Raw genomic sequence first — 72,089 nt, forward strand, 5'->3', positions numbered from 1 at the left:
AACATAGAATATACACAGAGGACTACAAGAACATTTTAAAGCTCAGAAAGGGATCTTACATCAACCATAGAGATTTATAGTCTCGTCTATGGATCTCTTACAATCTTCTTCTTTGGTCACATCGGCAACAATCACATGAACATTTTTAGCACCCAGAGATCTTGATTTGTCAGCTACGTCCAGTTCCACTTGCTTGTCGCTGAGAGGCTTGGCTGTATATGCTTCTTGCGGAAGCGACACAGGCTCCCCTGCTAAGTACTGTGCCAGTTGCTTCAAGTGAATCGTTGCGGCCTACTTGAATAGCATGTGGTAAGTCCTAACCCGCCTGAACAACTCCCAAATGCTCATTTGATCTCATGATAAAGCTCGCTTTTGATTCCAAATTTTCCCATTTCCAAACTCATTATACCTCTCTAACTCTCACTGGTACAATTACTCATAATAAAACATGCAATTTTAATACTACTGTACAGGTTTCCACAATTATTGCATTAATTTGAAGAATTTCTATTATACCAATAGAAGATAGAATATACACAGAGAACTACAAGAACATTTTAAAGCTCAGAAAGGGATCTTACAGCAACCATAGAGATTTATAGTCTCGTCTATGAATCTCTTACAGTCTTCTTCTTTGGTCACATCGGCAGCAATCAGGCTCCCCTACTAAGTACTGTGCCAGTTGCTTCAAGTGAATCGTTGCAGCCTGCCTGAATAGCATGTGGTAAGTCCTAACCCGCCTGAACAACTCTCAAATGCTCATTTGATCTCATTATAAAGCTCGCTTTTGATTCCAAATTTTCCCGTTTCCAAACTCATTATACCTCTCTAACTCTCACTGGTACAATTACTCATAAAAAAACATGCAATTTTAATACTACTGTACAGGTTTCCACAATTATTGCATTAATTTGAAGAATTTCTATTATACCAATAGAACATAGAATATACACAGAGGACTACAAGAACATTTTAAAGCTCAGAAAGGGATCTTACAGCAACCATAGATATCTATAGTCTCCTCTATGAATCTCTTACAGTCTTCTTCTTTGGTCACATCGGCAACAATCACATGAACATTTTTAGCACCCAGAGACCTTGATTTGTCAGCTACGTCCAGTTCCACTTGCTTGTCGCTGAGAGGCTTGGCTGTATAGAGGCTCTTCTCCTTATTCACCTGGTCACCTCTATGTCATGTGCTTCTGCATGTGTCATTGTGGGCATGTGTCGGTGTGCTTCTGCGTGTCAATATGTTCTTTCATTTTGTTAGAATTATGGAATTTGTAATTAAAAGCGAGATTAATAATTAACTTGTGACTATAGAGCTTGATTACAGTTTCTTGGTGTTTGATTACAGTTTCTTGGTGTTCCTCTAGAGCACCCGGGTCCACAATAGGCGTAATCGGAATTTTTTAATTCTCTTGTATAGTATTTATATTGTTTCCAATAAGCCGTGTGTGCTTCCGTCTACGTCTATCAATTATGCTGCCAAATGAAATGTATTATAAAGGTAAAGTGATTCAGTTGTTACAAATTTCAATCGCATTATCATATAACAAAGGGGCTATTGAATGAATTCCTGTATTAAAAGAATGTATGTACACGGAGGAATGCGCATATTTCTTTTTACAGTTCTTTACAGATTCGCGTCTTGGTGTTCCTCTAGAGCACCCGGGTCCACAATAGGCTTAATCGGAATTTTTTAATTCTCTTGTATAGTATTTATATTGTTACCAATAAGTTTTGTGTGCTTCCATCTACGTCTATCAATTATGCTGCCAAATGAAATGTATTATAAAGGTAAAGTGATTCAGTTGTTACAAATTTCAATCGCATTATCATATAACAAAGGGGCTATTGAATGAATTCTTGTATTAAAAGAATGTACGTACACAGAGGAATGCGCATATTTATTTTTATAGTTCTTTACAGATTCGCCTTCAAAACTCATATTACAGAGGAAGATCACCAACATTGGTCTGTTTCCCAACTTCGCCCCACATGACCACGATATCTATATGTGGGAGCTTGTTCACCGGTCGTTTTACCCCATCTCTGCTCAGCGAAGCCCCGCACTTGACCCGAAATCTGGTAGTCATATTGTGAACGGTCTTGTGGATCCGGGAGGGTCACATACGCATTGTGTATACTCAAAAAAATCTTGGTGCTCTCGATCTTCCCTTCAGGACAAGTTGCCCGATCCGGATCAAACTCCCGAGCTAGAGTTCTGTAAGCCTTCTTTATATCTTTTAAGGTAGCGGCAGGGCTTATGTCTAGTATGTCATACAAATTCTTTGATTCCATGCGACCGGGCTCTAAAATTAGCCCCTTTGCTCCCGCAGAGGCCTGCAGTCCTCTAACCTTGGAACACCCCTGAAATCTAATATTTCTGCTCCAGCTACTCCATACCACGGGCGGTGTTTGGCGGCCCATATGACCAGCACTGGGCGATTTACTGGATGAGAAAACATGTGAGGAAAACGTAAGAGAGAAGGCCATTACTGGCATATGATTCTGAACAGCAAAGTGGGTATTACTTTCAATAATATTGATATGAAATGTGAAGTCTTACGCCAAGGGTGAGGTTTTAATTATATAGACAAAAGAAGCCAAGGAAGATGCGGAGAAGAGGACAGATATAAAGCTTTCAGGGGTCGCGCAGTCTTGTTATCCTTTCAGAAAAAATCTTGTTATCTGGGTGAGTGCATATGGGGCGTCGGTAGATTCTTTTTCCCAAACCCTGTCGCAGTTCGAACTGCAGGACACGATATGCAGCTATTCCATTAGGATGTCCTTCTCGGCACTCGCTTGCTTGCTGATAATTCAGCGACAGTCAGAGCTGGCCACCCAAACGGAGGAAAGGGATGACATTCGGCTTAACTCTCAGAGTTATTAGTTTGATACAAACACTACCGGCACTATCACTATGATTTAACAACACTACCATGATTTAACAACACTACCAGCACTATCACTACCATGATTTAACAACACTACCAACACTATCACTATGAACTTGAGAGGCTTCCTAAATTTTCTAACAAAATCCCCAAGGCAGATGCAGCGTCTCTTGTTTTAATTTTAATTAATCATTATTAATATATTTCAATAAAATTAAAACTAAAACAAAAAAATCTGTATCATTCAACTCCGATCAGATTCGTTCAATGGATAAAATAAAAAATAGGGCCTGAACCAACAAGCTTTTCCCATTCAAATTAATTCCATTAACATGGGGAAGACACATTAACTTTGGCAAAAGTTGTGAGCGTGGCAAGACATGGGATGTTACCTAAAAAACAAATCTTTTAATAGAATGTACCAATCTCCTAAATGATCTGAAAAGTTTTTTAATCATAGCCATGTTTTTTTAATAAAATAAAAATTAACTTTTAAAAATTATATCATAAAATATCTTTAATAAATTTATTATCCTCTTTATTTTATCTTTTTACCATACATGTTTTAAAATTTAACTTTAATAACCTATCACATTATATCTACTCATATTTCCACATTTCTAACTTTTTTGAATTCTTAATTATTCATTTTAAATTTATGGTATTTTAATTTTTAATTTATATAGGTCATTTTAAAGATATATGAAAAGAGGGAAAAATCATGTTTTTAGGGGTTGGTTTTTCTTCTTTTTTTATTATTATAATTATTATTTTCTAAACGGTTATATATATATATATATATATATATATTAAAAAAATCACTTCATTTATATTAAATTAGAAAATATTTTTTTCCTAATAATTTTTTTTAAATTAACTGATTTTTTAATTAAAATTTATAATATTATTGAAATAAATTTGATAAAAAATATTATTTACTTTTGAACTTAAAATTATTATCTAAATCTATTTTAAGATATTTTTTTTAATAATATTATTATTGCATAGATATTTAACAAAGAATATTATATTCAAAATTTAGGAACTTTATTTTTAATTATATAATTATTTTAAAAATATGTATGGGTGATTTTTAACTATATAATTGGTTTTACAACAAACAAAAAAATTATCGATGCAAAGCTTCTAATTTATTTATGCTTAAAAATTATGTTTTTATTTAGGACTTGAGTTGGTTGTGGTTAAAAACATGTGTTTCCTCATAAAAAGTTATATGTTCAATTTTGAAAAAAGGTAGAGTATTTACATTTCTATAAACTTCAATAAAATGAATTAAATTTCTAAAAAATATCATAACTAAATTTATGAGTTTAACCTACATAAATCATGAGGGCCGAATGAGCATATGATATCAGAAAAAAGAAAGAAATCTTATTGAATTTTGTTCAAACTAGAAAGCAGGATAGTCTTTAAACACATTTGAGATCACATGCAAGGCAAGGACAATCTACCTATTCTTTAATGTGATTGAAGGAGATGAACCTATTGTAGGCGAATTAATCACCAAGGCACTAACAATCTACCTATTCCTTAATGTGATTGAAGGAAATGAACTTATTGTAAGTCAATTAATCACATAAATAGAATCACGATATTATTGGTCTATTTTGCATTAGGATTATCTAGACAACACCAACCTAACAAACATAGTGGATGATGAATATTTTAGGTTGTATATGTAGTGTAATTATTGTATTCATTTCTATTTTATTATTTATAGATCTTTTTCAACTAAAACTACCTGTTTATAAATGCATATATAAAAGAAAAAATTAATAATAATAAAAGTTAATTATAATTCAATGGTTGTGTTGTGTAATTGTTGTATTAATTTATTTTTATTTTATTATTTATAGATTCATCTTAAATAAATAAATATATATTTTTATAAATATATTAAAAAAAACATAATAATAGATATTTATAATTCATGTGGAGTATCATCATGAAAATAACTTAAATTAATTTGTCTTTTTTTAAATAAATAAAGTAATTTTTATAAATACCTTAATATTTTACCCATTATTATTCTCATCTTCTTCGATTAAAAAATATAGTATATTCATAACAAACTAAATTAATAACATAAGTAGACACTGAGAAATTATTATAATATATAGAAAATGGGGTAAAGTTAAAATAGAAATATTTAAACCTTTATTTTTTGTTATAAAATATATATTTTCAGTTTAAGCCATGAGAAAACTAAATTTCAGTACATTTTGGATTTAAAAATAGTAAACATCTTTGAAAATAAAAAAGATACGTAGATCATGACAATGTATATCTCTTGTTGGTCGCACCGATTCTTTTGTTAAAGACTCTACTTCTTTTGTTAAAGAGTTGAAAGATATAAGGCTAGAGCCTGGGGATCTATTAGTAAGCTTTGACGTTGTTTCTCTTTGTACTAATATCCCTATTTAATAATCCATCGATGTCATTAATCGTGTTACTGATGAGAACACAGCCAAATTGGTTGGTCTATGCCTTACCTCTACATTTTTCAGCTTCCAGGGTGAGTTCTATGAACAGACTTGTGGGGTTGCAACGGGTTCTCCTCTTTCCCCTATAGTTGCCAACTTGTTCATGGAAGACTTTGAGAGCAAAGCTTTAGCCTCTGCTACACTCTGCCCCAAGCGATGGAAGAGGTTTGTTGACAATACTAATATCGTGTGGCCCCATGGTCGTGAAAATTAAATATGTTTCTCAACCATCTTAATTCCCAATCTGAATCCATCAAATTCACGATGGAAATTGAGGTAGATGGATGTCTCCCTTTTCTTGATATCCTCCTCTATATAATGGATGATGGTACTGTCTCTCGCCGGGATTTTCGCAAGAAAATGCACACTGAACAGTCTCTTCATGCCAGTTCTCATCATTTTCCAGCACAAAAACTCGGGGTTCTCAACACCCTTGTGACCTGTGCTCTAAGAATTTTTTATGAGAATCACTTAGAAGAGGAATAATATCATCTTCTGAAAGTTTTTGAAAATAGCGGCAATAGCATGCAGCAAGGCCTCGAAGCTTTTCTAAGGGCTAGTAAAGAATCAAGGATTAAACCTTCTCATGACGATACAATCTCCAGTGTTCAACTTCCTTTTATTCAAGGGACCACCGATAAGATTTCCCATATCCTCAAAAAGAACAAAGTTTCTGCTACCTTCAAACCCCTTAATACCATTAGAAATTCTCTTAGATCTGTCAAAGACCCTATAAACCCTAAAGACATGAAAGGGGTCTACTCCATCCCATGTTCCTGTGGGATTCCCTACATTGGGGAAACTGGTTGCTCCATTAACCAGAGAATCCAAGAACATGCAGTAGATATTAAGCACAATCGCTCTCATTCCTCGGCTTTAGCTGAACATGCAGTGAAATCCAATCACCATGTCTGCATCGAGGATTCCCAAGTCATCGCCAAGATTGATCACTTCCATCATAGGAAGCTTTGAGAAGCCATTGAAATTGAAAAACGTGCTATTAATCTTAACAGGGACGATGGTTGGAAGTTAAGTAGAAGTTAGATCTGCACCCTCTTTTCATAATTTTTTTCAATAAATATAATAATTAATAATTGACTATTTTTATTTTTATATTGCAATTTATATCCTCTTTGACCTCCCTATTAAAATATTACCCAATATTTTAATATAATAATATTTAATATAATTTTTAAATATTATTCCTTTTTAATAATAACCATATTAAACTTATTTTTAATTATATATTTACAAATATTCAATTCTTATTATATTCTTAAATTAATCTAACTAATTTTGAATTTATTATTATTTTAATTAAAAATATTAATAAATTAAAATAAAACATAACAAAATAATAATAAATTCATAACAGATATTTCCTAATGGCTAACTCTGGAACAGATGCATCCTTCCTATTTAAACATTTGGACTGACTGATTTTTTCACCTTTATCCTGATGATGAACCACATTAGATGGTTCGAAACGTCGACCAAAAACTCATGATGTGATTAATTTGAAAGAATTTATCAAAATGTATATCTTTGTTATTTAGACTTTTCCAGAACAAAAAGAATTTGTAATTTTGACATTTAATCTGAGAAAGTGTATTATGATATATCTTTAAGGCGCTATTCGGTTCCTAATGATCGCAACGAAATTGTGCCCTCTAAATTCCAAATAGATTTTGATTATCCATTGTTAGGAAGCCACGATTGCGCTGAATGGGCATCAACCATATTCTAAACAAAATTAAACCGATTGTTATGTGAACACTAATGGACCAAATTCCAAATAGAATTCCACATAGAATTTGATTAATGATTGATTCTTCTCTCGCTACCACTGGATTGGATGGACACCAACAAAAATTTGATGAACTTGTATAGAGTTACGAGGTGTAAGGCCAGAGAAAGAGTAGAATGATGAAATTTTATGAACCTGACCTATTCTTATAGTTCCTAATAATCTGTCAAGATAAGCAAAAAAATCCAAAAAGAATGATTGTTCTTCCACAACTGTATTCAACAACTAGATTTTGAAATTGTAATATAATTAATTATTCATTCTTTGCTTGCTACAAATGGAGAACATTAAAGAATGCATTGATGGATCCAAACTATCCAATTTGCAGTCAATGGATGATGGTGAATCGCCTATAGTGGACCGGGGTGGTGGTCTGCATGTTCACAAGCTAGAGTTGGGGGGTGTGCCAGGGACAACTTGGACGGGTAAAGGGTGGAAGCACAAGGAAATGAAAATGTGAGCTCAGAGACAGGCTTTGGTACTAGGGGAGGATTTATTTATGGACCAGGTTGAATATTTTAAAAAAATACTCTCGTTGGCAGGTGGTCCTATTCACAAATGAATGAAGAGTAGATGAAATCGTGGGTAGGCCAGGGCTGGATCCCGATTCTTTATTACATGCCAATGGTTAGTGTTTATACAATGGGTGGTTTTCTTTTCATTTTGTGGGCTTGGAAGACGCCTCTAATATATATGGTTGGCCATAGGTCAAGCTCAGAGGGTTTTTGTTACTTCATAAGTGATTTGTGGGTTTTAACTCCCTGGAGGTGATGCCTAGACGTAATATTATTTGGGTTAAGATGTCGGGTCTCCCCCTAGAATTGTGGACAAATTCGACTATCACATCTATTGCTAATCACATTGGCAATTTTGTTTTTCTCGGAGGAAGGAAGTTGGAGATGCCTCAACAAGTGGATTACCTAGGTACTTATCGAGATGGATTTTTCCAAGGGTTTTCCTGACATCATTGAGCTAAATTGGGGTGCCAATTCTTTTATCCAATCCATGGATTATTGGACCTTGTCATTTTGTTTTTTGGGATACCATATGATAGGCCATCTACTGGAAGAATGCCGAGATCACTCTGGAGGGCACAGTATTAAGGCATATCATGATATCCTAGCTCAGGATGTTGTTGATGGGGAGTATCTTGTCGGTGCCTCAAAGGGAGGAAGGTGAGGTGTTAAAAAGAGATATTTGAATTAATGGAAATATAGTCACTGGTCAGCTCTACGAAAGAGAGTTTGAACCAGGAGATTCTGGCTCTGCAGAACACTCTACATTGTCCATGTACATCACACATTATATAGCAATCATGGATTTAAGGAAGTTAGAACCATACCCTAGGAAATAGAAACTAATTCCTATCCTGAGGTACCGTGAACCGATTCACTATTCTAGGATATTATCCATTATCTTTAACACTCCCCCTTAATGGAGAAGGGGTTCACAAATATGCCTAACATCTCCCTAAACATTTCAAACTTAATTTTGCCAAGAGGCTTAGTGAAAATGTCTGCAACATTATCACATGTATTACAATATGCAAGATGGATTTATTTTGATTGTACTTTCTCTCTCACAAAGTGGAATTGTGCATCAATGTGTTTCGTGTTCTTGTGAAACACCGGATTACTAGCAAGTTTGATTGAACTCTGATTGTCGCATTTGATTGTTGTTGCATCTTTCTGTTCTTCCCTCCTGGAGAAGTCTCCACAACCAAACTGTATCACATGTTGCTGTGCACATGGCTTGATACTCTGCTTCCACTGAAGACAAGTAAACTGTGTTCTGTTTCTTGTTGCTCCATGTCACCCCGGATCCAATGCTGAATGCATAGCCTGTTATGGATCTGCGGTCATCTACATTTCCAGCCCAGAAGGAATTTGTAAATCATGTTAATCTAACATCAGAGGAATCAGTATAAATAATACCATAGTCTATAGTACCTTGTAGATACCTTAATACACATTTTGTTGTTGTTGTTGTTGTTGCTCATTTCCGTCACCTGATTCATCACTTCCTTCTTCCACCAAGAATGGAATATCCCATTCCTCATTGCGCTTATTAGATTCTTCATGATCCTGCTCATGGAATATGACATCTCTACTAACAAAAATCTTGTGAGTAGAGGGATTAAATAATCTATAAGCTTTATATTGTGAATAATACCCTATAAAGGTACATCTGATGGCTTTTGAATCTAATTTTCTTATGTCTTCCTAATCTAGTTTTATTCTGTCGTCCTTTGGAATATGGGCAAATGCTTTAGACCCAAACACTCTTAAATGTTTTACTGCGGGTTTAAATCCATATAATGCTTCATAAGGAGTTTTAAACTCAAGACTCTTTGTAGGACTCCTATTTTTCAAATAAACTGCAGTATTCAATGCTTCAGCCCAAAAACCATTCGAAAGAACCTTACCTTTCAACATGCACCTAGCATATTCCACCAATGTTCTGTTCTTTCTTTCCGTTACTCCATTTTGCTGAGGAGTATGGGGTATTGTGAATTGCTGTAATATCCCATGGTCTTTACAATACTTGATAAGTTCATCCTCCCTGTATTCTCCCTCTTGATTGGAGTGGAGAATTTTTATATGCTTCCATGTTTGCTTTTCAATCATGTTTTTGAACTGCTTAAAGTATTCAAATGTGTGACTTTTCTCACTTAAAAAATATACCCAAGAAAATTTTGTGCAGTTGACTTCAATAAACAGTAAAAAATACAGTGCACCTCCTAATGACTTTGTTTGCATGGGTCCACAAAGATCTGAGTGCAGTAATTCAAGTACGTCTCTCTGTTTATTTTCTACTCGAACAAGGAATTCTTCTCTATGCATCTTTCCTAATGTACAAGCATCATAATCATTATGCACTTGTTTTAACATAGGAAGATCTCTTACCATTTCCTTTTTTTGAAGTAACAACAAATCATTGTATTTGATATGACCAAATCTCTGATGCCACAACTCTTATGTAGTCAAACTCGCTGTTGTCAAAGCTCAAACTGGTGCTAGTCTTACATCCAATTTGTGCAAACCTCCTGTTCGAATTCATGTAGAAATAGTCTTCATGCCATCTAACAGATATTTAATATAACAGTTAGATTTTAAAAATTCAACTTTGAGATCTTGATCTGTAATCATGGATACAAAAATCAAGTTCTTTGTTACACTAAGCACATACATGACATTATGAATTTGTCTTACAGTACCATTAGGCAAAATGACAGAAATTTTTCCACACCCTTTGATCTAATGACTTTTATCATCACCTAGGTAGATTTGTGCTCCATCGTTGATTTCTTTAAAATCTTCGAACCATTGCCTGTTTCCCATCATATGTGTTGATGCTCCTAAATCAACATACCAGATGTTTGCATCAACATTATCATCAAAGTCTGCAATGAACAATCTGAAGTTCTGCTCATGATTATCATTTGCGAGATGATCTGCATGTCTTTTATGCCTCTGTTGTTGTTCATGATATTTCTTCTTCCTGCACTCCCTAGCGATATGACCAAGTTTTTCACAATAAAAACATTTAATTTCAGAGTTGTTTATATTCAGATGCATACCTTGAGTTTGATTTGGTCTTTTCTATGAGTTTCCTACGTTTTTCTGTTGCAAATTTCCTTTTCCTTTGAAGAAGTTCTTTTTCGCCATCAACGCAAGATCTGCACTCCGGGGCTTCAAAATCAATCTTCTTGCATTAATATTCCTGTCAATTCTTCAAACTTTTGGATCTTCTCTCTCGCATTTATCCCAGTGATAAACATTTGGTAGTCAGTCACACCATTCATGGTAATTGTTACTAGGTCTATATCTGCAACTGTTTCACCAATGTCTACCAATTCATTCTTCAGATCTTTGATCCTCGCTATGAAGGAAGCAACTGTTTCATTTTCCTCCATCTTCAGGGATAAGATTTTTCTCTTCAGTAACAGAAGACGATTTGTATTCCTAATCTCATACAAATCCTTCAATATTCCCCAAATTTCGCTTGTTGATTTACATTCTCTGATATGTGGTATGATGTAGTCTTTCATTGACATCTTCAGCAATGTCCTTGCTTTACCTTCTCGCTTCTCCCAATCTGGGATCGATGCTGATCCAGCTGTTCGCTTCTGCTCATCCCCATTTGCAATCATCCAAGCACTTTGCACATTTAGCAGAGTCTGCATCTTGAATTTCCAATTCGCATAATTGGAGCCATCGAGCTTGTTATGCTCATTCAAGCATACTTCAATCATTTGATTATTCATCTTGGCGATTAAAAAAAATATTTGACAGGAAAAAAATATATATGTTAGATCTACCCCAGATATATGTCAAAGATAGAAATCGTTGATCTTCGGGAGTCTGATTTCTAGTATTTTCAACAGCCTCTAGCACTGGCTAATCCCTTGCAGTCTGAATGCTCTCTCCATGCGGCCTCCGGGCAAGTCTCCACCACATTGCGCGCTCTCCATGGCAGTCCTGTGAGGAACCACATATAGGGTCGTCGCAGCCTTCTCTCAGCAGACCTTAGCCTCCATGCAGCCTTCTCTTGGCAGCCACCGCCAAGACGCAGCCCCCTATTTTTGTTTGCATAGTCAACGCGATTTAGCACCACGGATTCGCGATGGTTGGTGCGATTGTACAACACATATTTGCGACGATCGGTGCGATTTTTCCCCCAAACCACACGACGATTTCACCTCAGGCATGCCTTTCAAAACCTTCACTCAGCGAACATGTTTCTCAGCCCTGACACTCTAATACCATGTTAAAAAGCGATGTTTGAATTAATGAAAAAACAGCCACTGGTCAGCTCTACGAAAGAGAGTCTGAACCAGCAGATTCTAGCTCTCCAGAATGCTCTACATTGTCCATGTACATCATACATTATATAGAAATCATGGATTTAGGGAAGTTAGAACCATACCCTAGGAAATAGAAACTAATTCATATCCTGAGGTACCATGAACCAATTCATTATTCTAGGATATTCTCCATTATCTCTAACATGAGGCACTCTCTCGCTATGGTCTCACATGGCATGGAGTGAAGAATACTATCAGAGGTTGGTAGAAAGGTGGGGGTAAGCACCATAATTGGGTCTACAGAATTAACTTCTCAGACAAGTCCCTCCAGCCCTTTAATGGATATTAATGGGGTCAAGGGCACAGAGTCTAGTGGACCACAAGAAAGTTTAGTCCTTGGTGTGTTGTATTAAGAGAACCAAAACATTTCCATGAGAAAATCCAAGGTAGTTTATGGGCCCGAAATTAACCTGGATTTCTTTACCTCCCCAACTAAATTTGGGGATCCTTTGCCTAGGACATATGACCCAGTATCAGTTGATAGAGAATTAGATGTTTTGGTGCAGATGGAATCATCAAGCTTGGAGCCCTTGATTATTAAGAGGGATTTTTTTTGCAAAGGAACTATATGGATCCTCTGCTTCGAGAAAAATGTGACTCATAAGAAGAAGAAGGGGGTCAAGTTCAAAAAGGTGTCGACCATCCTTGCGGTCCCCATTGAACCACTAGATGGGAGGGAGGCCACATTGGATCTGAGCCTTCTAGACCTGACTTGGATTGAGGTATGGGAGGAAACACTCTGGGGTTTCCTTAGGAATTTCGAGCTCTTAGAGTTATAAGCTCTAAGTTGTATCCTTCCATATGATAATTATGTCATTTAACATTAGAGGCATGGAATCGTCCTTCAAACACAGATCCCTTAGACACGTGATTTCCAATCATAAACCTCATATTATCATTTTATAGGAAACCATGATTTGTGGGGAGCAGGCTTGGGAATTTTTACAGCGCATTTTATCAGGGTGGATTTTGTGTGCCACTAATGCCTCTAGACTGTTCGGAGGTGTGGCTGTTATGTGGAATCCGACTATTATGTACTTTAGGGAATATCAATGCGAGCTAGGGATTATTTTGATTGGCTACTTGAGAGGATCTAGGAGAAGGATGTGCATTTTCAATGTGTACGCTCCAAATTCGAGTAGGAAGCAGTTGTGGGAGAAATGTTAGGGAAGAGGTTTATTTAACTTGAGCTCTGTTATATATGTTGGGGACTTTAACTTCAATTTGGTTGGAAATGAGACGTGCGGTGTGGGGTCGAAGCATGACCCATTGGGGGCCTTTTTTGTTGATCTATTATCTCAAAAAGACTTGGTGGATATCAAACCTGCTAAAATTGGTTCAACATGGAACAATGGGAGGACGGGGGTGAATGGGATATCCAAAAGACTATATCGTTTTCTAATCCATCTAGATATGAAGAGGTTCTTGGAGCACCTTCAATCCTCATCTTTTTCCTCAATGATATCAGACCATTTTCCCATTTTCCTTGAATGGAAGGGTGATGTAAAGCAATGGTCACTTCCTTTCAAATTTAACCCTCTCTGGTTATAGGATGGGGAGTGTGTTGAACTGATATGCTCCACGTGGTTGGATGATATTTCTAGAGATTGGATTTTTGCAATGGAGGTGGTGAGCCTCAAACTTAAGAACCTGAAACATGTTGTGAGAAAATGGGTTTGGCAGATAAAAGTGTTACAGGCACAGGAATTACAAGACATAGAGGCAGAAGTGGGGCATCTCTCAGACCCTGTCCATCCAAGATACCTATCTATTATTAACAAGGAATTACTAATTTCCCTGGAGGGCAAGAAGATGCAGATTCTAAAGTCGCGATAAGAGGAGTGGTGTGTGAAGAGAAGAGTATAGTGGGTTTTGGAGGGGGATAGAAATACATGTTTTTTTCACAGGAGGGCATCGTACAGGAGGCAGTAGAATGCTATTAAGGAAATAGAGGATGTTGGAGGCACTCCCCAAGTTATAGAGGAAGCCATCGAAAGGGAGGTAATTTTCTATTTCATCTCTCTATACCAGGCAAAGGGTTGCAATTACACAAACAAACAGTTGGACATTATTAATCTCTTCCCAAAAATCATCCTTGGGGAGGAGATAGATATGATGGAGGTTCTCGTGTCTAGTGTGGAGGTTTTGGGTGTCCTTAAGGCAATGGCTAAGGACAAGATCCCAGCGCTGAATGGGTGGTTCGTCAACTTTTCCTACATTTTCAGGATATTATGATGGGGGACTTGACTTCCATGGTGGATGAATCTAGAAATATGGGGGAAATCTCGGGATCGATAAAATCCACTTTCATCACCCTCATCTCCAAGGTTTCCAATCCAAGGACATTCACAAATTACTGCCCCATTTCACTGTGCAATCTGGTATACAAAGTCATTTCTAAGATCACAGCTAATAGGATCAAGTCGGTAATGTCCAAGTATATCTTAATGGAACAATTTGGATTCTTGGAGAACAGAATGATTCTTGATGTTGTTGTTGTGGCTCAAGAGTGCACCCACTCGATCATGACTAGAAAGCAGGGTGATTGTCTACTTAAAATTGACTTGGTCAAAGCTTTTGATTGTGTAGATTGGGAGCTCCTCAGATTGATATTACATAAAATGGCCTTTGGGCTAAGTTTTATTAGATGGATAATTGTATTTATTACAACGTCTCATTTTGTTGTGATCATTAATGGCTATCCAACCTCTTTTTTCAGGGCGTCTAGGGGGCTAAGACAGGGTTGTGCCTTATCTCCTCTTATTTTCTTGATTGTGATTGATGGTATCAATATAAATATTGGAGAGGAAAGATCTAGGGGCACTATTGTTGGATATAAAATATCAAGGAAAGTGACCTTGATACATTTTAATTTTGTGGATGATATACTTTTGATGGGACAGGGGTATGTTTTGGAATGACATACTTTCTTACATATTTTTGGTGATTTTGTGGAAGCCTCTAGCCTGATCATGAATCCAGGGAAATATTCTCTATACGATGTTGAAGTGGGATTAGAGGTGGTTAAGGATATTACTGCTATTTTCAGCATGACCATTCATGCATTGTGTGGTGTTTTTAGATACTTGGGTTTTTTATCAAGCCTAATAGGTACTCAACTAATGACTAGACTTGGCTGATATCAAGATTCAAAAAGAGGTTGGCATCGTGGTCTAATAGGTGGCTTACTCTGGGCAGTAGATTAGTGCTGGTAAAGGTTGTTCTTCAGGGCTTGGCGACATATTGGATGCACATCATTTGTATCCCAGCTAAGGTTATTTAAAGGATGAAGGTGATTATCGAATATTTCATTTAGGGTGATGTCGGGGACAAGAGGAAGATTCATCTGGTAAATTTTGGGGATTTATCTAGATAGGTTTCTAAGGGTGGGTGGGGTATTTTAGATTTGGAAATTTGCAAACAGGCTCTATTGATTAAAAACCTTTGAAGAGTCATAATTTCAGAAGGTATATGGCACTGTATAATTAAGAATAAATATCTGAAGCAACATTCCTTGATCCCCTGGTTTAGAGATGGTGCACCTGTTAATAGGAAGGCCTTGATGTGTTGGAGAAGCCTTATAAAAGTTTTACCATGGCTGGTGAGAAATTTAAGGTGGACTGTGGAAAGTGGCATGTCAATGGAGGTCAGACGAGATACCATCATGCGAATGCCTAGTTATAATCAACTATCCTTGATAAAATTTCTTCATAGCAGGGATATTAGGTACATCAAGGACGTCGTGGTGGACGAACCTCCAGTGGGCTTGTGCACTCAATGGAAAGAAGCAACGAACATTGGTTAATTTGGGACCTTGCTACTGAGTGGATGGATATATCTGTAGACTTCAATCAGCGACAATTTATTGTACCATGGAAGATGACCAGCTGACTTGGAATGCCCCGATGGTCAAATACAACCTTTTTGTCAAAGACATATATAACTATTTGACTTAGGGACAAACTAGGCTCTCACGTTTTGGATGGTTTCAAGTGGTGTGGAAGTGGGATATCCCACTAAAATTGACATGTTTTGGGTGGTTGGTGGTCCATGACAAAATCCTGACATGGGAAAATTTACTGAAGAGGGGATTTGTGGGGCCTGGTAGGTGCACTTTATGCAGGGTATCTATGGAGGACACATGACATCTTTTTCTAGGATGCTCATTTTCTTTTGTAGTTTGGGAAGAGGTTCTTAGTTCCTTGTGGATCTTCTCTGGGTGGGAGGGAACCTCTATGGAATGCTGCTTGTAAGTATGGTGTAGGAAGCAGAAGGAATATATGGCTATCCCTCTTGACATCTTTTGGGGACTATGGAGGGCTAGAAATGCCTTGATTCTTGAGAAAAGGAATCCTGATGTGAGGGAGACTGGTATCAGGATATCCTCTCTTTTCCTAGAGAAAGGCCCTATCACCATTACACAAAAATCCAAGTAGAATAATTTAAAGGGCGTGTAGAATAAATTCTCAGTGGATTTATTTGATGGATTGGATTCAGAGGGGATATGTGGAAGTGAGATGATGATCTATTTGAGCCCTAAAGAATACTTTTGTTTCAAATGGCATAGTGGTCATGGAAAAAACACTAGGGATGAGTTGTTGGCTCTTTAGAGCATCCTCTATTGTGCCACTTGGATGAGGATTTATGAAATCGATATCTTTGGCTATTCCAAGGTCATCATTGACTGAGAAAATAAGCAAGCTAACCTATAGACCCCTGACCTGCATCTTAGCTGGCCAGAACAGAGGCAGAACAGAGGCATTACTGCTCACTTTCCGAAGGGTCTCACTCATGCAATTTTTTAGAGAACAAAATATGCAGGTAGACAGATTATCAAAAGCCGGGTGTTGTGCTTCCTTGGATCACATACAATTCCATAGTTTTTCATTTGGTACTCTTATTTGGGAGGGTTGCATTGATATATGAGGGGTATTCTTGGTCTGGGAGGGTAGCATTAGGCAGGGCAGTTTCGTTGTCTGCATCTCAATTTCCACTAATATTACCTTGGGTTGTTTACTTAACGGAGCGGTCACGTATGATATGTATCTAATGTTGATCGGTTGGAATAAGCGTGGACAACTTGGGCCTACTTTTTTTCCTGTTTTTTTAGATAGGAAATTGGTCGACGATATTATAAGTTACATTATACCCCTATTGATCAATGGATTGGAATGTTAGATCAATATCCTACTATTTTCACTTACTATTTTTAGAGAAAATGTCCTATCTAAATTAGGAGATGGTTCTCCCACTTAGAAATTTTGTATCGAATGTCTTTACAGTGATATATAACCTACAAATCAACCTTTGTAACTACTTTTATCTAATACAAGTATGTCATTTTTTTTCCAAAAAAAAATAAAAAAATAAAAAATAATCTGTGAAAACACTCACTAAAATAGCCCACAATGGAAACACGGAGTATATTCTCCGAAATAATATTGCCCACGCGCTGTGGTGTCACCGAAATCGAACCTTCGACGATTGACAACGAAAGGGAAGGTGAATCGATTTTGAGTCGGAGGATAAATTTACGAGTAAAACCTAAAACCACAATACTTTAAAAAGTAAAATGAAAATATTTAATAATAATAATAAATTCGAAAGCACCAACTCCCCTTACACTCCATCGCGACCCACCCGTTGTCATTGGGTAAAGGAGCAGTTGCACTATTTTTGGGTCTTTTAATATTTTATATAAAATTGTTATATTATTTTAAATATAAATTAATTATTTTAATAACAAAATAATTCGAAAATAAGTTTTTTATATTATTTAAAAAAAAATTTATATATATATATATATATATATAAAAAGCTATTGTTTTCATTATAGCTTACAAAATATTGTTGTTTTGAGATCTACAACTTAGTTTAGGGTGGATGGCCAGCGTTAGATGAATGAGATATTAGATATTTTTTAAATTTAGTTTTTTTATATTGTAACTTTGTTTTTCATTAATAAAATTAGGAATGAATTTTTAGATAAAAGAAAGTATAATACTTATGAATTAAAATAATGATTACATAACAATATTTAAAGTTAATTAATAAGCGATAAAAATGTAATATTTACAATATAACAAGATTTTTAATCATGAATATTTATCATGGATATTATTAAATTTTCAATAGACTTTTTTACAATACCATGGGCCAATAAGAGAAAGATAGAGAGAGGGAGGGAGAGAGGGAGAGGAGAGGAGGGAAGAAAATCATAATATCATGGGCTAATACCATGGTTTATCAATACCATGGGTCATCTATGATTTTGATTATTATGTTATGGATCTAGGCTTTTAATTATTATGTTACAATATCATGGGCCAATACTATGGCTTAATCATTACCACATGCCTAAAAACCATAACTTATTTCAAAATCAAAATATCTTACAAATACTTTATTTTAATTAAATCTAAAAGCAAAAAAAGTTATAATTACTTTTCAAGTCCATCCTCACGTACTAAAAATATTCCCATAGAGATTAAATCGAGGATAGATGCATTTTAACCAAGGATCCAAGCAAAGAGAGAAAACAAAGTGACTAACCATGATAGAGGAAAGATAGGGCATGATTCTTTTAAGTTTTTAATTATTGTATTTTCTTTGACATGATTGATCCAAAATATAGGTTTAGTATTTTACAACCAACAATTTTTTTTTTAATTTAGACACTTCCTTAAATACAATACAATGGGATCATATTTAAGAGAGAGAGTGAGATGAAGGGGGAATAGAGTGGGGGAGAGAGACATAGAGGTGGGAGAGACATGGGGAGAGAGGAAGGAAGAGAGAGAGGAGGGGGGAGAGAGGAGGAGAGAGGGAGGGAGAGAGAGATGGATTTGGAGGGGGAAAGAGAGGGAGGGAAGAACAAAGACATTGAGAGATAGAGGTGGAGAGAGAGAGAGGGAGTGATAAGGGAGAGATGAAGATGGAATGAGGGAGAGAGGAGATGAGCGAAGGGAGAGAAGGAGAGGATATAGATAGGGAAAGAAGGGGAAGAGAGAGACAGGGAGGCATAGATATGGAGGGGGGAGAGAGGGAGATAGTGATAGAATTGGAGGGTGGAGAGAGAGAGGAAGGTGGGAGAGAAAGGGGGAGAGAGGAAGGAAGAGAGAGGAGAGAGAGAGAGGGAGAGAGAGATGGAGTTGGAAGGGGGAAAGAGAGGGAGGGAAGAACAAAGACATTGAGAGATAGAGGTGGGGAGAGAGAGGGAGTGATAAGGAAGAGATGAAGATGAAATGAGGGAGACAATAGACAAGGGAAGGGAGAGAAAAGGAGAGGATAGAGCTAGGGAAATAACGGGAAGAGAGTGACAATGAGACATAGATATGGAGGGAGAGAGGGGGAGAGTGAGAAGGAGAGAGAGAGAGAGATAGTGACAGAGTTGGAGGGTAGAGAGAGAGTGTGTATGTGATTGGAGGAGAGAAAGGGAGAGAGAGGAAGGAAGAGAGAGAGGAGAGAGGGGGGGAGAAAGAGATGGAGTTGAAAGGGTAAGAATGACATAGAGAGAGAAAGGTGGAGGTGGATATGGAGTGACAAGGGAGAGATGGTGAGACAATGAGGGAGAGAGGAGAGAAAGAGGGGGGAGAAAGAGAGAGAGAGGGAGACAAGGGGAAGAGACAGAGAGAGAGGAGGGAAAGAGAGAGAGGGAGAGATAGATACACATGGAGAGAGAGTGTATGTTTTGGGGGTGAGAAGGAGAGACAAGGGGAGATAAAGATATAGATGGAGGGGGAGAGAAGGTGGAAGAGAGAGAGAGAGTATGCGGGTTGATATAAAGAGATAAATAAGGAGAGGTAGAGGAAGATAGAGATATAGATGGAGGGGGCAAGAGGGAAGAAGAGAGGGACAAATAAAGGGAGGGAGGAAGATATATATATATATATATATATATATATATAGAGAGAGAGAGAGAGAGAGAGAGAGAGAGAGAGAGAGATGTGTTTAGGGGGTTGAGATAGAGAAAAAAATAAGGAGAGATATAGGGAGGTATAGATATAGATGGCAGGGGGAGAGGGAAGAAGAGAAAGATAGAGAAAGGGAGGGAGAGGTGGAGAGAGAGAGACGGGGGAGAGAGGGAGGGGAGAGAGAGAATGAGAGAGGAAGGGAGATAGACACAAAATGGAAGGTGGAGAAAGAGGGAAGAAGAAAGAGGCACACAGAGACAAATACAGACATAGAATTTAGTTCTAGAAAGTCATGAATATTTTCGTTTTTCACTTAAACAGATGTATTGATTTTAGTGTAGTTGTTGATTTCTAATTCTATTTGATCACTTTCACTAGATGCATTGATTTCAGTGTAGATGTCGATTTCTAATCCTATTTAATATCTTACACTAGATACATTGATTTCAGCGTAGATGTTGATTTATACTCCTATTTTATTGCTTGCACTAGATGCATTGGTTTCACTGTAGATATTGATTTCAAATCGTATTTGACTACTTGCACTAAACGCATGGATTTTAGTGTAGATGTCGATTTCTAATCCTATTTAATACCTTATACTAGATGCATTGCTTTCAGTGTTGATTTCTTCTCCTATTTGATTTCTTGCATTAGTTTTAGTGTAGATATTGATTTATAATCCTATATGATCTCTTGCACTAGATGCATTGATTTCAGTGTAGATGTCTATTTCTAATCCTATTTAATACCTTACACTAGATGCATGTTGATTTCTACTCCTATTTGATTGCTTGCACTGGATGCATTAGTTTCATTGTAGATATTGACTTCTAATCCTATTTGATTTCTTACACTAGATGCATTGATTTTAGTGTAGATGTTGATTTATAATCATGTTTGATTGTTTTCACTAGATGCATTGATTTTAGTGTAGATGTTGATTTCTAATCTTATTTGATTGTTTGCACTAGATGCATTAATTTCAGTGTAGATGTTGATTTCTGATTTGATGCAACTAGATGTATGTTGTACATTAATGTCAAAGTAATTAGATCCTTATTATTCCCATTTTCCATTGTTCAACAGTGTTAATCACTTTGCATTCAAATAGGGTAATAGAAAATAACTAATAGGTGTGACAATAAGAATAGTAGAATAAAATAGTTTAAAATTGATGGCAATGAAGATTGTTTGCAATTTACTATATTCTTAATATTCACAATTTCTATATGTTACATTGTCACTTTCCACTTAAAAAATTTATTTCATCATTTTCCATTTTTCAAGTTACTAACAGTTTCTCTCATCTCAACAAACTAAGGTAACTAAGCAAAGTTAAAGTTAAATTGATCAAATTAATATTAGATATATTTAGCATATTTAAAATGATCAAAAGACAGAAACCAGCCTAGATCCATCTTAACCCCAGATCTATCAAGTGCTAAGAGGGATCAAATCTCTCGAGGTGCAAACCTTTCCTCAAGTTTTACACTCAAGAAAAAGGTGCATTTCCCCTCAAAAAGAAGCTTGCACTTGGAATTTTGCACTCAAAGTTTAAAATCATTATGCAGATTAAATAATACTCTAAAGATACAAACTTTAAATTAAAATTTAGAGAAAAAAAAAAAAATCTAAATTGTCAATTTTAATAAAGATCAGATGATCAGTTTATCTTAGTTTTATTTATTAAACATGAAAGTATTTAAAATGTATCATGAATTTTTTTAACTCTTAATTTAGTGTTTTGTAATTATTTAAAAATATATTAAATAAATATAGAGATTGAAATTTTTAATACAACTTTTATTCTTAATTTTGTATTATGTAATTATTTAAAAATACATTAAATAAATATATAAATTGTTAGTTTTATAAATATAAGACAAAACTATCTTTCCAAAGTAGGTAATATATAAACCTACGAAGATATGTTCCATCTTTTACTGAAATATAATAATGAAACTTTGATATTTTATATATTTTTAAATTAAAATTTTAAAAACTCATACACGTTTGGTAAATTTTGACATATGGAGAGAAATAATATATTTACTATTTTGATTATATTTAAAAATATCTATTAATGTCATTTAATATGTCAAATTTCTATTTAATTACATATTTAATCTTGTATATTTACACAAATGTTGACAAGTAATTTTTGTTCTCAACACCTGATTTAATATTCATTATGTGTATATAAATTATACGTAGTGTTTTTGTTTTTTGTTTTTTTTAAATTATTTTTTGAAATGTACAAATTAATTTGTATTGTATTTGAATCTCATTATATATATTTTTGCTTTTTAACAATTTTTTGTTTTATTTTTGTTTATGTAAAATAAAAAAACCCATCATATTTTTTATTAGATATAGAATAGACGGTGATGAGGTGTGGCCTAAGCTTTGTGTGAATGGCTTAGATAGATACCTTTGAATTACAATTCTCGAGCCACTGGTCAACACTGAAGTCAAATTAAGACAACTTCATTAAAAAAAAATACTTTTTTGATATATTTTTATAATTTTTTTTAAAATAACAAAACAAAATATACAGGGACTAAATCTACCATTTTTTATTAAATAAATGAAGGATTTCACCACCTTGAACTTCTAACTCCATGAAAGCCTATTAAAACGGCCATCCTTAAATTCCCGAAATATTCGGGAATCCGACAGACATGAACTCAGATTCTCGAATATTCCGGGAATCTGTAATCGACTTAAGCTCACCATACTGAAACTAGATGGAATCTTGACTTTCAAAGCATGCAAATAAAGGCTTGAAATATCACTTAAAATCTTAAAACCTCTTTCAAAATTTTATATAATAAAATGTTCACACCAAGATTATACCACCTCCTATCAAACCTAAACACATTTCGAAACATTATAACGAACTATCAACTCATCAACTTATAAAAGTTGAAAATGGTACATCGTTTCATGCAGAGAAATTCATCGTCAACCTCTTATTTTTTATGAGTTGAATTGCACCAAGGAAATAACTAACATTGATCATGACTTGTACTTCCCTTCGTTTATCACCTCTTATCATAAAACAGTTTGGATACTACAAAAGAGGATCGATAACCTCACAAGACTCAAAATGTGAAATAAAACAGGAATGCCACATAAAATGATTTATCACCTTACCAGACTCGAAATGTGAAATAAAACAGAATTGTCACAGAAAATGATTAGTGAGCTCATGACACTATAAAACAGAAATGTCACAAGAAATCGGTGACCCTAAAGAGAAGTGTCGTGTAAAATTCGAGAACAAAACAGGGAGTTGATTATAACTGCTCATATTTCCTTGCTGTGATGGAGAGTTAGCAGAACGGTCACTCATTACATAATCAGGCTGCCTTTCAAAGTGCTGTGCACTGTGGCTGCCTTTGAGTATTACGTACTCTTGATTATGCTTATTTTGAATACCACCCTCTATGCGTATATAACATGGTTTAAGAGTGAAAGGCAAGCAAGCCTTATGATAAACCAGAAGTCAAGATTGTAATGATGCGCAACAATTGGCCACTCGTCATCACCCATAAATCTTACGTTCTGTTTGCACACGCCAATAACGCTGAAAAGCTGCGTGATGTCCCCCCTCATCTAGTGGAGTAGTTGTGCTATAAATTGGATCCATTCCTAGAAGAAACTACCAACGAATTTCGTGAGTGTATTTGGTAGTGTATGATGGTTGCCCAACTCTCAATATTCCTCACTGATTACAATGGCTGGAAGGGCATTCTATTGCCCTTCTTTCTGTTTCTTGGATTGCTTCACAGTCCAGTAATATCCATCAAAGGTTTGGCTTCTGCAGACCAAAATCCTGCTATACCATCCTTACCTGGTGTTCCTGTTATAAATTATTTCAAGACTATGAAATTTTCAGAGGGCTATGCTAATCTCTGGGGTGGGCAACACCAAAATGTTTCCAAAGATGAGTCCTCAGTCACACTCACATTAGACAGATCATCTGGTATTAAACACACTTCTCTCTCCTTATGCTCATCAGCTTCTTAATAATAGTTATGTTCTCTATCCTTTCTGTTTTCACTTGCATATGGCTTGGATAGGATGTGTCAAAGGGATTTCTTGCCCCACAAATAAAAAGTCTCATAAATCAACTCTACAAGGCTGTGATTTTATAGTTAAATTATTCATATTGTATTGTACTTGTTTATTTTGCTGAGAAATGTGCTCTGTTTGTGGCATCAGGCAGTGGCTTCAAGTCAAACGAACCATACATGTATGGTTTGTTCAATGCTGCTGTTAAACTTCAGGGCGGCTATACTGCAGGGATCATCACTTCATTCTATGTAACTATATTCATCTTCATTTTCTGTTTGTGTTTCATGCATCAATTAATGAATTGACTGTCAGAAGATTATATGGAAATTGACTCAGAGAAATGTGAGTACAATTTTTTATCTATTGATTGTAATGGTGATATTTCAGTTGTCAAACAAACAAGTTTATGAAGGGTGGCATGACGAGATAGACATAGAGTTTCTGGGAACAATACCAGGGGAGCCTTACAAACTCCAGACCAACGTGTATGGGAACGGCACAGGAGATGGGCCAAATCTGATTGGCAGGGAACAGCAATTCCATCTCTGGTTCGACCCTACTATAGACTTTCACAACTACACCATTCTCTGGACGCCTCATCAAATTCTGTATGTATAATCATATCATTTACATATATATTTTTTTGTCTTGGGATGATATGAAATCTATATATATATATATATCTTTATTTATTTATTGTGGGTGCTTGAGGTTAGTTTAAATGCTGGAGTCACTTTTGTTATTATAGGTTACGAGTAATTTTTTGTTATTAAGATATTATGCGTATTTTTTTGGTCTAGTACAAATAAATATTGAAAATATTCTATACATATAATTCCAATATATTCTTGAAATCTACACTCATGTTAAATTCCAGGATTACTTCTCATTATTTTCCATACTTTTATTATGTGGCAGGTTTATGGTGGACAGTATTACGATCAGAAGATTTCCGAGGATGAAGAGCCTGGGAGTGACATACCCTTCGAAGCCCATGTCGGTTTATGCAACAATATGGGACGCCTCTGCATGGGCCACAGATGGAGGAAGATACAAAGCCAACTACAGTTACGAGCCATTCCTCTCCACTTACACCCATTTTGTCACCATCGGCTGCTCTTCGACGAACGATGACGATATGCGATACTGTTCACAGGGGTTTCTGGATTGTTTTATTTCTCCGAAGATGAACAAGGAACAGATTCGAGCTTTGGAGGTAGTGAGAAAGAATTACATGACCTACGATTACTGCCAAGATCTTCAGCGATATCCCAAGGGCACGATGCCCGAATGTTCTGTCAATGATTTCCACATAGGTTCTTCCAATCATTCAATCGTGAACTGAAAGTGAAAGTGGGGTAGCCACAGATTAGAACTATACCAATCCATCCTTCTATCTAAATTATTCGATGTAAATTCTGGATTGGAAAGTTTCAATAATATATAACCTAAATTACAGTATCATTTCCACATATATGATGTCTATATATCAGTGTAACAATAATACAAATTATACTAAATTTGCCTATCCTATTCATGGATATATTCGTTGAGCTAAGAAAAGAAGTTGTGTTTCAATCCAAAGTAAAATTGGTCGTGTTGAAATAAATATTTTATGCACAAGAAAATTAACCTGTAAAATAACTTCCTTAAAATAAAAGTTTTCTCAAGACACAATCGTGTAGCTAAATCAACAATATTGAAGAGCTACTTACATTGGAATATCTATCTTATTTCATTGCAATATCTATTTTATTCCATGGCTTAAAACTAGGTTGAAAGATACATTTTATTTTATTCTAGGTTAAAATTTTAATTTGAGAATGTATGTTTCAGGGTAGCATGGTAAAGATGTTATAATGCTTATGTTAAAATTTTAATCTGAGAATGTATGTTTCAGGGTAGCATGGTAAAGATGTTATAATGTTTAACATTTTGATTGGGTCAAAATAAAATAGAAAACATAAAATTATCGAGTCTAGTATGGTAGAGATGTAATGACCCATTTAACATTTTGGAACTGGGAACTTTGATCTCTTTTGGCCTAAATAAATCTGGAGTTAAGATGGATCTAGGCTAATTTTAGTATATTTACTTATTATATTACATTTGATTAATTCCATAAAATGCGTGTGATTTAAAAATTATATATGAATTTATGTAGTACATTGTGTTTGAGAAAGTATTGTTCTTAATCAAGATAAAACTCTAAATCTGCTTGTTTAATATTAATGATTTAAAATAAAGAGAGATAGATATTTACTTTTGAGAAATAAAATTAAAAATGAGAGAGTGTATATTTCCACGGTTATTCATATTGAGAGAATTTTTTAATGAAATTCGATGATGTCATATCATTTTTTACTAAAATCCATGTTTCATAAACCCCTTTTTTATTTTGAAACTCTTAACCTGGTTTAACTCTGTATCTCGGTTTTTTTCTTACAAAGGAACTATTTATGAGCAAAGTGAACATGCAACAATGTGTTCATCTCTTTCTCCTATTGTAGCTAACATCTTTATGGAATACTTTGAAGCTAAAGCTCTAGACTATTAGTATCTACAACTCAAATGTTGGTTTAGGTTTGTCGATGATACTTTTGTTATTTGGCAGTATGGTAGACATGTGCTAGATGCATTTCTCTCCCATCTCAACAACATTTCCCTTCATATCAATTTCACCATGGCATCTGAATATAATAACTCTCTTTCGTTCCTAGATGTCCTTACCATTCAACTTCGTGATGGCTCCCTAACTCGTCAAGTTTACAAAAAGAAGACCCACACTAATTGTTATCTCCATGCTCATTCTCACCACCACCCTTCCCAAAAATCTAGCATTCTTAAAACTCGCATCTCTCGAGCCCTTAAAATTTTTGCTCCCCAATTCCTTCCTTGCGAAAAATCCCACTTGTTCCAAGATTTCAAAGCCATTGATTATTCCTCTTCTCAAATCAATAAAGCATTCACGAGCGTCTCTAATCCCATATCCACGAACCCTCTTTCCTCTCCTTCTCAAGGCCAAGTTTCTCTCCCTTGCATAAAAGAGACCACTAACCTCATTGCAAAAAGCTTGTTAAAGAAGATGTTAAGATTGTTTTTAAACCCCATAAAACTTTGAAGTTGATGTTACCAACAACCAAAGATAATTATGACCCCATGTTGAATTCAAGGGTTTACCAAATCCCTTGTTCATGTGGAAAATCACACATTGGCCAGATTGAATGTCCCTTCAGAGCTCACATTAAAGAAAATATTGTCCATACCAGCACTCTTTTAATTTGAAACATCTAATCTACTTTTATCAAACCAAAATCCTTGCCTTTATTGATTTTAACAATTCCAAAATCATTAGAGAGGCCCTTGAAATAGAGCAATTCCAAAATCATTAGAGAGGCCCTTGAAATAGAGAAACGTTTATCCACCATCTAAGTCATCAGCTAACATGTTTTGCATCCTTATATTTAATAATCCTATGTTAAAATAAATTATTCTTTTACCTATTTGTTTCTAATCCAATGTATTTTTTAGATTATCTATCCTTACAATTTTATTATATTTTTTTATTTTACTTGTATTTTCATTCTTTTTAATTAATTAATTAATTAATCATGTTCTCTTTTGTTAAACCCTTGTATCATTTCCATTGTCCCCCTTAATTTTCTCTTAAACCCCTATCTAATTTATCTATTTTAACTATCGTTTAATTTAATTAATTTTTTACTTAAATCTTTTGATTTGACCCCTTGTTATAAGGATTATTTTCTTTTATTTAATCTATTAACTTGATCCTTTCTTTTAATTGCTAATTATACTAGCATAGGTGCAAAAAAATTTATGAGCTAGCATTATTTAAATGTTTTATATGGTTATTTAATTTTTTAATTTTTATTTTGGTTCACATGAGTAAAATTTCAACTTTGGTGACAGATGGACATCCTTACACATCATACTTGGCTATAGAATAAGCCTCTCGACTCAATAATTTAATAATATTATTATTCTTTAATGACTACTTTCATGGCTAGTTCTGGATGTTTCCTTCTCTTAAAGGATTCAGAGCTCTCGATTGTAATCATTCAATTCTCAAAATCCCTAATGATGGGTGAAGTGTCCACCTGAAAAGTTGTACAAGATTAAACATCCTCAGGACACTTTCATACAAAAAAATCTCTCAAAAGTAAGTGGTTTAAAAAGTGTGTGTGTATATATATATAATAGAAAAGAAAATAGTCAAGGGTTAGTTTAATTGGTGGAGTCCCTGTCACTAAAGCACCTTAGTTATTGAGAGGTTAAGGGTTCAATTCTCTTAACACTTTCTCTGGGTTTAATTCTCTCAACACTCTCTCTGTGGTTGAACTGGCCATAGTCAACAATGGCTTCCATAAATGTAGTGATCACCAATTTCTTAGTTAATGAACCACTTAGAAAATATATATATATATATATATATATATATATATATATATATATATATATATAATAATCATTTAATTAAATATATTTATAAATTTCACAAGTTAAAATTAGACTTTTAATTCTAAAAGTTAATATTTTGGAACTAAAAAATATTAACATGAATCTTTAATAATATTTTTTTAAGAGTTAAAAGTAATTGTATCTTGAAACTATGGGATGAACAATCATATATTTTAATAAGGTAAAAAATTCAAAATTAAAAATAAACATTTAAATTTTATAAATTAAAATAAAGTATAAAGGTGAGAAGTTTCTAATAGATTTAATTAAGTAATATATAATTTTTTTATGCCTTAAATATAGTTATAAATTAATAATAATGGTAAGTTAAGAAGGGGCAGAATAGTGGGCATAAAGATTATGGACAACTGCTTCTTAACCCACTTACTGTTTGTGGACGATGTTCTCATCTTCTTGAATGGCAGTATTGGAGACACCACAGTCCTACAGAACGTTTTTGATCTCTTTCAGAAGGCATCAGGTATGGTTATCAATGTTCACAAGTCTACTCTGACTGCAGCAGGCTGCTCCCAGCTTGAGGTACAATTTGCACTTCGTCGGTTCCCTTTTACTTTACACTCTCTGGAGGAGGGGCTGAAGTACCTAGGCTTCCGGTTGAAGCCTCTGGGCTACAAAATTGCGGATTGGGCTTGGCTCATCTCTAAGGTGGAAAAGCAACTGAACATTTGGTACAACAGATATCTTTCTCGAGCTGGCAGGCTAATCCTCATTAAAGCTGTTTTGGAAGTGACCCCGGTATACTGGATGACTTTGGCCTGGATCCCTAGGGGGATTCTTGCCAGGCTACAAAGCATCTGCAGCAGATTTCTATGGAAAGGCAACAAACAGGGAAGTCTCTTTGCCTGGGTTAAATGGGATACTATTGCTAAACCCAAGAGATGGGGGGGATGGGGCATCAAAAAACTGGACATCTTCGCCAAAGCGCTGGCAGCAAAATTGGGTTGGCAGCTAATTACAACTCAAAGTCTCTGGATGAAGGTTGCCTATGCCAAGTATATCTCCCCTACAAACACTATGGATTGGATCCGGATGGACCATCGGATCAGCAGTAATATATCCATCATCTAGAAGGCGGTGCTAAACTCCCTTCCCCTCATTCGTGAAGGTCTAACATGGAGGATCCATGAGGGGAATGCAGTTCGAATTGGTGTCGACCCCTGGATTGGATGCGGGAATGCTCACAGGCTCCCAATAGAAGTGACCGGACTTCTAGCGGATCAAGGCTACACACATCTCTATCACATTGCTGACCCTACAAATACTACACTTTTTCAGCAGGCCTAGAAGTCGGCACTGGACCTCCACCTTCCGGCCCAATGGCATCAGGACTGGGATGGATTTACTGAGGCCCTAACACAAGCTCATATTCGGATATTAGATGGAGAAGACGAAATCGTGTGGGCACATGCTAAAAATGGCAGATATTCGCCTAAGGATGGGTACCTGAAGCTCATGGAAGCCACAAAACCTGAGCATTTAGAGCCATGGTGGAAAGCCCTTTGGAAGCTAAAAGCGGCCCCCAGATCACGATTACTCATGTGGTCCATCCTCTTCAACAAAATCCCGACCGGACTAAACTTAATGAAGAGATCCTTCCATGGACCCTTCTGGTGTCACCTCTGCAGAAGCAATGAGGAAAGTACTGAGCACCTTTTCCTGGACTGTCCTATCATCTCTGAGCAATGGAACATCATCCTGGCACATTACCCCTCCCTTCAGGGATGGTGCGGGGGAATATACGTGAGGCCTGGCTTAGTTGGTTCGGCGGACACAGGGGAAAAGACAGGAATCTGCCCCTTTTGATGTGTTGGTCTATTTGGATGGCAAGGAACCGAGCTATTTTCGACCTCAAGGATCCCCACTGGCTCTCCATCAGAACCAGAATCATAGCCGACTTTGACTCGCTACCTGAGGATGTCTCTCAGCCTCCCCCTAGGGACATACAACCGGAACACATAGATAAATCAATTCCTTGGGCCTATTTTGATGGGTCAGCCCAAGAAGAGGGTTGTGGGGGGGGGGGGGGCATCCTCTACCTGAGGGAATCTCACTGTTTCAAAATCCAAATGAACCTGGGAAGAGGCACAAACAACTATGCTGAGCTTGCCACTGCAAAACATCTCCTCCATTTTGCTCTCAAAAAACATTGCACTCATCTCCAACTGTTTGGGGATTCTAAACTTGTTTGCAACTGGCTTAATAGAACATCTCATTGCTCTGCTTTCTCATTGCGGCACATTTTGGATGAGGCACACAAACTTATAGCATCCTTTGATAACTTTATATGTCATCACATTTACAGGGAGCGCAACTCAGGGGCAGACTACCTATCAAAGGAGGTAGCGCGCCGGTAGGAAGAGGACTAGTTGATGATACAGGAAGAAATTGATGGAACCTTCCATCAGTGTTACCAAAGACCGTTCATAGATCTTCACCTGCAACAGGGGTTATAACCACCTGTCTTTACATTTTTTGATTTTCCTAGTATTTCGCATGTTGTTTTATATTTTCTACTCATATGGTTCTACAAAACTCTCTTTTGGAGACTATCTTGACAGACTTTCAATCAAGACGGTATCAGTGATATTACAAATTTTGAGACCTTCATGATCTTCCTGCATGGAGAATTCAGTTTACTGTCTTTTGTTGTTGTTTATTTGTCGATTAAAATCCGATAAGTAACAGTAATTTTGAGACCTACATGATCTCCCGGTACTTTTTTGTTGTTGTTATTGTTTGATAAACAGTTTGGGTAGGCAATCAGCCTCAATATGCATATGCTAAGGCATCTACAGAATGTAATTTCTCTTTATTAGTAGAAATTAAGACTTTTTCCAAAGAAAAAAAAAAACAAACAAAAAAAACAAAACAAAACTATAAATTAAGATTTTATAAATTAAAAATAAGCAATAAACTTTTAGAAAAGATTAAATTCATCCGGACTCATATTGGAGCCATATTACATTAAATTTCATTGTCAACCTCTTCGGAGTTGAATTGCACCAACGAAATAACGTTGATCATGACTTGTACTGCGCTTCGTTTATCACCTCTTATCATAAAACACTTCGGATACTACAAAAAAAAGGATCGATAACCTCACAAGACTCAAAATGTGAAATAAAATGATGTATCACCTCACCAGACTCGAAATGTGAAATAAAACAGAATTGTCACAGAAAATGATCTATGAGCTCACGAGACTATAAAACAGAAATGTCACAAGAAATCGGTGACCCTAAAGAGAAGTGTCGCGTAAAATTCGAGAACAAAACAGGGAATTGATTATAACTGCCCATATTTCCTTTGCTTTGATGGAGAGTTAGCAGAACGGTCACTCATTACATAATCAGGCTGCCTTTCAAAGTGCTGTGCACTGTGGCTTCCTTTGAGTATTACGTACTCTTGATTATGCTTATTTTGAATACCACCCTCTATGCGTATATAACATGGTTTAAGAGTGAAAGGCAAGCAAGCCTTATGATAAACCAGAAGTCAAGATTGTAATGATGCGCAACACTCGTCATTACCCTCATAGCGCTGAAAAACTACGTGATGTTCCCCTCATCTAGTGGAGTAGTTGTGCTATAAATTGGATCCATTCCTAGAAGAAACTACCAACGAAATTCGTGAGTGTATTTGGTACGTAGTGTATGATGGTTGCCCAACTCTCAATATCCCTCACTGATTACAATGGCTGGAAGGGCATTCTATTGCTCTTCTTTCTGTTTCTTGGATTGCTTCACAGTCCAGTAATATCCATGAAGGTTTTGGCTTCTGCAGACCAAAATCCTGCAATACCATCCTAACCTGGCGTTCCAGTGATGAATTATTTCAAGACTCTGAAATTTTCAGAGGGCTATGGTAATCTCTGGGGTGGGCAACACCAAAATGTTTCCAAAGATGAGTCCTCAGTCACACTCACATTAGACAGATCATCTGGTAACATACTTCTTGTTTCTTATGCTCACTAGCTTCTTATGAATAATTATATTCTCTATCCTTTCTGTTTGCATTAGTGGGGATAGGATGTGTCAGAGGGATTTCTTGCCCCCACAAATAAAGTCTCATAAATCAAATTTATGAAACTGTGATTTTATGGTTAAATTATTGATATTTTATTAGTTGTTTATCATGCTAAGAAACTACGTGATATGTCCTCTGTTTGTGGCTTCAGGCAGTGGATTCAAGTCAAATGAACCATACATGTATGGTTTGTTCAATGCTGCTGTTAAACTTCAGGGCGGCTATACTGCAGGAATCATCACTTCATTCTATGTAACTATATTCATCTCCATTTTCTATTTGTGTTTCATGCATCAATTAATGAATTGACTGTCAGAAGATTATATGGAAATTGACTCGAGGAATGTGAGTATAATTTTTGATATATTGATTGGAGTGGTGATATTTCAGTTGTCAAACAACCAAGTTTATGAAGGGTGGCATGACGAGATAGACATAGAGTTTCTGGGAACAATACCAGGGGAGCCTTACAAACTCCAGACCAACGTGTATGGGAACGGGACAGGAGATGGGCCAAATCTGATTGGCAGGGAACAGCAATTCCATCTCTGGTTCGACCCTACTAAACACTTTCACACTTCTCTTATTAAGAGATTACGAGTCATTTTTTGTTTTTAAGATGTCATAGGTCATCTTTTTCAGTGAATCAGTCTAATACAAATAAATATTAAAAATATTTCACAATTACAAATAAATATTAAAAATAGTTCACAATTACACTGAATTTTTTTGGACCATTTATCTAATTCCAAAATATTCTTGAAATCGAAAATCTTGTTAAATTCAAGAATTATTTCTCATTATTTTCCATCCATTTATTGTGTGGCAGGTTTATGGTGGACAGTATTCCGATCAGAAGATTTCCGAGGGTGAAGAGCCTGGGAGTGGCATACCCTTCGAAGCCAATGTCGGTTTATGCAACAATATGGGACGCCTCTGCATGGGCCACAGATGGAGGAAGATACAAAGCCAACTACAGTTACGGGCCATTCCTCTCCACTTACACCCATTTTATCACCATCGGCTACTCTTCCACGAACGATGACGAAATGCGATACTGTTCACAGGGGTTTCTGGATTGTTTTATTTCTCCGAAGATGAACAAGGAACAAATTCGAGCTCTGGAGGTAGTACGAAAGAATTACATGACCTACGATTACTGCCAAGATCTTCAGCGATATCCCAAGGACACGATTTCCATATAGGCTCTTCCAACCATTCAATCCTGGACTGAAAGTATGGCTAGGCTGCTAGCCAATGGAAGAAAACTATACCAATCCATCTTTCTATCTAAATTATTCGATGTGAAATTCAGGATGGGAAAGTTTCAATAATATGTAAACGAAATTAAGTAGCATTTCTCCATGTATAACGTCTATATCGTTGTAACAATAATACGAATTCTACTAAATTTGCAGATACTATTCATGGATACATTCGTTGAGCTGTGAAAAGAAGTATTGTTCCAATCCAAAGTAAAATTGTCATAATGCACTTGTAGTATACCAGGCCACCCACTGAACCAGTCAATTCACTACAACTGAACTACTACTAATCTGAGGAGATATTTCGTGATGTGAAAGAGGCGTGGAAAATCGTTAATGTCTGATCGAGTTACTCCAACCACATGAACGGCCATAGCATCAATCAATAATCGTTAGTGATTAAGCATATCATAATGGAACTACAATCTTGCAAAGGCCAAACTTGTTCAGGCGCGCTCCATATCTGTGCTAAGCTGGAGAGGGAAGGTCGTCCACTAGTCATAAATTTATGTCAAATAATGTACCCGAAAACTAGAATATCAAAACTAATGAGAGTTCCCAATTTGTGTTGATAATGGCATAGGGAGTTGAACGACTGGTCAGAAATTTATGTCAAAGCATAATCAACCTGTCATGTTAGAAAGGCAAAAACATCTTGACTCGAACGTTTGATATTTGTGTCATGCAATTATTGTGATAAACTATTTTGACAACGGTTATATGTCAGTTTAATCGGTTGTGTTCAAATAAATATTTTATACATGAGAAACAAACTTGTAACTAAATTGTGTTGTCTTAAAATAAAAGTTTTCTCTTAGAAACCAACCAGTAGCTACTGATATTGAAATCTCCACTTTATTTTATCGCTTAAAACTGAGTCAAAACTTCATGACCTCAAGTCAAAACTTTAATTTGAGAATGTATGTTTTAGTATATTTACTTACTATATTACATTTGATTAATTAGATAAAATTTGTGTGAATTAAATTGTTTATGAATTTATATGATACACTTTGCTTGAGAATTTATTGTTCTTAGCGAAGACAAAAATATCAAATATATAAAGGAAGGTATTTAATATTAATGATTTAAAATAAATTTTATCATGTATATAAAATTAGTATAACTATATTTATTTAATAAATGTAGTTGGTATACATAGATAAACACATACTAATTAATCATATGCATAATTATATTAGTAAATTATTTATTAATATTATTATTAATTAATTAATTAAAATTAATATTGAACTAAGTTGATAAGTTTTTTATGCTGAGGTTTTTTTCCATGATGCTATAGTAGATTTGCTGATCTTCAAAGAATATACCATTTTGACAGTGTGATTGACCGTGGGCTTCCGATCTGTGATTTTCTTTGCTCGAGGTTCTTTGAATCTTAATAAGTACACTCTAGCCACATGGCGGAGTATGCCATCATGCCTATGGAAAGGATGTTACGTCATAAAGCCAGTGAGCGATACCTTCCGGGACTAAGCCCTTTAGTTTGGGACAAGGGGTCGATTCTTTAGAATATTGTGCTATAAATTTTTCCAATGTGTAACGCATGGGACCACATCACACACGCTTCGGCCTTTATAATATCACAGAATCGCAATTGGCGATTTCACAATGTAGCATTTGGTTGGAGTCCCAAAACTTGTGATCTCCAATGAGTGACGTGGTCTGATCTACGTGGAGAGGAAATAAGTGAAGCCCCCTCCGCGCGAAACTTTTATCATATAAAACCTGTGTTAACCCTTCCTACCCAACTTTACATGAAAACCTGTATTAACCTATGTCCACCCAACTTCAAGATTTAGATAGACATACCAAATATTTAAACTATCGTCACCTTTCTAATGCGTTGATATCCCTTGATTCCTTTGAACTCTTTATGATCGTGGTGCTAGCCCCCAAATCAGAGGTGTAACCTTGGTGAGCAGCAAGTCAATTCGTCGATTGTCAATCATCGATCACCTTTTGCGTTTGGGCCTTGCTCCTATTTCTCTTCACGTAATCATAGTCTAGCCCCCATATCAGAGCCCTTCAATCAAAGGTTACCAATCAGAGGTTTCACTTCGATGCATAATATGCCTCAACCTTTGATCCCTAATCTCCCATATGTGAGGTCATCACTATCATGTATCTGCCACGTGTCACCTTTTGAATAATGTCATGTGTGCCCTTAATTCCTTTGAACTCTTTGTGACCGCGGTGCTAGCCCCCAAATCAGAGCCCTCTCTATCGACAATTTCCAATCGGAGGTGTAACCTTGGTGCACGACATGTTAAATTTCTGATTGCTTATCACTGATCACCTTCTGTGTTTGGGCCATGGTCCTATGGCTCTTCACGTGAGCACAGTCTAACCCCCGTATGAAAGCCCTTCGATTGGAGGTTATCAAACAGAGGTTTCACTTCGATACATAATACACCTCAACCTCTGATCGTTGATCTCCCATACGTGACGTCATCACTGCCACGTATCTTCCATGTGTCACCTTTTGAATAATGCAACGTGTCGCCGTTTTTTGGCCTATTGTGAGCCTTGAAATTGTCGAATTTTCTTGCCATGTGTCAACCCTATTGGCACGTCGTGATGACATCAGCCTTCCCATGACACTTGTCGCAACCAATTTCCGATTGCAACGCATCCCTTAACACATCTAGTCCCTATTTGTCACGTGTCTCTTATCAGATCCGGTATTTTTTGCCACGCGTCCCTTTGGGAGAAGAGAGAAAAGGCTCGAGTTTCTTTGGTTTTGCAAGCAAATCCTTTGTTAATTTATTATTTTCCATCCCGACACTTTAACATTAGCGGCCCATTGTCGGCGATTTCATCACATACCGCAACTCACAATATTGACACTTTTAAGATGTGGCCCATTCTAAGAAAGTTACACTTGAGAGCAGATGTGATGTTCTATTTAATTCTTTTTCATACCTTTGGAGGGTATAGATATCGAAACAAATAACAATCTCATAATTCAAAAGTCGGAACTTGAAAAAACAAGGCATTTGGAGGCCGACAAGGATCGCTAGATATATGAAACAGATAAGGCAATGACACCTCAAACCTGTGGGACATTCCTATTGGTCTATTGTTCAAACGAACCTCTTTGTAATAGATTTATATCAAACTAATAACATCACGGAAATTCTTTTTGAAATTTCTGATACATGTAGCATTGGTCCTGTATAATAATAAACAAATATCTAAATTCTGAATCTCTAAACTGTGCTATGGACTTCCAACCACTAATATGCAACCCTGATTATTTTATCATAGCAAACTTAAATGTGAAATCGAATTTGCCCCTTATCGCAGCTTTTGGAATACGACCTTCAATAAGATCCACTGTTTATGCATGTATCTTGCTCTCACTATCTATTTTATTCATTAATTACCATTGGTTAGTCGACTATGTATATTTATTTTCATTTTATCATCCCTCATATGAAGATCGTATGTTTTATGCCCTTATATAGAGGTAAATTAATATGATCAATAGGCCATTTTTCGACATATTTCCAAAATATTTTTTCTCGTGTCAAGGTTTTAATGCCCGAAAAATCTGATATGTATTTAATCAATATGCCAAATTTTTTAACGATTTCAACTTAAAACCTCTACACCATTAATCTAATTAATGAACCGACCATGTGTGTTTATTTTTGCTTTATTTTTGCTCACACTAAATTGATATGTTTTATACCTTAGACACTTTATTATATGCATTTATTCAAATGAGCCACATTGATATGTTGAATCGGACTTTCGACCTGCAAGATTTCAAAAAGGATTCTTCTCATGTCAAAGTTTCAAAATCCCAAAACTCCCATGTATATTTAATCAAAATGTCACATTTTCCTTCGATAAAGGTTTGAAACTTATCCACACATCCTGACATCAAGGACTGTTCTATTCAATAATCTAATTAATGGCACGCCTGTGTGCATTTATTCTCACTTTACTCTCACTCGGACGAGCATCTTTGTCATTGTATTTGTCACTGGTAACCTCGCAACCTCTCCCACATGTCCTGACTCTGATTATGATTTATTTCTCCCTTTGCTTAGCTAGTATATGGGCGTCAGCTCTATTTAACCTCTTCATGTCGCACTATTCTACTGATTATTTGAGTTGCATTTTCTGTTGTTGTTGTTGTTGTGCTATTGTTGGTCTCTTTTTGTGCTCTTGTTGTTGCTAATGCATGTTGTGTTGCTACCTTCAATTGGATAACTACCCCAGAATTTCAATAACAAATAGGTCATAATCGAGAACCTACTAACTATATCGTCGTTTGCACTCAAATGAAAAGTATCAATGTTTTGATATTGCGTATATAGATTAGAATACTATGTGTGTTGTCATGATGTACAACACACCTACCTGTAGAGTTTCTAAAATGCCATATATAGACAACCAACTTTCTATGCTTAAACATTTCAATTTTCCTTTCTCCTTATCTTTGACTATTGGAAACAATCTAAATTGTAAATATTTATTCTTTCATTTGGCTCCAAGTATGCCAATCCTGTGAATGACCGCGCTCATTGGTTTATTTTCACTTCTCTTCCAATGTTGACAATATTTTACGGGCTTTCACCTTTCAACACCTCCTTTCCTCGTCATCATGGAAGTTGACTTGATGACGAATTCCATCACTTTGATGCTCGTTGGCTCTACAGCAATCCAACCATCACTCCAAATCATTGAACTCGGCCTTCTTGCTTCCACAAAGAAATCGTCTCAATGCTACCGCATTTCCCTCTCTGATGGTACCTCTCAACATAGAACTTTGCTTTCATCTGATTACAATGGCCATGTCACCTCTAGTGCCCTCTAGTTGGGCTCGATTATCATTCTCAAATAAGTCAGTTGCACTTTTTTTCAAAACTGTGTGTATGTTCACTCTTCGCCATATTCTTGATTTTTTTATGTTCCTTCCCTCTCTCCACCACTGTCACTCCGACTAATGCCGCGTTTTTTTTCTCTTTCTTTCCTTCTTTTCAAGACTCTGCAAATTATTAAACTGGAAGTTCTCAGACATCATGTAACATTGATTAGGGACCCAAACCTTCTTCAAATTGTACAAACGTCAACATACCAACTGGGCTCTTCAACGTCACACACATTTGCCTCGTCTACTGTTTCTTCGACATAGGATTCTGTGTCATCATCAACTTAGTTTTCCTCCACCTTTCCTGCTTCCATTCCATTCTTGATGCTAAGCCCCTATCATAAACAATGGTTGATCCAAGGTAGGGTGCTTGGAAAAACATCTGTTCGCTCCTACAACAATGCTCGAGGCTCCAGAAAGGTCTTTGGATTTGACCTCGTTGATTTTTCCAATGATACAATCCATCTCTATGCCTTTGGTGATCTGCTAGATTCCTTGCATGACCTTGTCGAAATTTGGAAGCTTTACATGGTTTCAAATGGCAATGTGAAACCAACAAACACAAATTACATCCATCTAGATAGGAAATGGGAAGTCTCCCTCTCTACAACTTCCACTGTTCAACCTTCCTTAGATGATGTTCCAACAATTCCTTTCCATCGTTTCCATTTTAAATCTATATATGAAATCAGACTGTAAACCTCGACTCAATTGTCGACATCATTACATTGTCGGGTCCACTTCACTAACTTCCACCATTTGTCGAAAAGATGGCTCTGAAACACCTAGGAAAACTCTCATCTTGCAAGACATGTCTGGCTATAGTATCGACATCACCCTATGGGGCGATAATTGCCACACCTTGGGCAAGCAACTCGTTGAACTCACCTCTTCTGGTGCTTCAACCGTGCTTGCAATCAAAGGGGGTCGCATAGCCGAATTTAATGGAAGAACTGTTGGGACTATCTCAACCACCAACCTCGTACTAGATCGCACCATTCCAAAGACTGAACAACTCCAATCATGGTTTCATCAAAGAGACCACTTGGCCTCTTCACCATCGTTAAGTAGAAAATTCTTGGGGCCTTCCAAGAAGGGCCACCCGCAACATACAATTATCGACCTCATAGACTCGCATCCTGCTGTAAAACCAACATGGTTCTTTGTTTATGGAACCATCACCTCTATTACCATGCAATATTTCTACTTCCTTACATGCCCTCTCTCATCTCATGGCATGCAATGCATGAAAAAAGTTTTCAACCACTCAAATGGAATGTGGCACTGAACAAAATGTGGTGGGGCCTTCTTGGAATGTGACTATCGATATGTGATGAAATTTGAAATGCATGAACACACAAGCATACTGGAAAATGTCATCACATTTGATAATGTTGCAACTGAACTCATGGGTGTCCAAGAAAAAGACTTTTTCATACTCTCCAGTGATCCTGGTGTTATCCATGAGCTTCGTGCAAGGGTTTCATGCCATCCTTTCCTCTTCACATTGTCTGTGAAAACAAATATCTTCAATGGTGTGGACCATTTGAAGTTTGTACTAATCAATTCATAGGAAATCACCTATAGCTCTGCATGTTCCATTCTCCTCTAGGAAATCAAAAAAATGTCTACTGCTTCAGTTGTTCAGCATCTTTGAAAGTCGATTTCTTTTCCCCATGCCACCCTGAAGTGTAAACAATAACTTCTATATTCTTTTTCTCTCATTGTCATTTTGTCCCTTGTCACCCACCTTCTTTTTGTTCACTTCATCATTTTACTTCTCTTCTTTATGTATATACACCTATGATACATGTTGCAGCTTCCACCTTTGCATAATTCTCCATCTTTTACTTTTACATATAGTATATATGTTTTTTTCCTTCTTCCTTCTAAAAAAAATAGAATATTTACATCCTTTTATATTGTTCTTTGTGCACCTAAATACAAACACTGGCTTCTTACAAAGGGTTTTTGTTTGGTTTCCTTAAATCTACTTGGTAAATGAATGATAGATAGTTATCGATCACCACAAAAATACTTCACTAAAATAAGATTGATTCTAATCTCATTCTATGCTCCAAAGATAGCTTTGACAAATTTCCAACAACAAAATTTGAATCACATGACATTAGTACATAATATCAAAGAAACATAAACTCTATTATAAAAAGGTTTCTCTGACCACTAAACTTCAACTACTTTGTCAAAAGACACATCTACTTTATAAGCTAGAAGGCACTATTTCAAAAATATACCCACTAATGAAGTTCTTGCTTTTGGGGGCTATGTACTCTATCTTTGTGCTTAAGACAACTCTTTCTCATCTCCTATATTCACTTGAACTTGTGTCCCCATGTTTGTATCAGGATGGACATGCCAACATCTTCTACAAACCCCTCAAGAAATGCTCAGAAGAGACTCCTTTATGCATAGAATAAAGATGCCTCCAACAAACAAAGACAACTCAAATATAAATCTGATTTAAACACCCAAACCTTTCCATCTATACCCCCATCTAATGTTTCTCTTCCCCAACATCCTGAAGCTTCACTTGCAAACCCATCTCCAACATTTCCTGCTCTAAATGTACCTACCCTTCAACTTCCTACATTCACTGCCACTTCTTGCCCATATACATCGCACACTGCACCATCGACTCATCCTCCTTCACCCTCACATCCCCATATTTTGGTCAACCTTGCCCTTAACCATGCACACCACCGATATCGTGAAAGGATAGATGACCTCTCCCCCTTGCATATCTGCTCCATATGCAAAGAATCATACCCAAATATGAAAACAAAATTCTTACATGGTAACCTATATTGCTCTCAATGTGCAACTACAAAATCTACCCACCACTTCTCCCTTGCAAACAACATGGACCCTGGAGACCAACCATTTTTCCTTGCTTCTCTAACACAAATAGAATAAATGTTCATATCACGTGTTAGCCCAATTTTGCAAGTCACCCATGCACGAGGTGGGAAGTAAAAATACATTGGTCATATTATTTGTTTCTCGCAAGACATCACTGCCATCGCCAACATTTTACCATGCTTGGTTTCCGAATTGGACATCGTTGTTGTTACTAGGCATGGCTCTGACCACAAAACATATGATTTCATTATTAGTGGGACACATGTTCTTGCAGATTTAGAGTACAAACTAGCCCATGATCCCTACTACAAGGATGTCCAACTGGACCAAGCTGCAATATCTGCCTTGCCGACTCACCCTACTGATATGTCTTCTCTCGTCTGTCGCATCTCCCCCTCCTCTCCTGAACCACGACTTGACTTCCCTACTTTTGATGATAACATTCCTGCACACCCCACTCCAAAAAACCTCCAACCATCCTCTTTTGTATCAGCACTCCCTAATTCCCATACTGAGCTTGAAGAAATACGTAACTACCTATAGTCTCCCCATCCTAATTCCACTACTTCACTTTCCTAGTCCTTTGTTTCCCCCTCCACTATCAATGAATATACCACAGAAGGCCTATTTGCTATGGAGTTCCCCACACTCTTCCCCATAGGGGTTGCCATGATTAGTCAACCACATCTTAGAAAAGTTGAAATGCAAGAATATGTTGTTCACCTCATACGCTACTATGATAATCGTTTTTCCCAACATCCAAGATTCTAGTATTACTTTTACAATCTTATGTTGTGGCATCATAATCAAGCAACTGTTGTTGTTTTCATGAAGAGAAACCTTGAAGAGGGCTTTCCAATGATCATTGCAGACCTTCATGCATGCCTCCATGACATGCCTGATTCCATGCTTCCTAACTAGATTATGCATTTCGGATCAGGCCTCAGAGGGACATGCTGCTCTGGAACAAATGCAGAGGTGAACTCACTAATATGATCATATAAATAGGTAGCCCTACTTTCTTCTTCACCCTAAGTGAAGCTGACACCAAATGGCATGACATGCACATGGTCATGCCTGGAAACCCCCCCTGGACTTATCTGAGTTGTCTCGATGGAAATTCAAGAATATAATTAACAATCCACATCTCGTAACATAGTACATTCATTGTCGATTCACAATCTTCCTCAAAAAGTTCTTGCAAAAAGGTTTACATGCGAAGGACTTCTGGTGCAAGTTTTTCCCTGACCATCCTTCTCCTTTTTCTTTCTTTTCCTGGATGTACAATTGCCTCACAAAAGTTCCTTTTTCATCTTTGCAGGTATGAGTGGAAACATAGGGGCTTCGCACATATATATGGTTTCCTTTGGCTCGAAAATGCACCTGATATGGACAACCTCAATTGGGATGACCAAGTCGCAATGAATAGAGCTAGGTCCTTTTTCGATGAACACATTTCTGCTTGGAATCCTCACCCTCCTGAACAACTTGGACCTTATGTACACATCTCTATAGAGAATGACCCATGCATCCTCCCTTCGCCATTGATATTTTCATCCTCTCACCGTAGGGACTATGAGAATATTCTTAATTGCATTCAATGACATACAAAATTTTTAACAGAAACAATTGTCGATAGGGACATCAGCGCACAGGAAACATGCCACATACTATAAAAACTGCCTCTTTCACTTTGTAGCCACTCATGTGTTTCCCTCAATGTTACTCGAACTCTTTTTTGAGGTGTTTCTCATGGTCTAGGTTCCCCCTTAGCAACACCACCCTTCATTGTAGCATACACGAATAGACCTACTTCGCATGAAACACTAACTCTCCTCGAAGCTACACATTCCTGGTCCTTCTCTGCTTGTCGAAAACATAACCAATGAAAAAAAATAAATCCTTGCAAGATTGTTCATGTCCTACCTTACTATTCCTTGATCCCTTCTCCTGCTGATGCATCCTATGCTTCTTTCTATTGGAGTGAACTACTTCTATACTTCCCTTTCGCACACTCCCAAGAGACATAGGCTCCACTGATGAAGCAATCATTTCGCATTGGGAACAAAAAATATATGTGTATGTTCCATGGCATGTTCATCAAGCCCGTGAAACCCCCCTTTCCCCTTTCTTTGATGACAACTCTACTAATGATATGTCGAACCCGCCTAAATCCATAGACATCGATGAATCACAATTCCTTTCTTAGCTAGACCCTAGAAACAACATGGAAATTGATGACATTGACATGCTTGGATATCGCGACTTTGACTCTAACCACAATTGGGCCCATACTACCATCCCTCTCATTTTGCAAGAGACAACCATATGTTTCATAGAATTTAGTCACTTATCCACCCAAATCCATTTTAGCCCATTTCCATTTCCCCGCTCGCTCACCTCACTATCGCCCACCCAACAAGTTACTTTCACCATTGTCCTCACCCACTTTAGGACCACTTCCTCCATTCCTCCATTCCTCCACTTAGAATTCTCATTCAAGGTACGGTTGGCACAAGGATGTCTCATTTAATTGATTGCCTAAAAGATACATTTCTTGCTGAATCTCTTCCCAATTCAAGTCCATTTCTCCTACGCATTCCAATAGGTGTTGTTGTGTTTAACATAAAGGCACTTACAATCCATTATGCCATTCACATTCCTTTAGTGTCAATGCATCCTCTTGTGGACCAACCACTTATGCATCTCCAATAAAAACTTCATCACTTCAAGCACAATTTAATCGATGAAATGAACTTTATTGGCCCTAAACTTCTTTCACACATAAACGATCGCTTAAGGGAGGTATTCCCTTCATATCAGAATGTGCCTTTCAGAAATCGGTATATCATACTTGTTAGTGATCTTGGGCAACTACCTCCTATGAAGGACATCCCCATGTATGTCGGTACATTAGCGGAAATTCCCTTTGGCACACCTTTGACACGGTCGTCACAATGTCTACCATATTTCACCAACAAGGGGCGAACCCTCTTCAAATTGCATTCCAACAATTGCTCATGAATCTCAGAAATGCAACACCAACAGTCAAAGACTAGAACCTTCTAATGTCAAGGACACATTACTTTTTGTCAAAGGATGAGAAACAGGAATTTGACAATGCAATCCACCTATATCCAACCAACCTAGCTATCGAATTGCATAACAAACAAATGCTCAAAAAATTGAACATGCCAATTGCATGATGCTATGCAGAGAAAAGGAACCACCATCCTACTGGTGCACACGAAGAAGATGAATAGTTGGATGCAAAAATTCTTATTTGCAATGAACAATATGTTTTCCTCACATGTAACTTGTGGGTTGAAGTAGGTCTTGTAAACGGAGCACTTGGGAAAGTAATTTCCATTTTATATGCAGCTAGATCAAAACCCCCTCAATAACCATCCTTTGTTGGTGTTGACTTCTTCCAATACAAAGGCCTACCATGGGACGCCTTCAACCCATCTTATGTTCCACTTCCCCCAATAACGCAAGGGTCTCGCAGGAAAATTCCCCTTCGAATGGCATGGGGTTTGACAATACATAAATCGCAAGGAATGACATTACCAAAGGCGACAGTGGACAGTGGAAACATAGAACAACAAAGCTTAACATTCACTACTATCTCTAGAGTTTTAACATTGGCTGATCTTCGCATCTCTCCACCATTTTCCTTCAGTTGCTACTCCTGCATGCAAGGCAATGCTTACATCAGGCGTAGGCAACAAGAGGAATCCATACTAGCATCAAATTCTTTACATCCACCTATAGTCTGATTGTTGCATCTAGCATCTTTTATTTCCCTTTCAGTAAGCATACTTTGCTAATTGATTTCTTTTACAAATAGTTGCTACGAAACTCAGTTGAAATGACATTAAATTATTTCAAGACTATGAAATTTTCAGAGGGTTATGCTAATCTCTGGGGTGGGTAACACCAAAATGTTTCACACTCACATTAGACAGATCATCTGGTAACATACTTCTTGTTTCTTATGCTCACTAGCTATTTATTAATAATAATATTCTTTATCCTTTCTGTTTGCATTAGTGAGGATAGGATGTGTTAGTGGGATTTCTTACCCCCACATATAAAGTCTCATAAATCAAATTTATGAAACTGTGATTTTATGGTTAAATTATTAATATTTAATTAATGGTTTATCATGCTAAGAAACCACATGATATGACCTCTGTTTGTGGCTTCAGGTAGTGGACTCAAGTCAAATGAACCATACATGTATGGTTTGTTCAATGTTGTTGCTAAACTTCAAGGTCGCTATACTGCAGGAATCATCACTTCATTCTATGTAACTATATTCATCTTCATCTTCTATTTGTGTTTAATGCATCAATTAATGAATCAACTCATGTAATAATATTATATGGAAATTGACTCAGAGGAATGTGAGTACAATTTTTGATCTGTTGATTGGAATGGTGATATTTCAGTTGTCAAACAACCAAGTTTATGAAGGGTGGCATGACGAGACAGACGTGGGAATAATACCAGGGGAGCCTTACAAACTCCAAAACAATGTGTATGGGAACGGGACAGGGGATGGGCCAAATCTGATTGGCAGGGAACAACAATTCCATCTCTGGTTTGACCCTACTAAAGACTTTCACAACTACACCATTCCCTGTACACTTCATCAAATCTTGTATGTATAATCATATCATTTACATATATTTTTTGTCTTTGGATGATATGAAATCTACTTTATATATATATATATTGTGGGTGCTTGAGGTTAGTTTAATTGGTGGATTCACTTTTGTTATTATGAGGTTACAAGTTATTTTTCGTTATTAAGATGTCATGGGTCATTTCTTCAGTGAATCAGTGTAGTACAAATAAATATAAATATTGAAAATATTATATGCATCTAATTCTAAAATATAAATATTCTTGAAATCGAAAATCCTGTTAAATTCGAGGATTATTTCTCATTATTTTCCATCCTTTTATTGTGTGGCAGGTTTATGGTGGACAATTTTCTGATCAAAATGTTTCCAAGGATGAAGAGCCTTGGACTGACATACCCTTCGAAGCCCATGTCAGTTTATGCAACAATATGGGACGCCTCTGCATGGGCCACAAATGGAGGACGATACTAAGCCAACTACAGTTATGAGCCCTTCCTCTCAACTTACACCCACTTTATCACCGTCAGCTGCTCTTCGACGAATGATGACGATATGCGATACTGCTCACAGGGGTTTCTTGATTGTTTTATTTCTCCGAAGATGAACAAAGAACAGATTCGAGCTCTGGATATATAATTAGCATAACCACATTTATTTAATAAATGTGGTTGGTATACGTAGATAAACACATACCAATCAATCATATGCATAACTATATTAGTAAATTATTTATTAATATTATTATTAATTAATTAACTAAAATTAATATTTAATTAAGCTGATAGGTTTTTTATGGTGAGGTTCCTCCTCACTTTAGTGTAGCAGATTCGTCGACCTTCAAAGAATATACCATTTTGACCGTGTGATTAACTGTGGGCCTCCGATCTGTGATTTGCTCCACCCAAGGTTATTTGAATCAATAACTGTGTGTTAGCCACATGGTAGAGTGTGACATCATGCCTATGGAAAGGATGTTACGTCATAAAGAAAATGAGCGATGCCTTCTGGGACTAAGCCCTTTAGCTTGGGACATGGGGTCGATTCTTTAGAATATTGCACTACAAACTTTTCCAATGTGTAACACATGGGACCACATCACACGCACTTCAGCCTTTATAATATAACGGAATCACAATCGGTGATTTCACAATGTAGCATTTGGTTGCAATCCCAAAACTTGCGATATCCAATGAGTGACATGGCCTGATCTATGTGGAGAGGAAATGAGTGAATCCCCTCCACGCTTAATTTTATCATATAAAACATATGTTAACCCTTCATGCCCAAATTTACATGAAAAAATTTATTAACCTATGTCCACCCAACTTCATGATTTAGAGAGATAGAACAAATATTTACATTGTCACCACCCTTCCAATGCACCGATAGCCCTTGATTCCTTTGAACTCTTTCTGATTGTCGTGCTAGCCCCCAAATAAGAGGTGTAACCTTGGTGCACGGCATGTCAATTCGCTGATTGTAGATCGTCAACCACCTTCTGCATTTGGGCCTTGGTCCTATTTCTCTTCACGTGACTGTAGTCTAACCCCAATCTTGAAGCCCTTCATTCGGAGGTTATCAATCAGAGGTTTCACTTTGATGCACAATATGCCTCAACTTGTGATCATTGATCTCCCATACGTGATGCCATCACTACCATGTATCTGCCATGTGTCACCTTTTGAATAATGCCACCTGCCGCCCTTGATTCCTTTGAACTCTTTGTGAATATGGTGCTAGCCCCCAAATCGGAGCCCTCTCTATTGGTGATTTCCAATCAGAGGTGTAACCTTGGTGCACGACATGTCAAATTGCCAATTGCCGATCATCAATCACCTTCTGCTTTTGGGCCTTGGTCTTGTGGCTCTTCACATGACCGCAATCTAGCCCCCATATCGAAGCCCTTCAATTGGAGGTTATCAGACGGAGGTTTCACTTCGATGCACAATACACCTCAACCTATCATCGTTGATCTCCCATACATGACATCATCATTGCCACATATCTTCCATATGTCACCTTTTGAATAATGCAACGTGCCGCCATTTTTTGGCATATTGTAAGCCTCGAAACTATCAAATTCGCCTACCATGTGTCAACCCTGTTGGCACATCATGATGATGTCAGCCTTCTCGTGTCACTTGTCACAACCAATTTTCGGTTGCAACACATCTAGTCCCTATTTGTCACATGTCTCTTATCAGATCCAGTCTTTTTGTTGCCACACGTCCCTTTGGGAGGAGAGAGAAAAGGCTTGAGTTTCTTTGGTTTTGCAGGAAAATCCTTTGTTAATTTATTATTGTCCATCCCGACACTTTAACACTAGCAGCCCATTGTCGGCGATTTCATCGCATATCGCCACTCACAATATCGACACTTTTAAGATGTGGCCCATTCTCGGAAAGCTACACTTGAGAGCAAATGTGATGTTCTACTGAATTATTTTTCATACCTCTGGAGGGTCTAGATATCGAAACAAATAACAATCTCAGAAGTCAGAAGTTGGAACTTGAAAAAACAAGGCATTTGGAGGCCGACAAGAATCACTAGATATTTGAAATAGATAAGGCAGTGACACCTCGGACCCGTGGGACATTCCTGTTGGTCTGTTGGTCAGACGAACCTCTTTATAATAGAGTTATATCAAACTAATAACATCGCGGAAATTCTTTTCGAAACTTCCGATTCATGTAGCATTGATCCTATATAATAATAAAAAAATATCTAAATTCTGAATCTCTGAACTATGTTATGGACTTCCAACCACTAATATGCAACCCCGATTCTTTTATCATACCAAACTTAAATGTGAAATTGAATCCACCTGGCTTTTGGAATACAACCTTCGATAAGATCCATTGTCTATGCATGTATCTTGCTCTCACTATCTATTTTATTCATTAATTATCGTTGGTTAGTCAACTATGTGCATTTATTGTCATTTTATTATCCCTCGTATGAAGATTGTAATTTTTATCCCCTTGTACAGAGGTAAATTAATATGATCAATAGGCCTTTTTTTCGACATATTTCCAAACTATTTTTTCTTGTGTCAAGGTTTCAATGCCTGAAAAATCCGATATATATTTAATCAATATGCCACATTTTTTTAACGATTGCAACTTAAAACCCTTACATGCATCTTGGTCTCGGCACCTACTCTATTCATTTATCTAATTAATGGACCGACCATGTGTGTTTATTTTCGCTTTATTCTCGCTCACAACAAATTGATATGTTTTATGCCCGGGACACTTTACTATATGCATTTATTCAAACAAGCCACATTGATATGCTGGATCAGACTTTCGACTTGCAAGATTTCAAAAAGGATTCTTCTCATGTCAAAGTTTCAAAATCCAAAACTCCCATGTATATTTAATCAATATGTCACATTTTCCTTTGATTAAGGTTTGAAACTTATCCACACATCCTGACATCGAGGACTGTTTTATTCAATAATCTAATTAATGGCATGCCTATGTGCATTTATTCTCACTTTACTCTCACTTGGATGAGCATCTCCGTCATTGTCTTTGTCATTGGTAACCTCCTAACCTCTCCCACGTGTCCTAACTCTGATTTTGATTTATTTCTCCCTCTGCTTAGCTGGTAGATGGGCATGTGCTCTATTTAACCTCTTCACGTCGCAATATTTTGCTGATTTTTGAAGTTTCATTTTCCATTGTTGTTGTTGTGCTATTGTTGGTCTCTTGTGTGCTCTTGTTGTTGCTACTGCACGTCAAGCTGCTGCCTTCAACTGGATAACTGGCCCGAAATTTCAATAACAAATAGGTGAGAATCAAGAACCTACTAACTATATCGTCTTCTACACTCAAATGGAAAGTATCAATGTTTTCACATTGCGTATATAGATTAGAATACTATGTGTGTTGTCATGACATACAACACACCCACCTGTAGAGTTTCTAAAATGCCATATATAAACAACCAACTTTTTATGCTTAAACATTTCAATTTTCATTTCTCCTTACCTTTGACTATTAGAAACAATCTAAATTGTAAATCTTTCTTCTTTCATTTGGCTCCAAGTATGCCAATCCTGTGAACGACCGCGCTTGTTGCTTTATTTCCGCTTCTCTTCCAATGTTGACAGCATTTTATGGGCTTTCACCTTTCAGGACACCTCCTTTCCTCGTCATCATGGAAGTTGCCTTGACAATGAATGCCATCACTTTGTTGCTCGTTGGCTCTACAACGATCCAACCATCACTCCAAATCGTTGAACTTGACCTTCTTGCTTCCACAAAGACATCGTCTCAATGCTACTGCATTTCCCTCTCTTACGGTACCTCTCAGCATAGAACTTTGCTTTCGTCTGCTTACAATGGCCATGTCGTCTCTAGTGCCCTCTAGTTGGGCTCGATTATCATTCTCAAATAAGTCAGTTGCACTTTTTTGAAAAACTATGCGTATGTTCACTCTTCACCATATTCTTGATGTTTTTATGTTTCTTCCCTCTCTCCACTGTTGTCACTCCGACTAATGATAATAAGTTAATAATTATTTATTTAATATTGAATGATGACAATTTTTTTATATAATGCTCATATTATAGTACACATGTCATGTCATTAGAGTATAAATTGATATAATGAGAGTTGTACAAATTGTACACATGTTATTTTTACATATTTTTTCAAATTTATATTTTTTAAATTATTTTTTTGTATATAAAAAAATAAAACCCATAAAAATGGTCTATTCAATACTTTACACCAATGAAAAAATGGATATTTTAAATTTAATCATAAACCATTTTTGTTTATAGTGAATAATAATTAATATATAATCTTATTTTTCAAATTAGCCTTTCATTTATCCCTCTTATCATAAAACACTTCGAATACCACTAAAAAGGATCGATAACCTCACAAGACTCAAAATGTGAAATAAAACAGGAATGCCACATAAAATGATCTATCACCGCACCAGACTCGAAATGTGAAATAAAACGGAATTGTCACAGAAAATGATCTATGAGCTCACGAGACTATCAAACAGAAATGTCACAAGAAATCGGTGACCCTAAAGAGAAGTGTCGTGTAAAATTCGAGAACAAAACAGGGAGTGATTATAACTGCCCATATTAGCATAACGGTCTCTCATTACTAATCAGAATGCATTTCAAAGTGCTGTGTACAGTGGCTATGCGTATATAACATACCACCCTCTATGCGTATATAACATGGTTTATGAGTGAAAAGCAAGCAAGCCTTATGATAAACCAGAAGTCAAGATTGTAATGATGCGCCACTCGTCATTACCCATAAATCTTACGTTCTGTTTGCACACGCCAATAGCGCTGAAAAACTAAGCGATGTTCCCCCTCATCTAGTGGAGTAGTTATGCTATAAATTGGATCCGTTCCTAGAAGAAACTACCAACGAATTTCGTGAGTATATTTGGTACATAGTGTATGATGGTTGCCCAATTCTCAATATTCCTCACTGATTACAATGGCTGGAAGGGCATTCTATTTCCCTTCTTTCTGTTTCTTGGATTGCTTCACAGTCCAGTAATATCCATGAAGGGTTTGGCTTCTACAGACAAAAATCCTGCTATACCATCGTTAACTGGTGTTCCTGTGATGAATTATTTCAAGACTATGAAATTTTTCAGAGGGCTATGCTAATCTCTGGGGTGGGCAACACCAAAATGTTTCCAAAGATGAGTCCTCAGTCACACTCACATTAGACAGATCATCTGGTATTAAACAATAGTTATGTTCTCTATCCTTTCTGTTTGCACTTGCACATGGCTTGGATAGGATGTGTCATAGGGATTTCTTGCCCCACAAATAAAAAGTCTCATAAATCAACTCTACAAGACTGTGATTTTATAGTTAAATTATTCATATTGTATTATATTGTTTATTATGCTGAGAAACTAGGTGATATGTGCTCTGGTTGTGGCATCAGGCAGTCGATTCAAGTCAAACGAACCATACATGTATGGTTTGTTCAATGCTGCTGTTAAACTTCAGGGGGGCTATACTGCAGGAATCATCACTTCATTCTATGTAACTATATTCATCTTCATTTTCTATTTGTGTTTCATGCATCAATTAATGAATTGACTGTCAGAAGATTATATGGAAATTGAGTCAGGGAAATGTGAGTATAATTTTTGGAAAGAGCTAACCAGCCATATATTGGGTATTTAATGCCCTCAGAGCAGCACAGGACTTAACGCGATAACACGGAAGCGGGCAAATTCGGCATTAAATAATATTTGCCCACTCCCGTGTTATCCGGCTAAGTTGTGAGCTGCTCTGAGGGCATTAAATACCCAATATATGGCTGGTTAACTCCAGCCATAATTTTTTATCTATTGATTGGAATGGTGATGTTTCACCTGTAAAAAGTCTTAACTTACAGCCCAAAGATCATCAATACCGAATATTTCACAAACGGAACTTTATATGAGATGACATACCTTGATCAACAGCGGAAGATGTAATGGCTGCCATCTACTTTGATCTGACTCCTGACTGTTCCTCTTCTTCAGAATTCGGTTTCTCTCCTCTTGCCCTCACTTTCTTTATGTGCTTCTTGATGGAGAAGAATGCAACTCTTGTGTGTGGGAGAGAGAGGACCCAATCCTTTATATATTATTTAACTCTAATCTGGTACGTCCATCATATACCAATTCAACGCTTAAGATCTAATGCTTTAGATTAGAAACTGCTTTAGGATAAAATCTAAATGCTTTAAGATTAGATCGGGTCACATTAAGATTAGAAACTGCTTTAACGTTAAAAAGCAATGAGCCTTTTGCTGTTTCTAATAGCAGTTTCTAACATTCTCCCACTTGACCCGACTATTCATAATATTAAGTGTTGAACATCATACTATGATAAATTGCTGAGAGTTATGGCGGTTGTGCACTATTAATTCAATGCATTCCCTTCCATATACTACAATACCAGCAATCCATCAATTCATACTCATAATTTATATAAAACAGCATAATGGTCCACATAATGTCTTATATCATAATGATTAAACATAATATCTTTATAAGACTCTTTCTTGTTTAAGATTACATAAAATACGTATTACTACATTAAAACAAGAAACACATGATTGTATATCAGAAACACATAAAAGAGCTCAGAATGTCACACATCAATTATCATTAATACAACCAAGACCCATTCTTTGAACATGTTCCTTAAATTGTCTTGGTTGTAACCCTTTCGTCAAAGGGTCTGTAATCATAAGTTCTGTCCTGATGTGCATGATTGACATTCTTTGTTTCTGAACCTCATCTTTCACAACAAGATACTTCAGTTCCATATGTTTGGCACCTTTAGAGTACTTGTCGTTCTTTGAGAAAAATACTGCTGCAGAGTTATCACAATAAATTTTCAGCGGCTTGCTAATGGTGTCGACAACCGCAAGTCCTGAAATAAAGTTCCGCAACCATAATGCATGAATTGTGGCTTCAAAATATGCCACAAATTCTGCCTCCATAGTGGATGAAGCAACGATAGTCTGTTTCGCACTTTTCCATGATATGGCACCTTGAGCAAACATAAACAGGTAACCAAAAGTTGATTTTCTAGTATCGATGCATCCAGCAAAATCTGGATCGCTATATCCAATCACTTCCGATTCATTGGATGAGCATGTAATCTTTCGTTGAGAGAAATTCCTTAGTCTCATGCAATATACTTAAATTATTTGCAGCAAGCAAGACGTCATCAACATAAAGGACCAGATAAATAAACTTGCTCCCACTGATCTTTCGATATATACAGTGATCAACCGTATTTTCCTTAAAACCAAAAGATGTAATAATGGTATTGAACTTAATATACCACTGTCGGGATGCTTGTTTAAGCCCATACATTGACTTCTTAAGTTTACACACCAATTGTTCTTTACTTTCTACAGAAAAACCCTCAGGTTGATCCATATAAACATCCTCATCAAGATCTCCATTCAGAAAAGTTGTTTTCACATCCATTTGATGCAACTCCAAATCATAATGAGCTACTAATGTCATTATTATTCTTAGTGAGTCCTTTTTCGAAACAGGAGAAAATGTCTCCTTGTAATCAACACCATCTTTCTTAGTGTAACCCTTAGCAACAAGTCTAGCTTTATATCGTTTGATATTACCACTAGAGTCGTGTTTGGTTTTAAAAAAACCCATTTGCATCCGACTCTTTTACAGCCATGTGGTAACTCAACGAGATCCCAAACTTCATTCTGTTGCATGGATTTCAGTTCTTCTTTCATGGCATTAATCCATTCCTTTGACTCTTTACTTTATACAGCATGTGAAAACGAAACTGGATCCTTATTGATTCCAATATCATAATCTAATTCTTGCATATAAACCACATAATCATTAGAAATAGCTGACCTACGATTTCTTTGAGGTCTTCTTAATGCTACTTGTTGTGGTTCATGCATATCAGCATTATGTAAGTCATTTCCTTCAGGAAGTACTTCTTCATTTATATGTTGTTCATTATCATCATGCTGTTATACAACAGCTGGAACAACATTTGGAGTAATAGTAGATGGAGGAACTATTCTAGGTAATGTAACATTTACCCTTGTTTCCTTTATTTCTACTATTTCTCTTCTAGTACTCCCACTGACTTCACCATTCTCAATGAATCTTGCATTACCAGTTTCTAATTGCCTCTCAACTTCATTTACAAACATCTCAAGGACATTCACAAATATCAGTGTGTATTAGTTCAAGAAGCTGGCTGCTTCTAGTGGCTCCTTTCTTATTATGTTATTATGTTTGGTTTGTTTACCTTTAATACAATCCACACATAATTCTAGATCACTAAAGTCCAAATTTGACAAAATTTCATTACTTACTAATCTCATCATTCTTTCTTTGGATATATGACCTAGTTGTTTATGCCACAAGAAAGCAGAATTTTCATTCAACATGCTACGTTTTCATCCAACATTATTTACTACATTCAACAAGGAATTCGCATAAGTGTCATTCAGTTTCAATTTATATAAACCATCAATTAGAATACCAGAACCAACATTATCAGCATTCTTATATAAATCGAAACAACCAGATCCAATCATACATCTAAAATCAGAAATATCCAATATACTTGCGGAAATAAGGTTTCTAGATAATGAAGGTACATAAAGGGCACTGTATAAGTTTAATACATATCCACTTTCTAGAATTAGACGATAAGTCTTTTTTTACAGATACAACATTGAACACTCTTTAGTTCCTTCTTTTCCTCATCCTGCCCATTCTTAGCAGGTGCCTTTTTCTTCTTGAAATGACTTGATTTTCCTTTCTTTTCTTTACCAGCTTTATTACTCACAAAACTTACTGAGTGATTCACTTGATTTTTCAAACGTCCTTCTTCCTGAACAAGACTACTGGCCAATTCATTAACATTCCACTTATCCTTTATAGTGTTATAGTTAATCTGAAAAGGTCCATATTCAGAAGGTAGCGAGTTCAGGATGAACTGGACAAGAAAAGAATCCTCTACTGTAAGTCCCAGGGAGTTTAATCTTGCTGCAATATTAGTCATCTCCTCATCCTGCCCATTCTTAGCAGGTGCCTTTTTCTTCTTGAAATGACTTGATTTTCCTTTCTTTTCTTTACCAGCTTTATTACTCACAAAACTTACTGAGTGATTCACTTGATTTTTCAAACGTCCTTCTTCCTGAACAAGACTACTGGCCAATTCATTAACATTCCACTTATCCTTTATAGTGTTATAGTTAATCTAAAAAGGTCCATATTCAGAAGGTAGCGAGTTCAGGATGAACTGGACAAGAAAAGAATCCTCTACTGTAAGTCCCAGGGAGTTTAATCTTGTTGCAATATTAGTCATCTCTATAATGTGCTCTTGCATAGTTCGCGACCCATCAAACTTCATGGTCGTGAGTTCTGCCATAAGAGTACCAGCGAGTGACTTATCAGCTGAACGAAAACGCTCTTCCACAGACTGCATATATTCCTTAGCACTTTCTGTTTGTGGAATTGTTGAATTGATGTTGTTAGCAACAGTCATCTTAATAAACATAAGGCTCAATCTGTTACTGCGTTCCCATGCTTTATGGTGTGATTTTTCTGCCTCAGTACTATCTCTTGTAAGAGCAGCAGGCTTATCCACAAGGAGTGCCAAGTCAAGATCCTGAATACCTAAATGGAAATTGACTTGTTCTTTCCATTCAGAAAAATTAACACCAGTGAACAATGTAACAGATGAAGCATGTGTATTCATGGTAACTCCTGCAAATTAAAATTGAAATCACTATAAGCTCATAACTAACGCGATTCAGATGTAGACATAATAGTACAATATAGCACTCCTTTGGGTAGATACTATCTTATACTTAACATAATTAAATACCAAAACATAAGCAGGTAATAAATATATTCAATCAAATAGAACTGACATCTTTGGATGATCAATATTTATTTAATCAAAATATCTATTAAACCTCATCATGTCAACTAGTTATAGAACAAGACTTTCCTTTGGGTAAGTTCTCAGGTTCTATCATTAGTGACGCCAGCTTTAATTGGTATTTTTTTATAACTGGCAATTTCTATCAATAATCGTTATGTCAATTATGCACTAAATGATTATTCTGATTTTGACCACTTTGGTGATTAACAAAATCATAAATCTCATGTGCATAAATGATTTATAACACATACTTGATGCGAAACAACATTCTGATTTTGACCACTTTGGTGATCATAAATCTCATGTGCATAAATAATTTATAGCACATACCTTATGCAAAACAATCAGTCATAGAGCAATTACTTTTATGCCCAAATTTCAAATTCAATCGAAACTGTAACTTTCCTACAGGAGTTCTGTAGATTTTTAAAGCAGTAGCACAGTATTAAAGTCTCGTGTGTTTCTCGTAAATTTATAGAAAAAATTTAAGGCCCTCAAAAGGTAAATCATACATTACTTTCTTTAACTTCAGAGAAAACAAGACACCTGCCTGTACGGTGAGCTAGTTTCACACAAGACTTCCATCAAATTTAGAGAAAATAAGATAAGACCTCTTTAATTGATAAGCGAGTTGCATACGTTTTCCTCGTTGAATACATAATTTCTTTTCTGTTTAAGGAAAGCGATAGACTTACCTACAAGGGAAGCCAATCTCGCGATGATCTTTGACTTCATAGTCTTAATAACAGCTTCTCGTTCCAGGAGAATCATATCCTTCTTATTTCGTTCCATTATTTTCCTTGAAAGTCGAAAAGCTTCGACACCTGATTTCACTCATTTGCCCTCTTCCAGCGACCAGGCTGTGTCGGGTATTTTGACTTCTCTGTTTCGAGTCTTAAATAAATAAGACAAATTTTTCATACTAATTTCAAGGGGGATTTCTAGATGATTAAGACTGGAGAATGAATGATCATGTGGTGGAGGTGAAAGCGAATTTGTCAAACTGTTTGTAAGTCTCTCAATCAAACACACAGTTTTCAAATTCCTCCTCTTCTTTACACAACATTGGGGCATTATCACCAATCTATTAAAATTTTAAAATAATTGACATGAAATGATTGTCACAGAACGATCAATGGACGGGTTTGTCATGGAGAGAGAAAGCCCGTGGCATGCTGGAGTTCGCAACAAAGAAGATTCAACTTCATTTTGCATGCAGCGATTCACTGAGCAAAATTATCACTCACACGCTTTGGGAGTGAGGGGCACTCAAGAATCAAACCAAGGGATATGATAAATCGGATCACGAATCTTGATTAATATCATGAGTAAAGCACAAAATCTATTATTGTGAAGCATGCGCAGGACTTTGATTAACATCATAGGAAATATTCAGTTATTGATTGTGGCTCCGATACCAAATGTAAAAAGTCTTAACTTACAGCCCAAAGATCATCAATACCGAATATTTCACAAACAGAACTTTATATGAGATGACATACCTTGATCAACAGCGGAAGATGTAATGGCTGCCATCTACTTTGATCTGACTCCTGACTGTTCCTCTTCTTCAGAATTCGGTTTCTCTCCTCTTGCCCTCACTTTCTTTATGTGCTTCTTGATGGAGAAGAATGCAACTCTTGTGTGTGGGAGAGAGAGGACCCAATCCTTTATATATTATTTAACTCTAATCTGGTACGTCCATCATATACCAATTCAACGCTTAAGATCTAATGCTTTAGATTAGAAACTGCTTTAGGATAAAATCTAAATGCTTTAAGATTAGATCGGGTCACATTAAGATTAGAAACTGCTTTAACGTTAAAAAGAAATGAGCCTTTTGCTGTTTCTAATAGCAGTTTCTAACATCACCTGTCAAACAATCAAGTTTATCCAGGGTGGCATGACGAGATAGATATAGAGTTTCTGGGAACAATACCAGGGGAGCCTTACAAACTCCAGACCAACGTGTATGGGAACGGTACAGGAGATGGGACAAATCTGATTGGCAGGGAACAGCAATTCCATCTCTGGTTCGACCCTACTAAAGGCTTTCATAACTACACCATTCTCTGGACGCCCCATCAAATCTTGTATGTATAATCATATAATTTACATATAGTGTGTGGATTAGGTTTAATAAATGAGTGGAATATTTTTATTCCTATCACGGAGTAAGGGAATATTTCAGAATTTTGATTATAGATTAAGGTAATATTGGGATGAATGAGTAATATTCAATATCTTGTAATTTCAAAATATTTTTGAAATCGATTAGGTTTAAGAATTGAAAACCAAAATATTATTGATATCGATAAGCAAATTAAATTCGAGAATTGTATCTCATTATTTTTTATCGTGTGTGACAGGTTTATGGTGGACAGTATCCCCATCAAATTAAATTCGAGAATTGTATCTCATTATTTTTTATCGTGTGTGACAGGTTTATGGTGGACAGTATCCCCATCAGAAGATTTCTGAGGGTGAAGATTTCTTTATGCAATAATTTGAAGCTAAAGCTCTGGACTGTTGGTTTAGGTTTGTCGATGATACTTTTGTCATTTGGCAACATGGTAGACATGTGCTAGATTTATTTCTCTCCCATCTCAACAACATTTCTCTTCATATCAATTTCACCATGGCATTTGAATATAATAACTCTCTTTCGTTCCTAGATGTCCTTACCATTCATCTTCATGATGGCTCCCTAACTCATCAAATTTACAAAAAGAAGACCCACACTAATCATTATCTCTATCCTCATTCTCACCACCACCCTTCCCAAAAATCTAGCATTCTTAAAACTCTCATCTCTCGAACCCTTAAAATTTTTGCTCCCCAATTCCTTCCTTGCGAAAAAACCCACTTGTTCCAAGCTTTCAGAGCCAATGGTTATTCCTCTTCTCAAATCAATAAAGTGTTCAAGAGCATCTCTAATCCCAGATCCATTAACCCTCTTTCCTCTCCTCCTCAAGGCCAAGTTTCTCTCCCTTACATAAAAGGGACCACTAACCTCATAGCAAAAATCTTGTTAAAGAAGATGTTAAGATTGCTTTTGAACCCCATAAACTTTGAAGTTGATGTTACGAACAGCCAAAGATAATTATAACCCCATGTTGAATTCAAGGGTTTACCAAATCCCTTGTTCATGTGGAAAATCATACAATGGCTAGATTGGGCGTCCCTTCAAAGCTCACATTAAAGAAAATATTGTCGATACCAATCACCTTTGGCCACTGAAGTCTGCCATAGTTGAGCACTCTTTTAATTTGAAACATCTAATCTGCTTTGATCAAACCAAAATCCTTGCCTCTATTCCTTTTTACAATTCCAAAATCATTAGAGAGGCCCTTGAAATAGAGAAACATTTATCCACCATCATCCGCTAACATGTTTTGCATCCTTATAGTTAATAATCCTATGTTAAAATAAATTCTTCTTTTACCTATTTGTTTCTAATCCAATGTATTTTTTAGATTATCTATTCTTACAATTTTATTATATTTTTTTTTTATTTTACTTGTATTTTCCTTCTTTTCTAATTAATTAATTAATCATGTTCTCTTTTGTTAAACCCTTCTATCATTTCTATTGTCCCCCTTAATTTTCTCTCAAACCCCCTATCTAATTTATCTATTTTAAGTATCTTTTAATTTAATTAATTTTTTACTTAAATCTTTTGATTTGACCCCTTGTTATAAGGATTATTTTCTTTTATTTAATCTATTGACTTGATCCTTTCTTTTAAGTGCTAATTATACTAGCATAGGTAGCATAGGTGCAAATGTTTTTTATGAGATAACATTATTTAAATGTTTTATATGGTTATTTAATTTTTTAATTTTTAGATTTTTGAAATTTTTATTTTGGCCGACATGAGTAAAATTTCAACTTTGATGACAGACGGACATCATTACACATCATACTTGGCTGTAGAATGAGCCTCTCCGCTCAATATTTTAATATTATTATTCTTCTTTAATGACTACTTTCATGGCTAGTTGTGGATGTTTCCTTTTCTTAAAGGATTCAAAGCTCTTGTTTGTAATCATTCAATTCTCAAAATCCCTGATGATGGGTGGAGTGTCCACCTGAAAAGTTGTACAAGATTAAACATCCTCAAGACACTTTCATCCAAAAAATTCTCTCAAAAGTAAGTGGTTTAAAAAGTGTGTGTGTGTATATATAATAGAAAAGAAAATAGCCAAGGGTTAGTTTAATTGGGGGAGTCCCCGTCACTAAAGCACCTTAGTTATTGAGTGGTTAAGGGTTCAATTCTCTTAACAATCTCTCTGAGTTTAATTCTCTCAACACTCTCTCTGTGGTTGAACCGGCCATAATCAACAATGGCTTCCATAGATGTAGTGATCACCAATTTCTTGGTTCAATAAATCACTTAGAAATATATATATATATATAATTAAAATAAGCTTTTAATTAAATATTATATACATTTATTGATTCTTGAAATATATTTATAAATTTCACAAGTTAAAATTAGACTTTTAATTCTAAAAGTTCATATTTTGGAACTAAAAATATTAACATGAATTTTTAATAATATTTTTTTAAGACTTCAAAATAATGTTAATAATATTTTTTTAAGACTTAAAAGTAATTGTATCTTGAAACCATGGGATGAAAAATCTCTAAATATTACTAATAAAATTATATTATAAATTAATATATATTTTGATAAGGAAAAAAAAAAAAAAACAAAATTAAAAAAAAATATTTAAATTTTATAAATTAAAATAGAGAATGAAGGTGAGAAGCAATTTTCTAATGCATTTAATTAAGTAATATATAAATGTGTTGATGCCTTAAATATAGTTATAGATTAATAATAACTCTAAGTTAAGATTTTATAAATTAAAAATAAGCAGTAAATTTTTTGAATTTTATAAAATAAAATAAGATATTTATAATATATTTAGTTAAATATTATATAAATTTGTTAATGCTTTAAATATAGTTATAGATAATTGAGATGAGAATTATGAATGATAGCAATAAATATATATATCTATATTTATATTGAATTTTAAAAATATTAAAATTATTTTTTAATAAAAATAAAAAAATTGAAGATAAAAATAATTATATTTTGAAATTATAGCATCAGCAGTCTTATTATATTGTTAATAAAAATTTTAAAATTATTTCATTTTAAAAAAATCACTAACAACAATATTATCATAAAGTGCTTTGATGTAAAGTCGAAAAAGAGAAAAGGGGAATGATAAATATATCACTTTTTATCAAGAAAAACCAGATAAATAGAAGTTTTAATTGATGTTGCTTTTATTTTTAAATATGAATTTGTTGATTATTTTATCATGTTTGATCTTTTTAATTATAGCCACTATTAATCACTTATTCATTATTTTATCATGTTTGATCTTTTTAATTATAGCCATTATTAATCACTTATAGTGAACCAAATTCAACTCTCAAGATTCATAATTAATTTTGGTTAATTTTATTTTATCATATTTAAATAGAGTTAATAATGTTCAAGAATGTTGAATTATAGTTAATAATAATTGTTATAATTAATTATAGTCATTTATGGTCAATTATAGTCAACATGGTCATCAATATTCCCTTAAATACTGACAACCATGGTCAACCATTTTAACATATAGTCAACTATATTCAAACAAGCTCATCCATGGTAAACATGGACAACAAGTTCAACCATGGTCAAACTAACACAACAACAATCAACCATGGTTACTGTAGATATACATGTTCAACCATAGTCGACTATAGTCAATCCATGTCACTTATAGTGAATCAATGTGACTAATATTCAATCTTGATCTACCCTTGGTCAACCATCATCAACTAAGATTGACCATGATCATGATTAATTATCGTCAATTATAATTAGCCACCAGATTGATAACATGACCATGTCACTTAAGGTGAATTACTATCACTAATATTCAATCTTCATTTACCCTTCCTCAACCATCATTAACTCCTTAGTCAACCTTCATCAAGTATGATTGACCATGATAATGGTTAATTATCATCAACTATAATTAACACCAGATTGATAACAAAGGACAATGTAGTGTGGTCAATCGATTTTGAGCCCGCGGATAAGTTTTGGGAAAAATCTAAAACAACAATATTTATAAAAAAAAATGGAATTCAGGATGGAGACTAGGGTTTCAGTGTGCCTCGTTTCTTCCTTACCTGTCGTCGCCTTGAACGAGGGATGCGCATCCCTCTTTGTTGAAGTGTCTTGGAGCGTCAAAAAACATCATGTTTTCCATTGCTGCGGGGATAGACTATCATTATGGCTTTCTTCTTTAGTGAATCGAGCCTACTCCTGCTACGACAACCTTGTAATCCTGGCAGAATCAAGAAAACAAAGGTGGAATGTGGAGTGAAGGGTTTCCCTCCCTGGGACATCCTCTGCATCCAAACTCCTCTTCTATTTGAAAGGTCGTGGTCGGAGTCGAGATTCATTATCGCCTTCAGGTGTCCCGTTGTTTACACTGTTAGAGGCCTAGATCTGTCCACCTGGATGAGGGACAAAAGTATGTCTGGTAATACGGTTTTAACCCATTTTCCACTGTATTTTTTCCCTTGTTCAGAATGTATGCACCGTCCCTTATGCAGAATGTATACACCAGATTACACTACGTTTTTTGCCCATGAGTTTGTGCGACATTCACTGGTGAAGGGACGGGGAACCCCCTGGGCTCTGCCCTATTCAAATGTACACTCCTCTTGATCTGAAAATGAGATCTTAGATTAATATTAAGATATTACAGACTCATGTGCAGGAATGCCTATATTACTTAGTGCAACGGGTCGAAAAGATTGTGAATAATATAGACAATGAGCAATTAGAGAAAAATAATAGACAAACACACATCAACACAGCAAATAATCAAGGAGTTCACCCAAAACTCTTGGGCTACGTCTCCTGGTCCAACTTTCAATGGTGACCTCTCTATTATGTCTTCAAGAGCAGAGTTTTTACAAGCGTGAGCTCAAATCAAGTCTCCACACATCAGGAATAAACAACAGGGTTTTACTTGAATCCCTCAAGTATTTCTAAGTACACAAACTCCCTCTCGCTCTCTGTCTTCTGTTTTCTCTCTGTCTCAGCACTGCCTACCCTGTCTTGGCCACTGACTCGCTTTTAAGCCTATCGGCACTTGTCTGTTCATCTCCCCTTTCAGGCTTTCTGGCTTCCAGCCTCTGTCTGTTCAAATCCCCTCTAAGTGTTAAATAATCATTGTGAAATGCCTTCAGGCATGGTGGCCACCTGTTTTTAAACGGAAAGGACCATTGGCACGATTGAAATCCCCGGGAATGTCATGTTTCTCTGTTTATACAGAGAAATACACTAAAGACACTAAAAAAACCCGCAAAACTCTTTCTATCAGACTTCAAAAATCATCGAATCTGCCCTATAATCCTTTCGAATCCGCCTTTGGTCGCTATTGCAAGCCCACCGTTGATCTGGGTGATCTCTGATCCAACGGTTGATATTCATTTTGGGTGGCTTATGCGTACAGGGATTACCCGCCCGAAAAGGCGCTTTTCTCTCTCCGGCGCCAAGCCACGTGTCGGCCTGTGTATGGGATCAGGGGGAGCCTGTCCAATACCACTTACTACCTGAGGCCCGCCTGAAATCCTGTTCATTACGGAACTCAAATGATATAAAGCTGCATGTATAAACCTTTAGGGTCCATTCTATCGCTCCGGGCGCATTTCCTTTTTATTTCATTTATTTAATGAAAATTCAAAAATACATAAAAAAACCCTTTTTACCAGAACTCAAAATATATTAATTCGCATCCATAAAACCCGTCAAGTCCGGTTATCGCGAGTCGCATGTTTGTATCGGCCCCACTCCTTTGTATCGCTGCGATGCGGTATTGCGATGTGATATATCGCAATCGTATATCGCATGGTCTTTGGGCCCCCGATAAGTCTCCCCTTATGTTTTCACAACGCGATATTGCGATGTAATCTGGGTCGTTGTTCTACGCACTTGATCAACGGTCCTCGTTAAATTGCGCTGATCGTTATCGCGATTTCCATAGGGATGCCTCCGATGTACTTCTGTTTTCGGGAAAAGTGTCTATTCAGAACGACCCTATCCCACTGGGTTGTGACAGAGACCTCAGAAACAAACAGGGAAAACTACTCTTGTATTCTCCTTTATGAACTATAAACGAAGATGATTAAGATGAACTGACCTGTGTCTTGCGCTAGTTGTTCGATCCAATCTCTCTTCTCTTTGCCATCTTCCAACGATCTGCTCCTTCACTTGCCCAGCGTCACCAAGTTCCTGCAAGTTCACAGAAGAAAGAAACTACACAAAGACATGGATTTATGTTCATAAAAAGCTTAGGATCAGATTTAAGCTAAACATACAAATATAACACACATCAGATATACAAGCATGTAGGAGAAACTCAAGTAGTTTTATTGATAAAACAAGAAGATCCAGGAGGAGTTACAACCAATGATTCCTGATCCAGCATCAACCTCCCAGCATAGAATCCCTTCTTCACCTCCAACAAAGCATAAATCACCCAATACTCTGATATCTATCACAAAACCAACAGCAATTCTCTGCAATGTACAAAATTCCAGCCTCTGGATCTCTTGGTGAGGGATCCATATATAGATGTATGCAAAGAGGATGAGTCAGCTCATGAATTGATTAGTGGCTTCTCTCTGTCAGTTCTTGCTTCCACTTGGAGACTGAGAGCCTCTTACTCATCACTGGTCGAATTCAGTGAGGCAAGTGTCATTGGAGAAGATTCTAGAAGCTTCCATTGTCTCTCCACCTTGTGGAATGACTCTGCCACTTGTCATTTCCCGCTCAACGCACCCTGGTAGTGCATTCAAGTGCATTGCAACGCACCTAGCCAGTGTATTTGGGTGCTTTGCAACGCAGCCAGCTAGTGGAGCACTTGAAATGATCCTGTTTTGACTAGTTTTGAGCAGTTTCTGGTGGAGAACTTCTGGGAGAAGCTGTAATTTGTTGACCTTGTTTCTTTAGGAGCTGGAACAACACCTTTAGGGACTTAGGATCCCTTGGTTTATGGACATTTTATGCTTATAGCTGTAAGGAACAAAAATGTCTATAACAGTTGCCCCCTAAAGTATGAGGCCGTTTATCGGGTGAAATGCTTTATTAGGAGGATCCGAAGTTCTTCTAATGCTGGAGAGGAGACCTATAATAAGATACAATACAATACATTATCTTCATACTGTTTTCATGATCTAGCTGAGGCGGGCATTCCCATGCTCAGCTTTATAAATTCATTTTCATGTACATAGGACAGACAATCGTCTGATGGTAGACTGATGATTCTGATGAAGTCATCATCCTTTTGGTAGGATGATTATCTGTGCTGCAATGCTGTACATTTCAATGTCTTTATTTTTTCTGAATATATATCGCAGCCCGGATGGATGAAACTAGATCCGGGGTCTTCAATCTCGTCTGATCTTCACTCTAAGTACAAGTCGATCCATGTGAGAAATGTTTTGAAGTCGAACATGGAAAGACATCGCTTGATTACCAGTCAATGATGTAAACTGTTAACAAGCGCGAGAGGAATCATCGATAATGATAATGACCCTCAAGGTACTGCAGTACAATTCACGTGGTGTGAATAAAGGACTTGGCGTCGAACACCATGCAAAATCTTTCGGTCGAAGGTCATTGATGTATACCTGTCGCCGGAAGTGAGAAACTTGCCATTGAGGCATGCAAGCTTCAAAGTACTGAAGGGGTGTTCCTAGATCAACTTCTTGGATAATGAGCTGATGTCGACAAGAAGCGATCCGTCAAAGGAGGGCCTTAATGAATCCCACATCAATGACACGGAACGGAGCAAATGATTTTGATGGAGGTGAAAACGATCTGGTGACATACGGTTCAGGGTGGCGGTCATGAAAGAGTGAAGTATAATGTATGGTAGTGGATGGGACACGTGTGACTTCTCTGGATGACTTCTCTTGAACATGTCGGTGACACTTATGTGTGTGATCGGTAGCATTTACCCCAAATGTGGATGGTATGGCGTGACCATGGTGATGTGACCGGTGAATGAAACAACCCAACCCGACTCTGGCACGGAGTGGAAGTGTCATGTTCAAGAGCGACTTGTTACCAATAAAGTTTCTTTGAGTTTTCTTCCCAATTTTTCCCAGTCATTTCTGACCAGTACCTCTTTATTTTTGTCAAGCTTGAGGAGGATAACATATGCTTGTTCTATAATTCGCCCTTCGGGCAAACCCATCGCTATGTTTTAACGAGCCTAGCGATAGTGAAACTCGTTCTCGTCTAAAGACAAGTTTGTCGCTATTAATCTTTTTAACGAGTCTAACGACAAAGATAACTCGGTCCTTTTCCTTTTTAGGGAGTCTGAAAAGGTATGTAAAGATAACTCTGGAATTCCTTTTTCGTCATCTAATCCCTTAAGTCCGAAAAAGTATAAAACAATACAGAAGGGATGAATTTTCGATAATTTTAACGAGCCGAACAAAACAAGCGCTCGATCTTTTTGTGCAATAATCCCTTAGGTCCAAAAAGATTAAAATCTAGAGGAGGGATAGCACTTCCTGTCGCTTTAACGAGCTGGAAGGCCAAAACTCGGCAATCTTTTCATATTTTACGAGTCAGATGAAAAGAGCTTAAAGAAGACTCGTCTTTTGAGGAACGAGTGATAAAATGGGTAGCAGCTGATTCCAGGTAAGGTTTGGAATTTTCCAATCACGGCAGTGTCACAAGGATGGCTAGTGAAATCACTCTTCGCAGCTGTTCCTCAAAATGGGTAAACAATCAAATGGAGGTGAATGATCGGCCAATTGGCAAAGTGGAGGTGACGGTGCAAACACGACCAAGGCTTTAATGGCTGAAAATGCTTCATTCACGGTGGTTATTTACCAGAGGATAGTTCATTTTTTAACGAGCTTAAACGTGGGTGGAAACATTTGCTCGATCTTATGTTTATTTTTTAACGAGCTTGAACTATGCGCTAAAACTGCTCGATAAGTGGTCTTGTTTTGATTTTTACCATAGATAGCTTTGTCCTTCCAAAGATAGTACTGTATTTTTCAACTACTTCATCAAACTAGTTAGAAATGATCAATATTTGCTTTGAAAACGAGATTAAAACGCTAATAATTTACTTCGAACTACGTGAAAGTAATTAAAAAGTGTTTTTTACCTCTCATTTTACCATTTCATTTGAACTTGGTTTGTTGGAGCTTTGGAGGTGTTTTCCCCCTCGATTTTCATCAGCTGATTTCGGGAGATTCTATGGACGATTCTTGGCGCCGTCTGGACCAGGTAGGAGCTAAACCCGAGCCCTTTCATTTCATGGTTTCCTTTTTGCATTCTGTGCCCTGTTCCCTGCTTTTCTGAGCCCCTAGGGTTTGATGGGCTCGTTCTGCCATCAACGCACCCTGGGTACATCGAAACCTGCGCTGAATGTTGGTCCTCATGAAGGCAGTTTGACATTCAACGCACCTGTAACACTGCTGCAGGTGCGTTGGGCGCAGAAAGGAAAGTTATTGCACAGTTTTTAATGGAATTTTTCCCTGTTTCTCATCAAAATCAGGATCTAATCTCCTCTCTTGTTTGTTTTTGCAGAGATATTGGAGCAAAATGACCCTTACATGGCGAGAACGAGAACATGAAGAAGAGGACATGATTGCCCTACATGATCCTGTTACAGTGAACGCGCTGCAGAACTGTGGCTTGCTGAAGTTCTTCGGTATCTCTAGCATGAGACAGCAGATTAACTTGTTGAAGTATTTGCTTGACTCTTGGGATCCTATCAACCAGGTTTTCCAGATTAGGGGCAAATCTATCCCCTTGACTGCAGTAGACATCTATTTCTTGACTGGCTTGTCGAGGCGGGGTGCCCCTATCTCTTTGTCAGGTTCGATCCGAGGAGGTGATTCTGTGAGAGATTATGTCCGTCAGTATTGCAGGGAAGGATCTCAGCCGAGTAAAGACGACAAGATCATCATCCGTGATGTCACTGATTGGTCCCTTAGGACTATCTTATTTACTTTTGGTAGGATGGTCGGTAGCGCGTCTCTTCATGTAGCCAACAGATCCTATATGCAGCATGCCTTGGAATGCCTCCAATCAAAGGTGTTCAACTGGTGCGACGCAATACTTCTGGTTATGAAAGAGCAGTTGACCAAGATAAAGAACGGGAAGTTGAAGAACTTTGGGTTCGGTTCCATTTTGACCACCTTTGCCTTGGAAAAGATACCACTGATGCAGCCGCAGTACATTGCACTCGACTTACCTTCTCCTACTGAACCACGCATGCAGAGATGGGTTGACCATATGTCTAGGCATGCTGGTCAATCTCAGATTTCATTTTCTGATACCTTCTTCAGGTGGTTTGATCGTCAGGAGATGGTCTATTCCGAGTATCCATATGCCGGTATGGACTTTCAGGGTGATCCATATTTGGTACTGCCGGATGGCGAGCAGTGGGGTGCTATTGGTAAAATCTCTGACCATATTGTTGTTTACTGTTTTTGTTTATAATGTCCTTGTGCTTTGTTCTATCAAGACTCTAATCAAACTCATGTGTACATGCAGATGTCGGTCTTGTTCGTCCAGTAGCTCGCGTGAGAGTACCAACTGTTGTCCCAGCAAGAGAGGCCACCGGAAGGGTTATTCTTCACGACCTTGATGTGGCCGAGACTCTTACAGCTGTGCAGGAGCAGGTGGAGAGCCTTACTCTCGGTATCCCGGATGTGAGGATTGATGAGCTACCTTTGCAGTTACAGCGGCATACTACTGGTATGCCTCGACGATGGACTCGTCTCTTACACATGATCGCACAGGCTGTGACTTGCTATCATGAGCGCATTAGACTAGGGTGCCCCCTAGCATTTTGAGTTTTAGGTCGTGTGACCGATTTTGTCTTGGTTACAGAACATTATGTGTAAACCATAAATAGCTATATATGTATTTTTGATTTTCGGAGTTTTATTCTGGTTGAGTTATGTGATCCACATGTAGAACATTGATGATGTGTTTCTTTTTATAAATGTTGCAAATGTCTATCTAACACATAGTTTGCTAATGAGTCGGTTAATGTGTTTAAGTTTCTGGAAATATGCTGGTATTGAATAAGATCAAATTGTCTTTCCAAAATCTTAACCCTTAGGAACATGCGATAAATAGCTGGGTTTCGGACGGAATATATACCATTGAGTTGTAGTATTACGAGCTGTGAGTCTAGCCTGACGATTAGTCGGCGTATACCATGAGCGATGGCATCAAAGAGAAGTTCTATAAACGCACTATATTCAGCGATATTGTTTGTTGATTGACCAATACATACACCTCTGAAACCTACTAACTCGCCGCTTGGATCAAAAATGGCCCAGGCTGCGGAGGACAGGTTCCGCGAACTACGACTTGCTCCGTCGGCATATCCAACACATGGTTCCAATGGGTTTGACATCTGCAATAAATTTAAAAAGGTGGATTACTCGACCAAAACAAACACTCTTAGCGAAAACAAAAATATAACAAAAGCATATTGGTTGCTACTAGGCGTAGTAACGCTTGAGGTACAACCCATTACGAGGTTGCGCCAGTGGAATCCCGTCGTAATCCATCAACTCGTAGGCTCCTTTTGCTAACACCCGTTTAACAATGTAGGGGTCCATCCATAAAGAGTTAAATTTACCTGCTCCCAATTTATCGGATTCTTGGTCGTAAAGTAGGACCAAGTCACCTTCCGAGAAGATACGGGGTTTGACATTTTTGTCGAACTGCGCCTTGACTCGTTTCTTATGGGCTTCATTAGCCAACGCGGCGTCACGAAGGGTTTCATCCAATTGGATTAATTCCAAGAAACGAGCTTCTTCTTCTGAAGTTCCAGGGAGGAGATCGATTGCGAGTTTGAGAGACGAGATTTCACACTGGACTGGTAAGACTGCTTCTAGGCCGTATACCAGTTGGAAGGGTGTGAACCCGGTCGCATTCCTTACCGATGTTCGGTAAGCCCACAAAGCTGAGTACAGGATTAGGTGCCATCTTCTTTTGTGAACTCCGATCATCCTTTGCAGTATGCGCTTCAGGACCTTGTTGATCGCTTCAACTTGTCCGTTGGCTTGCGGATAATATGGAGTAGAGCTGTCGTGAGATAGCCCTAGTTTGGCAGCTAATTCAACCATCATGTGATTGCGAAAATGTGATCCATGATCTGTGACTATAGCCTGTGGTACGCCAAATCTGGCGACTACATGATTGAAAAAGAAAAGGGCATTTGTTTCACCAGTATTATCTAATGTAGGCATCGCCTCGACCCATTTAGTAAAATAGTCCACTACGACTATAATATACCCATGCCCCCCGGTCGAGGTGGGGTTACATGTCATGAAATCGATGCCCCATTTGGCGAATGGCCCAACAGCAACTATTGGCTATAAAGGTGCGGGTGGTATTCTGGTTTTGCTATCAAAAATTTGACAAGCATGGCAACTCCTGACTGCGGTTATGCAATCTTTGAACATGGTTGGCCAGAAGTATCCTGCTCGTAAGATTTTTTGTGCTGTAGCATATCCAGATTGATGCCCCCCACACGCGCCTGAATGACACTCATTCAAGGCTTTTTCGGCTTCCTCATGGGTGAGGCACCTCCTTAGAACTGTATCAATACCACGACGGTAAAGTGTATCACCGACGATCATGTAGTCTTTTGCTTGGTATCGAATACATTTTTGTTCAAAGTGAGAGGTATTTGGCCTGAATTTTTGGGTTTGGAGATAAATGATTATGTCTCCATACCACTCATTGCTTGCGGATATCAGAAACAAACTTTCATCCACGATTGATTCTTCGGATGTTTCATCGTTGGACGACGATGGGAGATCGCATAATAATTCTGCGAAAACTAGAGCTTTCTTTGACTTGGATTTTACAAATTCCAGATCAAACTCTTGAAGGATTGCTATCCATTTTGAATATTTTCCCCCCAGCAACTGTCGTGACAATATATAAGTCATGGGGTTGCAATCTGACAGAATGGTAGTTTTCCGAAAGAGGACATAGTGTCGAAATCTTTGTATCGCTTGAACCGCTGCAAGCGCTAGTTTTTCAACATAAGAATATTTGCTTTCTGTATCATTTAAGTTCTTACTTAAATAATAAATAGGATGTTCTATTCCATCGACTTCTTGAACTAAAACCATTGCGATGGTCGTATCTGCTGCAGCCAGATACAGGTTAAAGTCTCTTTGATAATCAGGGGCATACATTAATGATGCTTTCATTAGGGAATCTTTTAAAGCATCAAA

The 72,089-nt window shown here is 36.8% G+C and overlaps 2 protein-coding genes and 3 pseudogenes across 3 annotated transcripts; 4 read left to right on the forward strand and 1 right to left on the reverse strand.

Moving 5' to 3' along the window:
• Positions 1-1,965: 1,965 nt before the first annotated feature.
• LOC149193684 (chaperone protein dnaJ 11, chloroplastic-like) lies at positions 1,966-2,561 on the reverse strand. The gene has a single exon (XM_089406829.1). The coding sequence runs from the start codon at positions 2,506-2,508 to the stop codon at positions 1,966-1,968; it is 543 nt and encodes a 180-aa protein (XP_089262955.1). The 5' UTR covers positions 2,509-2,561.
• Positions 2,562-23,645: 21,084 nt separating this feature from the next.
• LOC149193685 (putative xyloglucan endotransglucosylase/hydrolase protein 32) lies at positions 23,646-25,567 on the forward strand. The gene is made up of 4 exons (XM_089406831.1): positions 23,646-23,982; positions 24,222-24,322; positions 24,462-24,682; positions 24,993-25,567. Exons 1-4 carry the CDS (start codon positions 23,694-23,696, stop codon positions 25,417-25,419), a joined length of 1,038 nt encoding a protein of 345 aa, XP_089262957.1. The 5' UTR covers positions 23,646-23,693; the 3' UTR covers positions 25,420-25,567.
• A 6,648-nt stretch (positions 25,568-32,215) lies between these two features.
• On the forward strand, positions 32,216-33,218 carry LOC149193686 (putative xyloglucan endotransglucosylase/hydrolase protein 32 pseudogene; annotated as a pseudogene). The gene is made up of 3 exons (XR_016255049.1): positions 32,216-32,516; positions 32,752-32,852; positions 32,991-33,218. The product of XR_016255049.1 is annotated as a putative xyloglucan endotransglucosylase/hydrolase protein 32 pseudogene (transcript).
• A 215-nt stretch (positions 33,219-33,433) lies between these two features.
• Positions 33,434-46,939, forward strand: LOC149193687 (putative xyloglucan endotransglucosylase/hydrolase protein 32; annotated as a pseudogene).
• A 4,912-nt stretch (positions 46,940-51,851) lies between these two features.
• Positions 51,852-59,344, forward strand: LOC149193688 (putative xyloglucan endotransglucosylase/hydrolase protein 32; annotated as a pseudogene).
• Positions 59,345-72,089: the final 12,745 nt, after the last annotated feature.

Source organism: Pinus tabuliformis, chromosome 2_2, assembly GCF_031772625.1.
Source record: "Pinus tabuliformis cultivar Carrire ecotype Pingquan chromosome 2_2, CPIR1, whole genome shotgun sequence".
Lineage (NCBI taxonomy): Eukaryota > Viridiplantae > Streptophyta > Pinopsida > Pinales > Pinaceae > Pinus > Pinus tabuliformis.

Excerpts from the sequence above, each read along its gene's own strand:
- LOC149193684 (XM_089406829.1), bottom strand. The coding sequence starts at position 2,508 with ATGCCAGTAATGGCCTTCTCTCTTACGTTTTCCTCACATGTTTTCTCA.
- LOC149193685 (XM_089406831.1), top strand. The coding sequence starts at position 23,694 with ATGATGGTTGCCCAACTCTCAATATTCCTCACTGATTACAATGGCTGG. Across the intron at positions 24,323-24,461 it reads GGATCATCACTTCATTCTAT|TTGTCAAACAAACAAGTTTA; the intron begins GTAACTATATTC and ends GTGATATTTCAG. Across the intron at positions 24,683-24,992 it reads TGGACGCCTCATCAAATTCT|GTTTATGGTGGACAGTATTA; the intron begins GTATGTATAATC and ends ATTATGTGGCAG.